Source organism: Coloeus monedula (assembly GCF_965178545.1).
Source record: "Coloeus monedula genome assembly, chromosome: Z".
Classification (NCBI taxonomy): domain Eukaryota; kingdom Metazoa; phylum Chordata; class Aves; order Passeriformes; family Corvidae; genus Coloeus; species Coloeus monedula.
In genome coordinates this window covers 19,261,526-19,333,614 of record NC_138822.1, presented here as the reverse complement: position 1 = coordinate 19,333,614, position 72,089 = coordinate 19,261,526, and the positions used below count along the sequence as shown (strand labels likewise).

The 72,089-nt window shown below is 36.9% G+C and overlaps 1 protein-coding gene across 1 annotated transcript; it reads left to right on the top strand.

Annotated features, from left to right (window-relative positions):
• Positions 1-39,144: 39,144 nt before the first annotated feature.
• ALDH1A1 (aldehyde dehydrogenase 1 family member A1) lies at positions 39,145-69,415 on the top strand (the record flags this gene model as incomplete). The annotated part of the gene is made up of 13 exons (XM_082301169.1): positions 39,145-39,234; positions 46,445-46,549; positions 50,420-50,560; positions 53,584-53,713; positions 54,789-54,850; positions 56,864-56,992; positions 59,432-59,545; positions 61,178-61,280; positions 61,848-62,032; positions 63,514-63,678; positions 65,472-65,629; positions 67,123-67,197; positions 69,343-69,415. The coding sequence occupies 13 exons, from the start codon at positions 39,145-39,147 to the stop codon at positions 69,413-69,415; spliced, it is 1,530 nt and encodes a 509-aa protein (XP_082157295.1).
• Positions 69,416-72,089: the final 2,674 nt, after the last annotated feature.

The following is a 72,089-nucleotide window of genomic DNA, read 5'->3' as shown; positions in this document are numbered from 1 at the left end:
ATCCCTCCCCTGGATCCACTCCAGGAGCTCTACATCTCTCCTGTCCTGAGGAGCCCAGAGCTGGACACAGCACTGCAGATGTGCCTCACCAGGGCTGAGTAGAGGGGCAGGATCACCTCCCTCAAGCTGCTGGCAACGTTCTTCCTAATGCACCCTATTGGCCTTCTTGACCACAAGGACACACTGAAGGACCATGGACAGCTTGCCATCCACCAGGACCCCCAGGTCCTTCTCTACAGAGCTGCTGTCCAGCAGGTTGGCCCTCAGCCCTTCCTGGTGCGCAGGGTTATTCCTCCCCGGGTGCAGGACCCTGCATTCTTAAGAAGAGAAAGGGTACATTCCATATTTTGAAAAGCTGACAACTTTCAGCTTTGCAGATACTTCAGCAGGTACACAGGCTTAACAAAAATATGAAATTCAAAGTTCTTATTTTTGGAAAAGGAAATTCATCAGAAGCTACAGTTAGTACAGGCAAATTGCAGATTTAAAATAATAGCTGAATTTGCAGATAGTATCTCTTTCATTTTTATCATGTGAAAACCTGCAGCACTATGCAGGCACCTCAGAAAGAAAAGTTGATCCACAGTCAGTAACGCATTTGTAAGAATTTTCAGCTACCCTCACATCTGAAGATGTCACTGATGGGACACAATATCCATTTATTAATGAACAATGTGCTTGAATGCTTTTCTGCTTTGTAACTCTGAAATGTGCATCAGAAACATGCCTGTTCCTATAGAAAATTGCCCCCCAAAAGACATGCTATATACTTTTGTTTTTTCTGCTTGTTTTGAAAGAGCTAACTGTAATTGCTTTTCATTGCCATCACAACATCTTGCTTATCAAAAACATATGCAGCATATGATGCATTAGTATATGACAGTCCAGCAAAAAAACCCACAAAACTTAAATAGCATGCCATTACAGAATTAAGTTTTTAAAAACATAAACAAATCTTCCTGAAACCTTCTTTTCTCTAATTGCATGTTTTTATATGAATATTTCTTAATTAATATACTATCATGCAACAGATAAAATGATGCAACTATATAGTGTTTTAGAACCGTGATCAAAAGTTTATCCAGAGAGAAACAAGTTACTAAAAACAAATAATTGTATAAACATAAATACGTTATGTATACATACACAATTCTTTATATTAACAGTTTAACTTACCCATGCTGATGTCTGTATTTGTTTTTGCATACTCTGACTTCTAATTCCCTAAGAGTGAAAATGTGTTATTCCTAATTCTGCTTTCTTCAGCAAATGTATTCAACTGAGTGAGGTGAGAGCCATGCTCAGCCTTCACCTCCACTGAGTGTACAACTAGTTGTAGCAGAGAGTTTTTAATTGCGACAAGTAACTAGCCAAACAGAATTTTATTTAATCTCCATTATTAACCGATTACAGATACAGGTTGTCAAATTAAATTGCTACTAATAGCTGACTAAAGAATTCTAAAGTTTTAGAAGGGTAACCTTCTAAATGCACAATTCCTCCCTTTAAGAAGGCAAGGTCTCTCAACCTTCAGGCGTTCCTCCGGGTGGCCTTCCAACCCAATAGGAGAGTTCCCAACTGCAGAACCACTGCTGAGAAGAGGACTGATCCAAGGGGCTCGCTGATGGGACTCCCCCTAGTCAAAGCTGGTCTGTACAGTTACATCAAAGCCTGGGGGGTCTGACTTTCTGCCCTGCTGCAGCCACCATGCAGATGTGATGGGGTCAGTCTGCTCATGGGCTGGTCAGTGTTACATAACTGAGGCCAGCATTACATGGTCAGTCATGGTTCATTTCTAGCTGAAGAGCCTCTAACTCTACTACAGCAGTGTGTTGGATGACCTCAACCCTCTTAACAAAATAGCAATCATTTGATATGTTCTCCAAAAAAGATTAAATCTTCAACCATAGCCGGGACAAGATCTCCCTCAGGAAACCCACAAAGTCGCACAGTGACCAAGTGATCATCAATACATATGAGTCTGGCATGCTGATCAAACAATTAACACATACTTAGTGTGTGCTTTTTCCAAGGTTCACTTGTCAAGGAACAAAGTTGTGGTTACAAGGAGTCCCATGCATACTTTTCCCATTATATGCATTTTGGCTACGAGCCAATCACTTTATCCCAAAAAAAATGACGGCCTCAGTGAGCATTCTTTGTGTTCTCCCTGCAAGGTAACGTGGCTGCATGTCAGTGGTCTCCCGTTGAGCTGGGGCAACTCTTAAAGTTGCTCCTCAAGGTTGACAGAGTTTCTACTATAACAGATCTATGGGTAAATCCAATTTGAGCTCTCTATAAAGCTGCAACTGGATAGCATTCCAGTGACTCTCCCCATAAGCTGGTATGCCTCTCAGAGTTTGACATTTCTTACCTGAGACTGAGGCATCCTTCCTTACCCAAGGTGGAGAGAGTTCTTATTTGGAACAGATCCTTGGTAAGTAACTGATAACAAGCTAAATTAATATTAATTAAATCCTTATAGTTGATTCCTGTAGGCACAAATCATTGTTCGTCTGTGAGACTAAGACTGGATCTACCCACATGTAAGTTCCATTCTTGCTTTAGAAAGCAAGGGGTCCACTATGAAACTCATCATTCAAAGGGAGAGTCCCCCTTACTTTTATGCATCTTTAGTCTCATTCTAACTCAATTCTGAATCGAGTTTCATCCATGTAGTAAGTAATAGAGTGATCATTGCCATCAAACTTTGTTAAGTTGCATTTTTATAAATTCATATTAAAACCATTATTTGCTAATATCTTTGATGGCGATTCTCTGAGTGACCATAAACGGCTCATTTGAGACAGGCATGTATACATGCCACACCAACATAAAATTTGACATAAATATTTCTAGACAAGCAAGCCATATTAAACTTTCCTTCACAGAAAGAGTGAAAATACAGACTAATGTATTTCCTTCTTTATTTTGCTCATTTTTCCCCTCTATAATAATGTTGACTTTCAAAAATCCCCAGTCTAAACTCTTAATAAGTCAATCTACAGACACAGGGCATATACAAAAACAGGGCAAACCAAAAGACTACAAAGACCTTTGTAGCAATAGAGCTATGCACAGTGTATGTGAACTGAAGTCAGTGTGCCAAGAGACACTGGAGGCAGGAAAGTTACCTAAATTATAACACCTGAACAGTCCTTCAGTCTGAGCAGTCAGGTAGGGTGCCATCTGTCTAACGACGTATTTTAACCTCTTGAAACTCAGCTTAGGGTGATTTTTAAAATTGGACACAAGCACAATTTGTGCTTTTAATTTACCTTTATGGCAGAAATGAAAGTCTACAAACTCCAACAAACCCTACTGTTCAAACCATACAGAATATATCAATGTGTGCTTAATGCCCATTTAAACCATGGCCTGTGTGCAGTCCAGCAGTAGTAATACCCACTTTCAGAAAGGCTTTGTCTCCCTCTAATACTGGGGGGTTTGTACTTTCTTCGGAATGAATGGCTAGTGCGCACTTCACATTTTAACCACTTGAGTTTGAAACTAAGCACGTTCACCTAATGTCTATATACATGTGTTCCACCAAACACCAAAACCTTTTCTTTTTAAAAGGCAACAAAAATAACACATGAGCCCACCTGAGGGAAAAATCTGCCAAGGATGCTGTATTTTAAACCACCAGCAAAAAGTGCTGTCCAGGCTGTTCAGTTTAAGGACAGCCATTACATATTTGATGATTCCCTTACACCTGAAGTACGACTTGTATTTATCAGAACTTGCATTTAAGGCCATTTAGATTGCTACAGAGAACCATGAGACTCTCCTCAGTAGAACCAGTCTGTTTAGCAAATTTATGTTGTTTACAGGAAGGGTTTGTTCCTTTCTAGTTTGAATGCCTCATCAGCGTTCTTTTACACAGATGTTCATAGATGCAGAAGAGTCTTCCAGGAAAGAACACTGCTGAATCTATAGGGACAAACTTTGATCAGACTGCAGAAGGATCAGACATTTGCTATGAGAAGTTAATTTGTGCACACCGTTTGTTCTCTGACTTGCTACCAACAGTGTGTGTACCCTGAATAAATCCATTTTTGAAATGAGAGATATTTTCATAAAAAATTTATCTTTCACAACCCAGTACCATGGTTTTCCCACTTCATACTGCAGCAGGTGTCATTTAAGGAACAGAAAGACTGACAAAAAGCCGGCAACCTCACACAGGTAAACCTTGGCCAATCATAAGCACTAATAAATAATTGAACAGCATTCAAGCAGTTAAATTCTTGAATGGTGAGTTCTTCTGACACAGCTTTTCATTCTGGTATTGCAGCAGTAGACATGGCTGGCTGGAGCCTCTGACCTAGCCTCTTGTCTACCACCCTACCCACGCTTTTCATGAAGCAGGTTACAACTCAGTCCAGAGGTGTTTTTAAGATCTTATTTTACTTCTCGTTATCCTGCTCTGATTTTGTTAGCAATAAATTCAATTAACATCTCTAATTTGAATCTGTTTTGCCCATGATGGTATTTGATGAGTGATCTCTCCCAGTTCTTACCTCAATCCATGAACCTTTCATTGTATTTTCTCTTCCCTGCTGAAGAAGGAAGTGAGAGAGCTGCTTTGGTGGATGCTTGGCACTGAAGATTATATATTCAACATGCACCATGACATCCACTTTTTTACAAAATTTTTGTATGATGAACTTTGAATGCAGAGTTTTTCTACACATTTAAGTGTTTCATTCTTCAACATAGAAACATTATCTTAGTGTAAACAAAGGTTTTCATCACACAGCCTAGTTCACACAAGGGGCTGCACATGCAAAAAGATAGAAATAAATGCTATAGAGAATTAATTGCTGCATCTATCAATGCAAAGCAAGGTACTAATTTGGCACAATTAAGAGCCCACAGTTAATTAAGGCATTCCTAAATGTCACAGTGTTTGTACTGAAAGCTGCCCTGACTGCCTGGGTGAAAGCCGTATTCCCAGGTGTACTGGACATCAAATCCTACCATGACCCTTCCAGATATTATGTCAGGTCATGATAAGTTTAATTTCATGCCTAGGCAAGATATGATGGACTTTGGCCTCACCATTCCCAAGAAGCATGATGACAATTGTATCTTCTAGATAGAAGTTCTGAACAGCTTCAGGAGAGATGAACAGAGCTGCATCACAGTATGTAAATATTTCCTGTCACAGTCTGTGACCAGTGCTAAAGGCATCAACAAGCAGGGGTTACAGTGATGCCTTAGGATTTTAGCTTTTATATTTTTCATGTATTTTTTATTCTGCAATTTTTTAGTGTATAACTCTAAACTCCATATAGACAGTGTTAGCTACTGCTCTCCCATTTTGGTCAGAAAAAACAGTTTCTCTCTGGGACTGAAACTCAAGGGCACCTTGCTGTCTCAGGCCCCAAGAAATGTAAACAAAAGTGAGCTGGGGGGGAAACAAGCTTGGGGTAATGACTTAATTACCTGAAGTTGCAATTGGAGGATTAACCCCTGATACGCAAATTGACCAAACTTACAAAAGTATGAAAAACCCATGACCTGTGGTCCATTTTTGGGTATAGCCCCTAGGTGGGCTTCATCTCCCCAAAGTGTGCCTGGAGGCCCTTCAATAAATATAATCACTTTTATTCTCCTAATTTTGTCTAGCCTCTGTTTTTAGGTAGTCCAAACAAGGCATCGACAGAAGCATTATGAATTTCTTTACCTGCAAGAGCAAGTTTTGCCATAGAACAAGTCATTCTCTGTATCTCATTGTTCCAACAGCAAAAAAGCTGGCTGTGGTTTGACAATGAAGGTGTGGCTATGAACATGAAATATTATCTGAAAGCTTTTAATGCTAGGCCACTTCATTCCCACTTGGAACACATAGACTGATAATTCAAGGGAGCTCAAGTCTTTTTCCACCTTCTACGTTAAGCAAGTAGTGCTGTGGTATGCTTTCAATGGAGACTGTTTCTGGAAATTAGGCTTTCCTCAGGTTTTCTGGTCAGGGAATGAGAAATGACAGAAAGGATCGTTTTCAAAGCAAGCATTTCAGACTAAAGAGAATATAGAGGTTATGCAGGTGTTTCCTAAAAATGGACCTGTATTATTCACTTCTGCAGGAAAAATTGTTTTGCAATATTTTTTAAATGAGGATGGTTCAGAAAAAAACAGAGGGAGTATTCTGAAATACATTCTGCACTTTTCCAGGTAACAATATTTAAGAGTAATTAAAGAAAAACATCTTTATTAATTCCTTATTTGTTTCCTAGTCCATGGAACTCACTTTCACGCAATACAGTTTCTATAAATACAGAAATCAATTTCAGAAAATCAAAATTAATTATGTTAGATATATTTTATCTATCTGAGTATAACAGAAAACAAGGAGATTACTCAAACCAAGAATATATCACAGATTTAAAAATAACTCTGTATGTGTATATGCACATGATCTCGAGTGGAATAAGCAAGCAGAGAATAGAATATTGCCATGGTCTTCCTAGAGGTTCCTAACACAAGGATACATAAAACTTATATTTTAAAACTCCTTATTCCTTTGTTTTCTTGTTTGTCTTTGTCATTGATATTGTAATCTCTCTTCAGAGAACTGTATTTTTATGGAGTTTTTTCAGTTGGATGTTTGGTTTGTTTGGCTTTGGGGCTTTAGGTTTTTTGTTTGACATTTTTGTGGGATTGTGGGTTCATTTCATTTCATTTTTTACGGATACACTTAGAGATCTATAATATCTATCGTAACAAGTGGAAATCTTTGATTTCCAAGTAGAAGATTCTCCCATACAACTCCAGGGAAACACCTGGTTTGGTGCATATGGCTCAGGTTCTGCACAGAATAGAAAGGAAGTAATGGAGATGTTTTGTTAAATGTTTGGTTTGTCCACAGCTTGGAGGGTAAAACTGTACCAAAAACCATGACTGTAGCAGATACAGTCTCTAAGGGAGAGGAAGGTAAAATTAGTAGTGGATCCTTGAAGATCCTAGGGATGCATAAGCAGCCCAAACATAACTTTGAATGCTCTACAGTCACCTCTGGCTGGCTGTATAGTTGAACAATCCCTACCAGAAAGTCTGCTACAAGATATTTGAAAGTAGGAACAAGAAAAAGGAAAAAAGAGAACCTGACGTGTTGCCCTTGAAACGGGTCAATAGTAGGCAGAGGAGAGGTGTGGCCAGCATTTGGGTCATATTTTTATGTAATAATGACAGTATTTGATTGTTGATTTTTATATATTTATACTGCTCAAAAAATATCCCTCCTGTAGGCCAATCCCTATGCAAATAGCCAATAAACTACAGATGCCTATTTTATGTAATTTTTGCAGTAATCATAGAATTATGGAATGGCTTGTGTTGGAAGGGACATCATTCCTACCCCTGTGCCTGCTCCTGTCATGGACAGGGACACCTCTCACTAGAGCAGGTTGTTCAAACCCCTGTCCAACTTGGCCATGAACACTTCAAGGGGTAGGGCATCCACAACTCTGTGCCAGTGCCTCACCACCCTCCCAGTAATCTGCTTCAGAATACTCTACACAGACAGAGAACAGGAATACATCTCTGAATAAATGCATTTGGATTTTTTTATCTAATGTAATTTTAGAATATAAGCAAATAGATTCGTTGTCTCTGTTTAGGAACAAAAAAAACCCCATGTGCCTAAGACTCATCACTTTTTTCGTAGACCACAAGGAGGTGCAATTGATCTTTTTTTTTCTTTTCTTTTTTTTTTTTCATTTGAACTTCCACATTTTAATAGCAATTAATATCCTGTGAGCTTTGATGTTATTCTTTGGCATTTCCTACTTGGCTTTAAATGAAAACAGTACATACCCATTATTCTTGTTCTTTTGCTCTTACCTAAAGTGTGACCTCTTCTTTGGATAGAACAGTTACAGTGTTTCTGTTTCCTTGATAAACTCACATCCTGTGTCCTGCTTGGGATGATGTAGGAAGAAAAATAGATCATGAGAAAATCCCTGAGCTACTGTCATGATACTGAGATGCTTTTGGCTTGTAGAAGGTGGGAAAGTTCCATTATGTAGGATTAGTAAACTTTAAGGATGAAGTTCCTGAGATATTTCTGCACTATATGGGGAGAGTGCTAGTTCAGTGTAAGGAGCATATCTGGCTGTTGGTTCCATTGAAATTATTAATAAAAATCTCCAATACATATTTTAGATCAATTGTCAGCCATCTTTCTTTTTGATAAAAAAGAAAAAAATATTTAAAGAATCTTTTCATTTGACCTTGGTAGCTTTCATCATCTACATTATGCAATCAACTTCCGGTCTGATTTAGCACATTTGAACAGTACTTATATTTAAAAATCTTGTTGTAGCCTCCCAGACAAAATCAGCCTCCTTTCAACATGAATAGCTACCTAATCCTCCTGTTTCAGCAATTATTTGTTATTTTGCTCATGTTTTTCTGTAGATTGGAAACCTGAAGACAGAAAGAAACAGGACCCCTACAAAGACATTCCATGAGTGTATCTACAAAAGCTGCATGGATGCTCTGATCCCCTTAGATTTTAACTAATCATCCTTGTGCTCACAGTCCCTTCCTGCTTTTTGTCAGCACTTTATCCTGAATCTCTTTCTTACCTCTTCCTTTAAATGACATATTAACAACACTAATCTGACTGAGATGGTGATATGCTTGTCCCAAGCTCCCTTAAACAATGCCTTAGCCATTGCTTTTTTTTGCATCAGCGTTTGGATCACATCACTCAGTTTCCCCTCACACCTCTTGCATGTTTGGTGCATGTTGCTTCCATTGTTTCAGCTATCTGTTTCCACAACTGAGCTTTATTTTTTCTTCTATTTACTCTGTGTGAAAAGGCATGATTGTATTCACCTGTGACATTTCACTTAGCCTTTCTATACAATAAAGCTGTATTTTCTTTTGTTCTTTTCATCTGTCATAAGTTGCTTATTCATAACCTTCTGGAAGTGAGTAGACTCTACTAATGTCTCCTCCCATGATGGGAAGATATTTGTAGTACCCTGCAGTTTTCAAATTTTATCTTTTGGTTAATAAAAGACTATGTAAAGCTGGTCACATTTTTCATTTTCTTATCCTTAAAAGACAAAAATGTACTTTGAAGAAATATGAATTTTTAATTGCATTTTTAAGCAGTATGTTGAGATTCTGGATGTAAAAAAAATTCATCATTTTTGTGGTAAAGGTGGGACAAGAACTGAACTATTTCCATCTTGGTGTAACATTTTTCTCCCTGTCTCTCCATGAGAAATGCCACTCCGAAGACTTCTCTTATGGATATCATTTATTTATTCATTCTATTTCTGGGTAGTAATGCTGGATCCATCCTTATTACTTGCACTTGTATACAAGTTGAGTTGATTAATCTGTCTTAAAAATCAGTGCAAACCTTAGCTACTCCCTGACAGTGACAACTTCTAGTAATTATTGTAGTGATCACTTTGTCCTGCAGAGAAAAGACATCTCACCAGGTCTGTCTGCATTATTTTACTACTCCAGGAGCTGAAGATTAATTTATGTTTGTACTCAGTATCTCAGCAATTGGATCATCACCACAAAACAGCACATCTCCCACTTTCTTTCAGGAATTTTCTTGCAGTTCCTCCACTCAAAAGTGAACAACAAAAGCATCACCTTCAGCGAGATATGTAGCACAAGTTTTTTCAAGTGTTGTGAGGTTTTGGAGAATGCACATTCCAAATTACAGTCAGATTGTAAACCCTTTCTGTCAAGTGACCCGGAAGAAGAATGATTTCAAATGAGGCCCTGAGCAATGACAAGCCTTGAGAAAATCAAACAGGAGGTAGTTCATGCTGTAGCCCTCTGGCCAGTCTGAACAGGGCAAGATGTAAAAAACGTACTTTATACTGCATCTGAGGAGAATGGCCCTACCTGGAGGCTGTGGCAGAAAGCACCAGGGAACACTCAATGTTGACTTCTAGGTTTTTGGAGTCAGGCATACAGAGGATCTGAATTCCTCTAGAGTCCAGCTGAAAAGGAGATACTGGCAGCTTGTGAAAATGTCTGAGCCACTTCAGAGGTGATGGGTACTGAAGTACAACTCCCCCTGGCACCCTGGTTACCCATGTTGGACGGGATGTTCAGAGGGAGGATCTCCTCTACACATCATGCATGCATACATACATACATATATCCTCTCCTACATACATGGAGTAAGTACGTCACACTGATCACACAACAAGCTTGGACAGGAAACCCCGGTTCTCCAGGAATCTCCAATCTTATCATGGACTGGCCAGAAGGCAAAGATTTTGGAATGCCACCAGAGAAGGTGGATATATATCTGAAGAGGCCCCACTATATAATAAATTACCAGAAAGTGACAAGCAATATGCCTTGTTTATTAATGGATCCTGCCATCTTGCGGGAAAGCTTTGGAGATGGAAAGCAGCTGTGTGTAGGAGTCCCCTATGACAAGTCAAGAAACTGCTGAAGGAGAAGGTGAATTGAATCAGTTTGCAGAGATGAAAGCCATCCAGCTGGCCTTAGACATTGCTGAACGAGAGAAAGGGCTAATACTTTATGCTGATTCATGGATGGCAGCAACAAAGCTGGGGGTTGATTGCAACAAAGGAAGAAGAATAATTGGTAGCATAGGAGTAAATCTGTCTGGTCTGCTGCATTTTGGCATGATATTGCTGCCTGGGTAGAGAACCTTGCTACAAAGATGCATTGCAGAGGTGCTCATGTAACCAAGAGTCAGGCCACTGAAGAACGCTGGAACAACCAGCAGGTGGATTGGGAGGCTAGGACTGAAGTGGCTCAGCTGGATTTGGACTGACAAACAAGCATGAGTTATTCTTAGCTTGGTGGGCCCATGACACCTTGGGACATCAAGGAAGAGATGCAACATACAAATGGGGTTGTGATCCAGGGGTGGACCTAACCATGGACACTATCTCCCAGTTATGCATGATCATGAAATGTGCTGCAATAAAGCAGGGCCAAGTGGGTAAAACCTCTTTGGTATGGAGGACGATGGCTGAAATATAAGTATACGGAGGTCTGGCAGACTGACTATGTCACACACCCCCAAAACCATGATGGCAAGAGCTATGTGCTTATGGTGGTGGAACCTAGCACTGGATGGCTAGAAACACATCCTGTGCCCCGTGGCACTACCCAGGGCAGTATCCTAGGTCTTGAAAAGCAAGTCTTATGGCGACATGGTACTCCAGAAAGAATTTAATCAGGCAATGGGACTCACTTCCGAATCCACCTCATAGACATTTGGGCCAAAGAATGTGGCATTGAGTGGATGTACCTCATTCCCTATGATGCACCAGCCTCTGGCAAGATCAAATGATGTAATGGACTGCTAAAGACTACACTGAGAGCAATGGGTGGTGGGACATTCAAATGTTGGCATACATGTTTAGCAAAGGCCATGGGGTTTGTTAACACCAGAAGATCTGCCAATCAGGCTGGCCCTGCCCAATAAAAATTTTTACATACTGTGGAAGGGGATAAAATTCTTGTAGTACACATTAAAATCATGGTGGGGAAACTGTCTGCATTATTCCTGCCCCAGGTAAAAATAGACCCATCTGTGGGATGGCACTTTTGCTCAAGCTCCCAAGTGCAGTTTTGTGGGTAATACAAGATGATGGGGAAGTCTAGGGTGTGCCCCAAGGGAATTTTATTTTGGGTGAGAATAGTCAATGAATTAAATTGCATTATGTTAATAACTACAACACTGTGTATTACCACTTCTGTGATGGCTACATGTGCATCACCTCACTGAGCACCTCATGGTATTGTTCTTAAAATCACAAGGCTTTGGGGTATCTGAGCCTGACTTCCCTCTGATCACACCAATGAAAAATTAACTTTGATAAAACTGAACAAGTACAGCAGTATTGGAATCAGAATTGACTTAAATGTTCAACCATCCCACACCTCACAACATTTTTACTGCCCAAAAGTTAACTAGAATGAAGGCCAAAGTCATGGGCTAAATGAATTCAACAACATTTTGTGGGAGTTTTTGATTGATTTTTTTTTTGTTGTTTGTGTTTTTGTTTTTGTTTTTGTTGCATTTTGTTGGGGTTTTTTTGTGTGGACATTTTATGAACATTTGACAGAAATGTTCCATAGACTAAGAGAATGATATGTATGTGTATATCTATCAAAACAGGTAAGCAGGGAAGGTGATGGGATATCGAGGAGAGTGGAACTTGGCATGACATGTATGGTATGGAATAAAAAGTGGCTCCTATCATTACTGTCCTGGTTTCAGGTGGGGTAGAGTTAATTTCTTCTCAGTAGCTGTTGCAGTGCTGTGTTTTAGATTCAGAATGAGAATGATGTAGATAACAAACACACTGATGTCTTGGCTTTTTGCTAAGCTGTGTTTATTCTAACTCAAGGACTTTTTTTCCTTATCTGCCAGTAGGAGGTACACAAAAGATACTGGGAGAGAGCATAGCTAGGAAAGTCGGCCCAAACTGACCAAAGGGATATTCCACACCACAGAACATCATGCCCAGTATATAAACTGGAGGAGTTACCTGAAGGATAAGCTGATCTGGCTTTGGGAAAGGGGGGTCTGGCATTGATCAGTGGGTGGTGAGCAATTACATTGTGCAGCAGTTGCAGTTTTTTCCTTATTATTATTGTTATTATTACTATTGTTATTCTTTTTCTTATTATTATTTACAATTATTATTGTATTTTACATTATTTTCAATTATTAAACTGTTCTTAACTCAACATACAAGTTTTACTTTGATTCTTCTCCCTATTCCATTGGGGTGAGGAGGGAAGAGAGGAGGGTTTGAGCAAGTGGCTGCATAGTTTTTCATCTCTAGTTCAGTTTAAAATCACAACAATCACTTATGGAGGCACATTCTGAGGAAAGGGTTGGGGAAGGAATTGGTACTTCTATCTCTTGCATTTGCCATTTGATCATTTTTCAGCTGGTTCAAATAGATATTAATTTTTGCTTCTCATTTAAAATTCAATGTGTGAGTGGCAATCAGTTCTTTTATAGACAAACAAAAACTAGAAGGATTAACCAGATCATGAAAAGTCCAGCTTTCAAGGTAAAATCATTCTGAGGCAGAGGTTTAATGTTTTGAAATAAGTCCTTTGGTGTCATATGAAAAAAAAATAGGGTGAAAAATATGCGCTGAATTAGGACACATATGAAATTCATATTAAAGCAAATTTAGGAATATCAGTGGTTCAGAAAAAAGGACAGTAAGGCGTCCATGAGCCATCAGTGTGTCCAGATTGGCCAAGAAGGCCAATGGTATCCTGAGGTCCATCAGGAAGAGCATTGCCAGCAGCTTGAGGGAGGTGATCCTGCCCCTCTACTCAGCCCTGGTGAGGCACATCTGGAGTGCTGTGTCCAGCTCTGGGCTCCTCAGTACAGGAGAGACATGGAGCTCCTGAAGTGGATCCAGGGGAGGAGTATGAAGATGATTAAGGGAGTGGAGCATCTTTCTTACAAGGAAAGGCTGAGGGAGTTGGGCCCATTCAGCCTCAGGAAGAGACAGATGAGAGGGGCCTTATCAGTGTCTGCAGGTACCTGAAGGGAGGGTGCCAAGAGGATGGACCAGGCTCTTCTTGGTGGTGCTGAGCAATAGGACAAGAGGCAAAGGGCAGAAACTGATGCAGAGGAAGTTCCATGAGAACATAAAGGGACCATGCACTGGCACAGATTGCCCAGAGATGGTGTGGAGTCTCCATCATGGGAAATATTCAGGAACCATCTGGACACAATCCTGTGCAATGTGCTCTGGGATGATCCTGCTTGATCAGGGAGGTTGAACCAGAAGGTGGTCCCTTCCAGAATGACCCATTCTGTGATTGTGTCAAACTCTTTGGGCACAACTACACTGCCAATGATCTCTCTCATTTACTGGGAGATGCCAGGCCACTGTACTCGTTCAATTTGTTTTCAGTGTCTCTTCTGAAGCAAATTATTGAGCTGCTTCTGACAAAAAAAAAATCCAGCTGGGAATACATCCTTCAAGGCAAAACCTTGTAGGCTTTTCAAGAAACTGTGCTTTCTGCAAAATTCTAGCAGGCTTCTCTCCTTCTCAGCAGTTATCAGTGTTGCAGATACTCTAGAAGAGCAAAAAATCATGACATTATTTCAAGAAGTTTGGATTGAAAGGGTATGCTTAGAAAATGTCACCTTAAGGGCATGGGGGTACCAACCACAGGACATCTCAAACACCTCTGCTCTTTAAAGGCTAATCTTATACAGTGTGGTCAAAACCCCCTCTGTATCATTCAATCCCGGGGACCAGGATCTCTGGAATAGGTGTCATAACATAGCATGGTGCTAAGGAAAAGGAGGCTTGATGTTTTATGGATTGTATAATTCGGAAGTATAGTGTGAATTACTCCATTCTCTCTTCAGCCAGAAAAAACTATGGACTACAAATGGTAGACAGTGGGAAAAATAGAGGAAGGAGTGGGAATCCTTCAAATTCTCTACAAAACATATTAGTTAAACAGACAGACTAGCCTCCTGACTGAAGTTTTGGACTGAAGTCACAAGAACCAGAGTTTTCAGATTTTTAACAACCATATATATTTTTTCAGCTTTTACAGGGGTTTTGGAGATTGAATCCATGGAGAAATTTCAGTACTGCAGCAAACTAACAATCAGGACTCCAGTCAGGATTTTAGTTTTCTTTTGCCTTCTAAAAGAACATTTTGATTTACATTCCTTCTTTTCCCATTCTTTCCCAAAAAAACCCAAAAAACAAAACAAAACAAAAAAAACAACAAAAAACAAAACAAACAAACAAAAAAAACCCAAACCAAACCAAACCAAACCAAAACCTTATTGGGCCAGTGTAGTGCTGTGGGAAGAACCCTCTAGCAGGAATTTCACCTCAGGCTAAATTCCAGCTCCTGAGCTAGAAATGTAACTCTAATACTTCCAAGGTCAGGGCGTACTTCTTCCTGTGTATTGAAAAGCCCCATGTCAACTGTGACTCCTTTAGTCCTTACTCTGCATCTTTAAATATTACTATGCTACTGAGAATGAATGCTGGAAATGTTAGTAAATTATTTCTACTTAATTCTGCAGTCATCTTGGTAAAAGGAGCACAGTATGCTGTGTCACCTGGCCTTCATTGAGGTCTGCTCTAACACATCCTCTGTGAATGCGTTCCAAGGTGTTCTTATCCTCTAACTAGTTCAAGTATGTCTAGTCATAGTGCACTTTTTCCTCACCCCAGTGCAATATAGATCACTGAAATGAAGCATTTCTTGCTCTCACATTCTGCTTACACTGAGCCACTATGCAAGAAAGTATAAAAATTCCTTATAGCCCTCTTAGCATCATTCCTGGAGAGAAGAAATAATCCAGCTGTCATATTTTTCCCTTTGAAATCAGCCATTCAAAGTAACCAAAGTCACTCCATTTCGGCAGTATTCAAAGAACAGACCTCAGGGTTGCATGACTGCATGTTAAATAGTAGTAGATATTTAACTTCGCCTTTTAAGTACAGATTGTTTGAAATCTCTGGCAATGTCTTCAAAAAAACTGTGTTGCAGGAGTCTTAGTCTTTATTGACTTCTATGTATCTCATTATCTTAGTTTCTTATTTACTTTGCTCTGCCAGAGATCTCATCTAAAGTTTTGATTCTCTACAGTGTTACACTATTTTTTTACTGAATCCACCACAAAAATGGGTAACACAGTGATGCTATTAATTTATAATGAATTTTTAATTTCAAATTATTGAATAATATTATTATCAAGTCATTTAACACAAATAAAATATAAACACCCAGAAGGATTATCCTGAGTTTGAGTCTGGAAATGCAACACCTTGTGAGCTGAAATTAGTGCAAAACTTTATATCTGGTACCTGTATAACAAAAAGCAAATACAGAACACAGTCCAGCAAGGCAACTAAATCATTAACAGTCTGGGAAGTTGAAATTGCTTTATGAAAAGAATAAAGAACTTACAGACACTGATGAATAAAACACCAATACAATTTTACTCTTAGCAGATAAAGAACAAAGTTTGTTCTTATTTATATTTCACCTGATCTTAAATTGCAGTTAAATTCATCACACAACCACAACATCAGCATCACTTCACTGATCTATTGTTTATGTAAAGGTCTAGCTAAGAGCATGATTCCCAAATATCCCTGCTAAATACAGGCAGTGTTTAAGCCACACAACACACAGAAGTAGCTTTATAGTTTGTGATGTGGTTGTATAGTCTTGAATAGGACTCTAGACTTTTCTCATACAGATGTAATAAAGACAAGCCCAGTAAGAAACTATGAATAAACAAAAAAGAACCTGTTCAGATGAAGTCTCAAGGTAAAACTGACAGTAAAATCAACAATTTTACAGAAAAGCTAGAAGATATTTTCAGTAACTGCCACCTGGTCCATCTCTGTTCTGAACTTCTAGAAAAGAGTGTTTTAACAGCTCAGAAGTACATTAATGTTCCTAAGAGGGTTGAGCAAATTGAAGCTTATGAGAATTCCACAGTCAAGCTTCTTTTTCTGGAGCATGCTTGATTTGGTGCCCACGAATTCAGAATCCAGACTGAACTTTTCCTTGGTTCTCTCTTCATTGCCTCCTTCATCGTTTCTCCTGCTGTGACTCCTTACAAAGGTAAGGATCTCATAATAATGAAAACCTGACCATTTTAAACAAATTTAAAAGCACAAATATGAGTGGTATGCTGCGCTGATGTGTAGGAACTTTTGTCAATGATGGGACAGTCCCCTTTCCTTCCTCTCTCAGTGAATTCTAGGAGCCAACAACAATCAGAAGCATTGTTGCAAGCAATAGAAAAAGGCATCATAGGAGCACTTTTGACTGGAAAAATAGTAAATAACACAAACAGCCATAACTTGAAATCCCCAAATTATCCTTTATTTTTATCATGTTTGATTGCAGATATTAATTTTCTCATTTAACTTTTATCTTCCATATTGAGTAGAGAATGATTGTAAAAACTCGAACAATAACCTTCTAAATCAATGACAACAAAATATATGGCAATTTGACTTTGGACAATCTTCAGAATTTTATGAACTATCCTCCTTAAGCATTATACATTATGTTTCAGGCAGGAAATCATGAAGAGAGACACCTGCATACAGCAGAGATGTCAGGTTTCTCTGCCCCAGAATTAAGGATTTCAGTATCAATAAGCTGAGGGTTGCAAGGAACAAGACACACATTCAAAAGTGCTACTTCAGGGACTCAAGGATTATGGAGTTAGAAAATCTGAGAATATGTTATTCTTCAAGTTGTAGCGATGGCTGGGTGGGTGGAAATGGGAATTAGGAAACAGGTCTAGAAATCTTTTCTAACACTGTATGTCCCTGACTCCCTGCCTTTGGTCATGAGAGCTGATACCACCTATCTACTTACATATGTTCAGAAAAACTCCACTTTCAGGCTAAATTAGCTTTGCCTGTGCTTTTTAATGAGACGGAAAGCCCATCAGTTATAGTGTATCACATGCTTTAGTACATGGGAAGTTCTGAAAACAGAAAATGGTTAAACAGGAAGTAGTGTGCCTTAAAAGTGTGGATATACAAGTTTCATAGAATGAAATAAACATTATAACAAAAAAAAAATCTTACTATAAATACAAAAATAGCCCCAAATGTGAATAAGAAGAAATTATAAATAAAAGCACAAGACATTCTAATACTGATTTTGAAAATAAAAGTAATCTCTCTGATAAAGCAATCACATTCTAGTTGCTGGTTATGTGTGAGGGTTACAGTGGGAAGAAAGAAAAGAGCAGAACTCTGGTAGTGCAAGCTACTCATTAAAGAGATAAATATTTTTAGGATATATTGGAACTTGAAGACAAATGTTGTTTCTAGGAACTAACCCCAAATTCTGCTGAATAGTTTAAGCAGCAAAACAAGCAAGAAAAGTCAGTTAAAATAGGTTGTTAATGTTTTTTCTACATTTTGCTATAAGATTTAGTTTTTTAGTTAAACACTGTGCAACTTTTATCAAAAGTACCTCAATGTCTCACTAGTTAAAGAAGATATGAGCAAGGCTTGCTTAAGCATTATTTATAGTGCAGAAACTGGAATAGCTCAATTTTTAAGTACAATATTAAACCTCACAGGAAGTTAAGCATTATTAGTCTTTCTGCAATAGCTCTTATTCTAAATTATATTCCATACTACAGCAAACTGACCTCTAGGTCCTACTATTGGATGTGAAAAAGAAGAACTACTTTCAGGTTGTGTACATGCAACTGGTTTTTTATAATATAGTTAATTGCTACTTTATTTTATACTAACAATTCTAAAACAACTATGGGATTTATCCTCCTGTGCTACTTTGGTTTTCTTTTTCAATGCCTAGCTCTCACTCTCACTCATGAGCACAGGCAGAGTTGTATACATCTACATCTATGTGTTTAAAGGAACCCATCAAGAATTCCCCTCAAGTTCAGTCAAGTGCTCGCATCAAACCCCCTAGCATCTCTTAATGGGCATGGTTGCACCTCGAGGAGCATGTGTGTGTTGGGGCAGTATCAGCTGAGGCTTCATCATCAGTGACAGTTTTACAAGTGTTGCACACAGGAGAGCTGGCAAGCTCCAGGAGCCATCCCGCTGGGAGGAGGGTGCTTTCACAGGTCCTGTGGCTCAGGAGAGCTCAGAGGGCTGCTCCCATAGGAGAGCTTGGACTGCTGATCATGGGGTTGCTTTAGTCACCTGTCAGTCTCCCTGCTGGCCCTTCTTTGTTGCCAGGGCACTGCTGACTCACATTCAGCTTTCCACTGGCCAGGACCTCCACAGCACTGCTCTCCAGCATCTCATTCCCCAGTTTATTAAACACAGCCAGGGTTGCTCCATCCCAGGTGCAGAATCTGGCACTTTTCACTGTTGAACTTCGTATGGTTGGTGATTGCCCAGCTCTCTAAGTTTTGAGGTCTCTCTGCAGGGCCTCCCTGCCTTTGAGGGAGTCAACAGCTCGTCCCAGATTTGTATCATCTGCAGGCTTGCTCAGTATCCCTTCCAGTTCTGCATCCAGGTCACTCATGAAGAAGTTGAAGAGCACAGGGCCTAAGGTGGAGCCTGCAGAACCCCACTGGTGTCAGGTCACCAGTCTGATGTCACCCCATTCACTATGACCTTTTGTGCCCCACTGCTGAGCCAGTTGCTCACCCCTCCCATGATGTGTTTATCCAGCTGTGTGCTGCACATTTTGTCCAGAAGGATACTGGGAGAGACAGCTTTGAAAGCTTTACTGAAGTCCAAAAAGATTACACAAACTGTTTGTCCTTTATCAGTTGGCTGGTTTACCTGATCACGAAAGGAAATCAGGTTTGATAAGCAGGACTTCCCTCTCATGAAGCCATGCTGGCTGTGACCACTGACTGTATTGTCCTTTAGGTGTTTTTCAATACCTTCCAGACTAATCTTCTCCATAACTTTACTGGGCACTGTTAGTGACACTAACAGGCCTGTAGCTTCCAAGGTCATCCTTTTTGCCATTTTTTGCCAAATTAGGAAAAAGTTAGCCTATGTCCAGTCAGCTGGGACCTCTCCTCTCTCTTTGGGTCAAATCTACCTTACTCAGAACAAAAGTACAATCTACTGGCTTTGCATTACCAAGAGAAATAAACTGTAGTAAATATGCTTTTTTTTCTCTTCAGAAATCATTCACAGAATATTCTGAGTTGGAAGGGACTCACAAGGATCATCTTGGCATTATTAGTACCATTCTCTAACTGAGTTAGTCTGTTCTCTCATTGTTTCCTTTTCTTTTAGGAAATTATGATAGCACAGAATGCAAAACACAATTGTTCTATACCTACATATGTACTCCGTCACATCTCTGTTGGCTAGATTTTAAGCCTTGTAGCAGTACATCTGTAGTTCTCATGGGAGGAATTGTTCCAAGTAACCAGAATTTTCCTTCCGTTACTTTAGATTTTAAAACTACAATTCACACTCTTCCTTTCTATTTGCTTTGTTAAACAGCTAGTGTTACATGAAGGTTAAAATAGAACTGCTCTCAGTGTACTACAACAGCTTCTCCTAGAAGTCTTCAAGTGAGATATATTTGTAGGTAAGTAAATCCTCTGGCCCATGTAGATCTGGACATATACACATATCTGAAAAAAGAATATTCCCACAATTGCACTGTCTACAACATGTTTTCTTATGATTATTATGGCCATACCGGTTCACCATTGCAGTATGTTAATTTCTATGCATGTCCAAAGTCACTTAGTGATTGCAAAGATAGAAGTGCTTATATATGTATCACAGAAATCAGGCTGGTTTATCCCTTGCTTGTGTTGCAGAACATACTTCAAAAGCTAATTTTTGTATCTCTCTTTTACAGGACACACCCTGCTCCCAGGAAAAACAGAACCTGAAAAAAAGACAAACAATAACCCAAGCGAAAAAAACTACTCTGTTGTTAATGAGATTAAGATGTTGGAATTTTTAAAGTTCTTTTTTTCCCTCTGTGAAAAAAATGTGCCAAAAGTTTCCTTGAATAAAGAAAAAAATAATCTAAGAAAACCTTGGTGCAAAGTTCTGTCCTCTATTGGCTGAATTTGTAATTAAATTGCACTTGTGTTCAGTCTGAAACAAGGTGCTGTAGGACCCCCTTTCCCATTCTCCTTACCCAGCTCCTTCTCCCCAAGCCCAAGCCCAGGCTGTGTCCCAGCACCCTGCGCTCACGCCGTCTCTCTCCTCGCTGTCCTGAGGATGTCCAGGGTGGTTAGGATTTGTCAGGTCACACCTCAGCCTGTCAGGATTTTGTGGCACGTCCTTTGCCCTGCTACAGCCCATTGCTTCATTCCATCTGCGCTCAGCCTGGCAACAACCTGGCCTTGTTAGATGCAAATAACCACAGCCGGCCAAAACGAGATGGCTATTTTCTTTCTGCTTACCTGTCACATCCCATGGCTTTTGCTAAACTCATCAGTGGGCTATTAACCCCAGTTGGTCCATGGTAAAGAAGCAAGCACTACACACATGTTTGTGCATGTGTGTATGCAGGCACACGCAGGCACAGAGCCCAACAAGAGCCCCTGGTTCTGGTCTGAGTGTTGGGGGCTAGGCTACATCCCCAGCCATTGCGTCTCCCACCTCTCTCCTTTCCCCTCTTCCTTTCCCCTTAGCACATTGCCTCCTAAAACTCCTCCTCAGCCAGGTCCTCACTTTTCCAGCCTCTCTCACTGCTTTCCCAGTGTTTTCCTCATTTTCCTTATGTGAAAGTTTGACTCATTTGATCTCTTCCACTCCCTTGGTCTGACAACGTATTTTCTTCATGGCACTTGTTTCTTTCAACCTGATCTCCAGTGACTTCCCCCCACCAGCCTGCCCACCTCGCTGTCATGATCTGCTCTCCCCTTCTACCTCTACTTCTCACGTTACTTTCTGCCCCTCTTTTCTCTGGCGCAGCCTGAATGAATGGAGCAGGGACATCCATTGAAGAGGTGAGGTCCCACTCCAGGCAGTCCTACAATCACAGCAAACACAGCAAACACAGCAAACACAGCAAACACAGCAAACACAACAAACAGACTCCTGTTGTCCTCTCTGCCTCCTGCAGGCTCCCATCTTGGCCCCTAGAGAAAGGAGACCTCCGGCACACAAATGTGGGAGCTTTGGCCAGAGTCTTCCTCTGGGCCTGGGGAAAAAAGGTACTCTTCTAAGCATGACATTTCACACAGTACGTGCACATCTGAAAATTGATTTTTACTTGCTTTTTCTCAAAACTGGTTTAATTACAGGCTGTGCTATCAAGCCCAGCAACTACTTACTGGTAACAGGAGAGTGAGAGTAGAACCAGGACAGCAGTGGGTGCTGAAGTAGTTTCTAAAAAGAAGCAAGAATCTAACATCAGTGCAATATTGGATTGCTTACATTTCTTTGGTGTTTTTGGAAGACATCTTTGCTTTTTGTTGGAAATAAAGGCAAATCTGTTCTCAGGCAGTTGTCTCCCCTACTTTTCAGCCTTAATGGTATTTGCATATCCTCCCCCTTCTTCCTTTTTCTTTTCCTTTCTCCATCCTCTTTAAGTTGTAATTCAATCTCTTCCAACTCATGATCTCTTTTCTTTTTTTGGCACTCCCTCCACCCGCTCTCTCATTAGTTTGAGTTAATTAGGAATAGTAGGCAGCCCTCAATCTGTTATGTGTTAAAACAGAACAATCCAAAACAGAGGCACAGACACAACTACGTGATTTCATTGTTTAAGGGAGACAGAAAACCAGTGGGGATTCTCTTATCCAGACTAACATCTTCCCAATGGTTAATCTAACTGGCTTTAAAATGTTCCGCAAATGCAGACCTGGGATAACAATCTTTCCCTGTTTCCTTTCCTTTTTTTTCTTTTTTTTTTTTTCATTTCATCATTGGCAAGAATGAGTGAATTGGATTGACATGGAGGTGATAGAGGAAGAGAAATAGTCTACATGTCAAAATGACAATGTATATTACATGGTTAACAGAATGAGTGGTACGTGCAATGGCTGCGGGTATTTTCATCTGCTGTGTTGTACAATAAGGTCCTTTTTTTTCCCCAAGTGTATCATCAAGATCACTCCCAATTCAATGCAGATTGTTTGCTTGAAGGATCTCTTTCTAAGAGCAATATAATTTGATAAATGTCGAACTGAAACAAGAATCTAAGTATTCACTTGTTTCTATTACTGAACTGCGTATATGTAGAGGTCATGCCTGCTATTTTGTCTGTAGTGCTGATCACAGACCTCAGGGCAGAGTGTGCTGTGGAAGTGAAATAACACATCTAAGAAATCAAGCCCTGATTCTGAAGGTAAGGCCTTACATTTTTTGACTGACTACATACGGTGCTCTTTGGATGAAATGTATGCTTAGGAAAGACAGGTATAGCTATGCAACTAATGCAAAAATACATGCCTGCATTAAACTTATATGTGAGTGCTTTTGAGTGTTTATGAGGCTGTTTATATATGTATATGTAAATGCATTAATATGTAAAATTTGAATCTTCAAAGATTGTTGTGCAAGATTCATGAATTATCGACAGCCACATTTATAGTAATTGTTACATTAAATTGCTAATTTGGTATGTATGTGCCTGCATGCATATGAAGTTGTGTGGCAGTAATTTGTGTTAATAATTTATCCATTAATTAGCAATGCTAATGAAAAAAAGCTTTAAAGTTAAACAACGTTCTATGGTCTCTTTTGAAATCTGATATCCAGGATATAGAATGAAAAATCTATTGGAAAAAAGGAAACAGAGACATTGAAAGTGCTGCCATCAAAATGTCATTATACGTGTTAAGAAAAATTAATTTCCTTTCTGCCAGAAACATCTCTTTATGACAGAGAAGACATCAGACTAATGAGACACAAAAGGAATGCTTCATGAATGACAAAGTATAAGCTTGATTATCAGAACATACCAGAGTGCTACAGCACTGGAGAAGATAATATCCCCTCAAAAAGACATCCTTGGAGGTTTTATTGGGGGGGTAGGGGGGCAAGCAGTTTCTTGCTGAACATAGACAACATGAGGCCAAACATCTCCATAAGGAGATGTTGCAAGAAGTTTAGGAGATTTTTACAATTTATTTTTAATATGCTATTTATTTCCCTAGCTATCAGTACAGTTCTGTGCAAACTGCATTAAATCCAGAGAGGAGACAGATTCGGCCCTTATAACGTTCCTCTGTTTGATCTTTTATTTCTTTAGTAACACAAAAATGTAGTGATCGTTGTGGGTCTACTTTACACCACAGATGAAAAATTGTTCTTTTTTCACTCATGGAATTAAAAGAATTTACAGTAACTCCTCTATTTCAGTATTCATAATTGAGACTGTTTAATTTATACAATCTTTCTCTTTCTACATGTGTCTTAGATCACAATATAAGAGTGGTATAAGAAAAAGGTATAAACACATACTTTAATAAAAATCCAGGACTTTAAAAATCTCTCTACTAGATGACATTAACAATTTTATAGAGTGATGACATTAATAGTTTTATTAAGTTTTGACATCTGAGACTATATCACTTCCAGTGCTACATGGAAGCCATAAAAATTGTATGAACTCATATAAATCCCTCATTTAGTCAGAAATTAAAACATATGGGGAAAATAGTAAAACTAAATTAATATAAAATCTATTGAAAAGGTGTCTAGAAAGTAAAAACTTTTAGAAAGGCAGGAAATAATTTACACTTTATCACATATGTAGTAAACATACTGGTGATTCTTCAAGAGTAAAGATATTTATCCCTTCACATGCCCAGATTAGAACCATGGTTTCTATAATATCTTGTAGCTTTCCTAATGTCAAATTGATATGCCAGCTCCTGAAATTCTTCCATGCCTAAAACTGCACAATTTTCTGTGCAATGCACATAAAATCCCTGACTTCTATCAACATATAAACGGTATGGCAAGAGAAGGAGAAAGATAGTGCTGTGGTCTAAGAAGCTTACATTTTAGTATGTAATAAACCAGGGAAACATTGTTAACAAGTTGAGAGAAATGACTAGAAGATTGTTATGTAATGCAAAGCAGAATCTATGGTCCCAAGTGTTCTCAATTCACTTCTGTCTCTGAAGTTCAGTTCAGACACAGTTTTGACAGCAAGCTCAGTTTGAGACCCACTCAGTATGACACTTTGTGAAAGCTTCAGAATGCAGGATAAGATAATAAACAGCTACAGAACCAAGAGAAATACAACTTTTAAAGTGCACAGGTAATGCAAAGGTGTCTGTGTCCTGTAGGTGTTAGTGGCACATAGCAGTTCATACATGTGGTTGTCTAACCCGAGATATTACAAAAGCTTAAAGCCAATGGTTTTACAAATTATCCTTTAAGAGACACTGCTTCTAGTGGATTAACAATTTTGATACTAAAAACTGCTCAAAATCAGTTTGGCATGACGATAGTTTATCATGTGCTACTAATGCTTATGCTTGCATTGCAGTTGATTTTGACTTACTCTTGAGACATATAGAGATAGATTCACAGAAATAAATATACTTGTAGGATGAAACAGTGGCACTTTGACACTTGAAACAATGGTCTTTTTGGAATTGATATGGTACTTAAATTCACCTCAGAATTAAAACTCAGACTAAGAATTATTTAAAAATTCATTGCTTATATGTTTAGACAAATTGCTAAAAAGTACATAAAAGCAAATACTGCTAGCTAAAAAAAATATCCAAGAAAACAGAAAAGAGGTAATGAAAGCATAAAGGCAATGAAGCACGTAATGTTTGACCTGTAGCAATAGAATTTGTGAACTCAAAGAATTTGTTTAGGTTACATATAGAAAAATACTAACTATGATCAACCAGAATCATCTTGTGCACAGGAACATGCAGAATATTAATTAGATTGCTAATTTCCTCAGAAGCCAGAGGTTCAGTAGGAAAATTTGATGATTAATAAACCTTAATCTGTTAATAGTGGTTCTGGAAAAAGATTTAGATAGTGAGTAAAGCTTGATGTATACAGAAATTTTTGCATCTTCATATAGCAGCATAAAAATCTATACAGAAACTCCTTTCATCTTTCATCAAGAGATATTTGAATGCTTTTCTATTTTAATCATGGAGAGAGATAACTAGTATTATTAGGACAAAAGTAGGCATATTCTTACTGTAATGGAGTTAACCACCCAAATATCCTTTCTGTTTTTGAACCCTGACCATCCTTTTTACAAACACTTCCTTTTTAATTCACTGCATGGCATTACACAGACTCCAGGCTTCTGCAAATGCTCACCATCAGGCAAAGTACTTTCTATCATTAATAGCCATGCTGAATTATCCATATTGGTGGTACAGCTACAGGCACAAACCTATTTGAAAAAATGTCTTAATACTCAGGTTAGTATCTTTTCTTGGTTGCTCGTGTATTGCTTAAGCCTTAATTTGAGTCAATGAATTTGTTTTTTAACTTCCATTAGCATTAATATTTATTCCAAAATTAGTAAAGACCATTTAGAGCTCTGAGAAGTAATATGTTTTTAGTGCAAAGGAAGCAGCTTTTCTTATTTTGTGGTCAGGTCTGGGGAAAAATGAAAAATAACTCGGAGAACTTTTATTTGGAGGTGTTTGTGAAGTTATGACATTCTTGTGTGTTTGAAATTTTAAAACTTTTTCTGAAAGAAATTGCTTTGACTAATTTTAAGAACTATACTTTGTGGTATTTGTATAAACTGAACTATGGAATATTGCACAAAAGTACATAGCCTTCAGAATATGTTGTCAGTGTATATTATTTAACTAATTCTGTACTTCCGTTCATGATGGAATTAAGGATTGGGTAGGACAAAAGGGGATGGACTTGAAATGCCTTATTGAAACTTCACCCTTATTCACTTTTGCAGTTGCCACAGAAGGTAGCATGGGAAGATAGCTATTTCTTCACCCTCATAAAAAACTGTTAGTGGATCAGATGTTGGCTTGTATTGAAATGCTTTATTTGTACCACTGTAGCTATGCTAAAACAAGACAAGACTTTATAGTCCAATAGAATAAAATGTTCATATTGTTTTGCTTTACATGCTATCACAAAGAAAAGAAATGGGAAAATAGATAATGAGAAAAATATTGTCAAAGCAACTTTTGCATTTTGTCTTTCAGAACTTCTTAAACTGGTTGTCCTTCCATCCAAAAACTGCTGCCTATGATTAAATAGTTGTGATTGCATTAAGTGAGCTGAAAATGCAATTCCTCAAGCACTGAACATTTCTGAACTGTGAGTACTAAAAATATTGATAAATTTACTTCCATCCTGTGACAATTTAATATTTGACTTTATATGAACTTACTTGCCTTTTCTAGCTAGATAAACTTGTTCTCATTTTAAAATTTTTCTTCCTCTCCATTGAAAATTACAGCACTTGAATGTCATGTAATTTCTCCTCATTGAACAGCCATTCTGCAGTTTTTCTCGGAACACTCCTGACTAGCGTTTTGAGAAAAACTACTGAGTAGAAATTTTCCTCTCTTGTCACAGAAATATGACAGTATTATTTTCCATCATTTAGTGCCCTTGGCAATGAAGGATAATTTGCAAAGGAATGTTTAGAGAGGTTTGAGTTTCTAAGAACTTACAATGCTGGAAAATATTACACAGGTATCACACAGGTGCTACATAATTATTGCAAGTACATTTTAATTCTTTTTTAAAATTTTATTTCTCACAAGAATTTAGCTATGTGGATTTTGCTGAAAGGGTTGTTATTGATGAAAGAATATAAAAGGAAAGTTAATCTTGGGAAAAATAGACAAGAAATTGTAAGGATTTATAGACAGTAGACTCCAAAGTGATACTGCCATTTCATCAGTGCAACAGTTACTTGTGAGAGAAGAACATATTCTAGTGTGCTGTGTATCTAGCTGTCAGCTTTACCACTTAACACTTCTAGTGTACTGCAATGATTTTAAACAAGACATAGGGAAAGCAGACTTGTCAAGGAACGGTGAATGAAAAACTGAGAAGTTTCAGTGTTAGAAAAGAGACTGAGTGCCCCTGTATGCCCCCAGCTACTGTGATTAAGTGACTAGAGTGCAATGGAAGAAAATGTACTCTGCCCAGAAAAAAACCTGGTTCTGCACAGAAAAGTGGAACTGCAGTTTGAGCTCCAACTTCCAGCAGTTGAAAAATTGTAGAATTGCTTTGGGAACCTTTCTCTTCAAAAGGCACATCACAGAGGTATGGATGTTTATCCACTGCAAACAAACATAATTTCTGTGCTTTTGGTCTCACTGAGGTGGCAAAACCAGGATTTAGCTACATTAAGCTAGAATGGGAAAATACTCAAGAGTCCGAACTACAAAACCAGTTTCCTATTGAGACCTTTCCTAATAAGTTTGCTTACATTCACTCAGCTTGTTTAGCTAGATCAATATATACAATTCTCTTTTTTCTAATTCATATCCTAGCCCGCAGTAGCTAAATCTTAATCTCATCAAAAGTTTATTTATTCATTAGTGTTCTAAGTTTTAGCTTGTATGTGGCTTGGCAATCTCTCCTTCCTCTGCTGCTTCTCCCTTCAATCTCTCCTTTTTTTACCTTCTGGTTTGGTAAAAGTTTTCATACTTGCCTACGCAAAATTAATACAAAATTTCAGGGGTCATTTTGAGAAAACACCAGAATTTTACTTAGTTTTAAGATGAAATTTTAAATCTTTCTTGACAATGATAGTAAAGGAGTAGTTTTATGTAAACCTTATCCTGAGCAAAACAATTGTGAATTTATGTTGATTATGAAAGATTAAATACTGTCTTGCACTGACTGCAAAACTTCTGTGTCAGTGGAGTCTGGCAAACTAACCAAATAAGAAAGAGAAGTAATAGCTTAATTTTTCAAGCCAGAGGTATGACTTTATCTATATGCCACTTGTTTTTCATTTAAAAAATACAAGGAATAAACAGTAACTCTTCTTTTGACCACTGTCTCCTGCCTTTGATTTATTTTTGCATCGGATTTCTCCAGCATGATGCGCTGATCACCAAGTAAATTTCAGTTTATTCCTAGCATTATCACCTCAGAATACAACTATCATCCAGGCAATGTAGAATTCAAAGAACTTTTTCAGTACTTAGTAGAATTATTCTGCATAACACCTAGCATTCTCACTACCTGGCAATATGCCAGATAGTATGTATTTGGCAGGCTTCAGCAACATGTCAAAAAATGCACTAAAATGTTATCAACATACTTATTTTTCTCAGGAATGGGAAACCTTGATGTTCTCAGCTCTCATAGTTTTTTCCTATACAAATTAAAAGAAACAAGGAGGTTTTAAATTATTCTACTGCCCTGTAATTGGTGCAGTTAAATCAAAATAGATATAATTTAATTTAGTTTTTTAAAAATATATGTCGCTCCTTAGAGATTTGCTTTAAAGGTCTGAACTTTTCTTAGGACACTTCAGCAGCAGATGATGTTACACAAAAAGAATTTTAAAAAGAGGTTTACTTACATTCTTAATTACCTGGATTACCAGGGCTGCATCCACAGATGATCCGAACATTAACTTAAAGAGGGAAAGTACTCTGAGACTATAAGGTTTAATGTGTTTACGGGAAGAGAAGCAGAACACACCCCACACTTCTTGGACAAAAAAAAAAAAGTTACTCCTGTTTTCTTAGAAATTCTGTAACAATCAAAAATTGTTTGCAGGCATTTTTTTTCCTCAGAATTACAGTAAATCTGGTAAGTACTGTAACATTTTATTGGACTGCAGTGTTCCCGTTTCAAAGATTCTTTCTCCTTTGAGCAAGAATTTTCCTTCTTTTCTAATTTTCTTTTTAGAAGAGAAATGAAATATATTTATTGAATCAGTCTCAAAAAGTAAATCTGGTTCTATCTATATCTGCAATAAAAACCAAATACATACACATGTAGCACATCTATAAAACATACTTTTAATTTTAGATGAAAAGTGAATAATGCCACACACCACATACAGGGTTATGGTTTTCGTTGTAAGTATGGCTCCTTCTGAGATTTTGTGTTGCTGGGTTTACATTTGTAATTCTGGTGGCTAACATGTTTCTGTAGCAAAGCAGAAGATTAGTTCCCAAAGTGCATGTAATTAACCTGGTTTCCTATACTACATTGTTATTATCTGTTGGATGATATGAAATGCGAAATATGATTCTTAAATGCGTTCAAGGGATCTTACAGAAACTACTAATATATTTCAAATTTGTCACAACTCCTATTCCTGTTTAAATGCAATTATTTAATTAGATGACTACCAGGATTTAAAACTACTCCTTCTGAAGATTCGCAAGACAATGGGAAAGCTCTTGACAACGTTCAGTGGATGCTAGACTGATCACATCATCTTTTTAAAAGTCCTTGTCAACTGCTTTAAGCTGTTAGTTCTCATTCACCAGTGATGCTAATGAGTACCATACACACAGTAGTACAATATTTCTACCAACAAACACATGACAACTGGATTATAACCATTTGGACATTAGGAAGTTCTTCACAGAAAGGACAATTGGGCATTGGAATGGGCTGCCCAGGGAGGTGGTGGAATCACTGTCCCCAGAGGTGTTTAAGAAAAGCCTGGATGTGGCCTTGGTCTGGTTGAAAAGGTGTTGTTAGGTCACAGGTTGGGCTTGATGATCTCAAAGGTCTTTTCCAACCAAGCAGATCCTGTGATTCTGTGATTCTGTAACCATGACAAAGTAGAGAAAAGTGGGAATAACAAATTACAAGCTAATGTGGCCAACTCACTACATCTAAACTTGAAATTAAGATTTTAGCCACAGAACAGGGAATAACATTAATCTTACTAATTATCTTTAAAAGAGAGTAGATTCTATCAACTGAAAAACAAAGACTCTTCATAATGTGCTGCAAAAGTTTTATTCTAATTGGAATTTGAATTCTGAGTCATAGCCCTCCAGACCAGAGATACACAGATTTACAATCTGGTTAAAGTTCACTTTTCATTACAAACAGCAATCTCTGACAGCATCCACAGAAACCTCCCTGAAATTTGCAAACAAAGGCAGGTCTTGCTTCACATAATTTGTTTGTTTGTTTAAGTTAAACTAAAAAGTTGGGAAACAGAGGAGTTGGAAATCCATTGAAATCCTCCATTGAGATTACAATACAAGGAAAGTACTTGAGTGTCACAGTCAATCTGGAAATGCTGTGTGATTAATTAAAACTTGTGCCAAGTTTTTTTATTCCTAATAAGTCACTTTCCTACTGCAAATACGGTTCTTTCTTAGCATTTCTCATTACACTTCAAGTGTTATAAAGAGGAGTTTTGACCTCAAGATTATTTACCTGATGCATGGTTTCTAGCCAGCTCTGTAGGAACTTCCTGGAAATAACAGTATAAATAAGAAATAGCAAGTTAGAGTGGGGAGTGGGGGGACAGGATGACAAAAATGAATAATCATGGACTTCATAAAAGTTTTACATTAGTTCAGTTGCAACTTCAGTAGACATCCTTTTGATGCGTTCTATTAATTGCAAGTTTCAAATCCTGTTCTAGCAGCTAACTACCATGATGTATGGAAAAGGCACTCAACTCTAGTAAAGAGATTTGGATTTTTTTCACTGCAGAGAACTCAGGACCCAATACACCCTACATCAAAACACACAAAAATATACCTTTCAAAACCACTGTAGTTATGAAGATGTTGATAATTAATATAACATGAAGATAATTAGAACTGATGTAAAGAAAATAAGGACTATTCATTCAGAGAATTGTTTCTAAATATCAAAGGAAGAGGTAGATGTTAAATATACCTCTGACATTTTTTCATTTTAGCTGTAGAGAAACTTCTTTTAGATGTTCTTCAAAACTTTAAAATTAGAAAGAAGGTTATTTTCACTTGTGAGTCTTTCATAGCTGAAGAACACAATTACTACACAGAGGCTTAAAAAGCACACATAGCAATTATGTAAAATCAGTTGAGGCTGTCTAAAACTTGGCTTTGAAACAAAGGTTCATGGAGGAAATGCTGAAAATTACTTGGCAGTAATTGTTGCTAACAATGCAGGTTAATAACTAGTGTTGGGTCTGATTCTGATCTAACCCTGACCAGTTTTGCCTTTGCACTCTATTGATTTGCATCAAATTATTCATGAAGTTCACTGATAAGAGCTTTTACTGTGACCTGTGTCATAAAATCTTTCTCCTTATTCGTTATCAATTATTTGAGAAGCCTTCAAACTATGCACTACTTATTACTTGCTCCCTCATTTGAACTGTGTACCAAAAAATGGTTTAAAAAATTAGTTTGATTTTTAACAGGAAAAACAAGAATAACATTTTTTGTATCACAAAAAGATACTCTAAATATAAGTCATTCTATGCTGCCAAGACTGGAATTGTAGTCTATAATAAAACTGCACTTGTTTATTAACTAATGTATTGTTGTGATAATACTGTTCTATTAAGCGTTCTCATTTTCTCAGCCCAGATAATCTGTCCAGTATTGCAAAAGAAATATAAATGTTGACTAACATTTATCATAAAATTAGAAAAGCAGTTGATATTTATTTATTAACTATTGTCCTGTGGACAAGAAAACTAATTAAGCCTAATTGAAAAACCTATACTTTTGTCATATGATAACTTATTAATTGACTCTTTCCAAGACCTTATGGAAAATATTTGATGTCAGGATTGAATAATAATCAGGAATTAGGAGAGTACAAAAAATTCTATTGATATGAGTAAAATAGGATTGATTATATTCCATGTTTTAGGGCAAATGTTGAGACAGACTTTTACAAGCCAGTTATGGTTTTTTCCAGGTTTATCCCAGTTTTGTGAGAATTTCCTTCTTTCTCTAGAAATATAGATATATTTTTGTGGCATCAGAATATACTGAGTTCTTTTTATTTGTGTTTTGCTTGATTGCCTTTTTCACAGACTGTTACACCTTTTACTTTTGTATGATTTTTTTTATGATAAACTAAAGACAAGAAACAAAACAATTACAATTCATTTCAATTTAAGGAAGGAAAATATACTACACTCTACCAAATAGTCCTACAACTATTAAGGCATGCTGCAATGATGAAATAGATAGCTTTCTAATTTATATTATGAAGAATATTACTTCCTGTAACTGAAATGTGTTCTATCGATAAATGTTTTTTAAAATGGTGTAATAATTCCTGAACCACTACTCATTCTCTCATTGTCCCATAATATATACGGTTCCTTTTATTTTATTTTGGTGATTTTATGATCGTATTTTAGTCATTATTTTATGTGTCAATTGTCCTATATGCAAAAATAAAACATCTGCTCCCAAAAATCAGTATATATTATGATGCATGCTACAAAAAAAATAGACTACAATGAGCAGATGTCCAACTAGCAGAAAAAAACAAATAGTTCTAAAAATGCATTTAACATCATAGAATGATGGAATTATTTGGGTTGGAAGGGACCTTAAGTATCATCTAATTCTAAGCCCCTGCCATGGGCCGGGACACTTTCCACGAGACCAGGTTGCTCAGAGCCTCATCCAGCCTGGCCTTGAACACTTCCAGGGATGAGGCAGCCACATCTTATGTGGGCAACCTGTTCCACTGCCTCACCACCATCACAGTAAAGAATTTCTTCCTAATGTCTAATCTCTACCTGCCCGTTTTCAGTTCGACCCATTACCTCTTGTCACTACATGTCCTCATGCAAATTCACTCTTCCATCTTTCTTGTGCCAGGCTCCCCCTTCTGACGGCTGCTGTAAGGTCTCCCCAGACCCTTTTCTTCAAGCAGAACAGCCCCAACTCTCTCAGCCTGTTTCCATACAGGAGCTACTCCAGACCTCTGAGCGTCTGCGTGGACTTGTTCCAACAGGTCCATGTCCTTCTTATGCTGGGAACCCCAGAGCTGAATGCAATGCTTCAGGCGGGGTGTCATGAGTGCAGAGTAGAGGGACAGAAACACCTCCCTTGACCTGATGACCTCATTTCTAATTATGCAGCCCAAGATACAGTTAACCTTCTGAGCTGCCAGTGCAAATTGTCAAAACTGTTGATTTTCTCATCCACCAACACACCCAAGTCCTTCTCCTTAGGGGTGCTCTCAATCTATTCTTTGCCAACAGTTTTTGTGCTTTTTTTTTTTTGTGCCCCAATCCAGATGCAGAACTCTTGAAGTTTGTGAGGTTCTCACAGGTCAAGCCTGACCAAGTCCCTCTGGATGGCATTCCTTCCCTCCAACATGCATGATGAAATGCAGCAGCCTAAACCTACGCACTGTTACAATTTATTCTTGTACTTTTGACATGTCATTGTGAGATGAAAGTCACAGAATCATGGAAGCACAGAAGAGATTCCACTGAGTTGGAAGGGGCCCATAAGGATCATTGAGTCCAACTCCTGGCCCTGCACAGGACACCCCAAGAGCAACACCATAAGCCTAAGAGCATTGTCCAAATGATTCTTGAACTCTGTCAGGGTTGGTGCTGTGACCACTTTCCTGGGGAGCTGTTCCACTGCCCAACCACCCTCAGGGTGAAAAACCTTTTCCTGATGTCCAACGTAAACCTCCCCTGACTCAGCTTCCTGTCATTTCCTTGAATCCTGTTGCTTCTCATGAGAGTGAAGAGAATTCCAAGAAATTTCTTTGTACACAGTTATTGTCCATGTTGCAAAACGGAAAGATTTTTCACTAACAGAGTTCAAATTTCAAACTCAGATATGCATCTCTCTACTGCCTCACTCCATGAGTATATATCTCACAGAAATTTCATAATGACTGAAGAACTGCTAGTTGTGCTCAGAGATACTGGTAATTATATTAAAGGAACACTTGGATTTTCAGAAATGCAGGACAGTCAGCGTGCTGCAAAAGCCAAAGGAATTTGCTCTGTAGCCTTGAAAATGTTGTCATTTTGACTTCAGTGCTTTGCAATTAAAATTATGAGAACTTGCACATCCCACCCAAATTTGGGATCTCAATTTAGATGGGAAAAAAAGCATGAATTTCACACCAGTTCTGCTTCATTTCCGATGTGTCTGCCTTTCCACATCACACTAAAAAATGACCACTGTTTCTGTTCTACTGCCATTAATACAGTATCATAAGGAAGATCACTAAAGAGCATAAAGAATTTCAGAACAAGAATCCAGTGGTTTCTCAAATCTCAGTGATTTCCACTTTTAAACCATATATTGGTTGTTTTCACCCTTAGATCTTTCACTCCTTACTTAATGCTCATTTCTATCAGTACTAATGGGGGATCTGCTCAAATCCCTGAATAATTCCCTTTCTGAACTCCATGTATAATTCCCTTTCTGAACTCCCTGTATATTCTGATTTGGAAGACATGTTTCAGTTATCAGGATTTTTAGTTAACAGTGATATTGTCTAACAGATATTGTCCAGGGGTTTTTTTAATTGTGAGGTTTTATAAAGTGTAGGCATGTATACTTCAGCATTCAAGACTCAGTCTAAATTCAGCACAGATGATAAAATACAGCTACCAAACGGTGGAGTGCAGCAGCATATCTTGCGCAGCTCCTACCCCAGAGAACTTTGGACAGTATGGTATTAGTCCCCATGGAAGATTATTTACCTTCAATGTTTTAAATCATAGCAACTTTGTAGAGGTTACTTAGGTAGTTATGTCCCCTTTTACAGGGGGTAATAGTTGTAGAAGGTGTAATTCTGATTGATCATCAGGTGAGAGAGATATTCAATATGAAATGTTTCCAGAGCTGTAGGTGACAAAACCTAAAGGCAGAAGACATCTACTGTCTACCTGCAAAAAAATGCTTGCATTATCCAACATTAGAGGTGGTTCAAGCTAAAGAAATGCTGTCTTATCTGATCTATGTAGCTTTGAGCATCTCTACAACAAAATAAGTATTAGATTTCTTTAACGATCAAATATATGAAGGCCAAGGGATTTTTTCCGTAGAAACCTAAGGACCAGATTTTCTTACTGCTATGATTACAACTTCAGCTTTATAAAAATATTAAGTCAACTGTCCCCTGTTGGAGAATAGAGTCACCTGGACTGTGGGAACTTGGAAAGTAGTTTGGCATTCATTAAAAAAAAAAAAGGAAAAAGAAAGGAAAATGAAAAAAAAAAAACCTGTTTAGAAAAAAGAAAAGCTTATGCCTATGTTTGAGGTGTAAAATCCCAACAGTTTATGGCCTTCAGAAAAATCAAAGTAATTTCTGGATAAACGAAATTCCCAGAATAATCTTCTTCTACAGTACAAAGTAAATATTTCTCTATTTAGTGCTTGAAGGGCATAGAACAAAATAATGGCTTTCAGACAGTATTAACTCAGCATACACTAACATAAAAATGCCAAGGAGAGTCAAAAGTTGCTCCTGGACCTATATCTAAGGGCAGCTAGGAAAGCCCAGGGCATTACAGTTGGTAGTAACACTGTGTTTAGGGACAAGAATCCAGTCACAGATCACATCTGGCTTGTTCTTCTGACACACTAGTTTCATCAGTTGGATTGACAGCTAGCTCAAATAGAAACTCTGCCTTCATCTGTACATTTCTGGTTCTTGAATTACATCTTATATAATGAATATAGGGCTGCAACAAACCTCAGTATAGGCCCAGTAGTTTGCCTACCTAGACTACAATGAACTCAACAAGAATGTTACAACATTGTTGATATCCCACTGTATGGTCACATGTGAGGAGGACTTGTAATACGGTATGCTGTGTTTGGTTATTAATTATCATTTTTTAAATTTTGAGAAGAGACACATAGACAAACTATTTACAACTTTTTTCTAGCATAAAACTTTTACGTAGCTTCCTGAAGCAGGGTGGCATGAGTCAGGCCTAAAGTTCATGCAGCCATTGCTCTTGTGTTTTACCACTGCCAGTGCCATTTAGCAAGGCATATAACAGCTTAAACACAACTTGCACAGTAGACCTCTACTCTTGTTCCTCCCTGAACTTGTATTAAACAGGGAACTCAGTAGTTTTGAACTGGAATAAATGTTATGCTTTGGAGTATAGAAAGCACTATCACAAAGTCAGAAAATACGTCACATAGTTCGCCAGGGTGTGGAGTAACTGGGTTTCCTTCCTTTAGTAGTGAAAAGATAACAAGTAAGAATCAAATTATTGTCCACAAGAAAGAAAAAAATTAGATAGAATACAACATTCCCAAGAAAACATTAACAACAAAACTATGTAATCTTCAATAGCTGTAATATCCAAGTGCTGTATAATTCACTACTTGAAATAATAATACAATCCTATAAATAGTTATAGTTCTTGAATTGCTCATCATTATTTAGGTGAAATGTGAAAGGATGTCACTCAGGATGGGGAAAAAGTCCTAGAATGAAAATAGCAGAAAGGTACAATAAACAGGAACATGGCATATGAGGAAAATTAAATAATTTCTGCACTAGGCTAAAAGCATTCCTAGGCTGAAAATAAATAGAAAAGTGAAAGTGATTCATGAAATCCAGGAGTGAAAGAGGGAAACAGAAAGAGAAGAGAGTTTGTCTTAAATGAAGAAATGGTGCGGGGAACAAAGCAGTGATTACCAGCATGTTTGGAAAAGTTGAAACTTTTCATCCAGGGCAGCATCTCTAAAGCTTACCTGCACAGATTTCAGGCTGTCCTTTATAGACAGGAAAAGAAGATAATGCTAACATTTTCATAAGAAACTATAACAATTAACTTCAAGATTAAATCATTTTTTTAAAAAATTGGGAATGTAATGGTAACTAAATATGAGAATGCATTTAGAACACTCTCAACTGCGAGAAAGATCTTTTGCTCTACTTGAAACCAGAGAAATCCAGTGATCTCCATTTTGCAAATCTGAGCAATTGGCAGGTAAGTTGACTAGAGACAAACTGTTGTTAATGGAGAAATTAGTGGCAAGAAGTTTATTAGAGTAGACTTTAGTGTCTAAATCAGAAAATTACATGGAAAAAAACCAGAAAAAAGATTGCTACACAAAGATAGTTGAAAATTTTATATTCCAAATAAAAATGAACAAACCCTATTTAGACAGTCTGGGTTTTGCATGAGACAAGAGACTCAAAGACATTCCTTAAGGCAGGCAAATACTGTAACCCAAAATGTTAAAGTCTGAAAATGCTCAAAAAACTTTCAAATGTACTGTTCTATGTTCAGATGTCTTCAGCCAGACCTCTGGCAGCTAAGGCAGAAAAGCTGACAGATGCATCCAAAAGTACGTAAGTGAGTAGGTATCCTTCAATATCACAGTGTTTTTAGCAATGGAAATGGGTTCCCTTCATTCACAGGACAAGTTGAATGGCTGAAACTTGTTTCAGTCCACACAGCTCTTTACATCTCACTGAGAGACGACTATTTTGAGAATAGAATTCTCTGTTACACAGAAATAACTTGAACTTTTCTAAATTTCAGAAACTCTTGCTCAAACCATATGTCCAAACACAAAAATCATCAATAATAATTATGGCATGCACTTTAATTCAGAAAGCATGTGAAATAGAATTAATGCATGGTAAGATTAAGCTCATGATATGTCCTGCCTCATCTGTCAGTTAAAGGTCCTACATTGACAGATGATTTAGGTGATACCTCATACATTAATTAACTGTGAGCAGTGAGTTCTCCAAGAATTTATGTTGTCTTAATGAAAGCAATAAGATAATGTCTTTCTATTTCTATGGCATGGATCCAGTGTGCATTTTTCAGAAGCCTAACATATAAAAACAAGTTCTGTGATACCACTAATCAGAAAAGGTAGGACTTCATGAAGAAAGGAGTTTCTTGTATCTTATAAAAATTAAAAAAAAAAAATTATTTGCCTGTGCAAGATACATATTTTTCATTGAATAATCAAAACAGGAAAGTGGGTACTACCCAGAGTAGAAAACCCTTGTCTATTGAACAATTTGTTTTGGACTCAGATATTCCAAAGGACACTGTGGTAAAAACTTTGTCCTTAAATTTGTGGCGCTATCTAGAAGAAAAAAACAGCAAGCTTTTGCTTAGTTCTACCCAGAGATTTTTTTTTCCTGGATTGATCAGTTTTCTCCTACCTTCACATTTCTTGAAAAACCCACAAAGGATTTTGTATCACCCTGTTTCTCTTTGATGTACAAAACAGACATTAATTACAGTACTTCTAATGTACTGTGGACATATTAAAATGTAACCTAAGGTGGCTTGTTTTTTAATGCATGGTTTCTAGCTCTGGTAATTATTCTCATCGACCTTCTAGTAAGAAGGGCTTAGTTTGTTTTCAGAGCTAACAAATCTGTCTTTACCTTCAGACCTGCCTTCAAGTACATGAAGAATTTCCTTTAGAATTTGGACACCTGCCTGCTGAGAGAAAGCAATATTACAGGTGAGATGAGGAGGCCTTAAACTCTGTTCCCCAGTGAGGAATTCAGAGCCTCTGCCTCAGCAGTTTGTTTCAGCAGTATGTGCTTCACTGAGGTCTCAGCTCACTGAAAAGGCTGTTGCCTTTGGTCATAAAAATAAGTAGTGTCATTTTCTCTTTGCAATAAATTCTTTCATCCAATCGTATTCCTGTATGCAAATATACCATGGCTGGTTCAGATAAAAAAGCACAAATAAAGCCAAGAGCTCAGTCAGGGCAAAAATCACCGTATTCCCTTTATACCTTTTTTCACCTGTGTTTCAGGAACATCCTCAAACTTCTCAACTGAAGACATGAAGAAGCACGGGTCAGACAGCAATCCTGCTCTGGTTACGCCGGCACTGCCAGAACCATTAAAAGATCTGAAAATTAAGTACACCAAGGTTAGTAACATTTGCTTTTCTTAATCTTTCTTATGCATTCACTTCAGACAGTAGGATGTGCTCATTTTAACCTTATATGAACTGTGGACACCACTGTAAACCAGTGCTTAAAATGTTTATTCTGGCTGAATTCTGATTTTACACATAGCAAGTGATCTGCAGTGATCCTTTTAACCTAAGTTAAAGCACTTGTATGTGCAAGCATGATAGAATGGTTCTATATTTCACATGGTGTGGATGTTGTTTTCCTCCTGAAACAAATTTTCGGCAGTGATAAGTTTACCAGAAAGTATAAATGGAGCAAAGAAAGGTTTCTATCATATCATTTTTCAAAACAGTGACAACAAATTAAAATGTTAGCATATTGCATTGCGTTATAATCAGATTCAAACAATTATGCCAGATAAGCTTACATAGAAAGGGATGTGTGAAAATGAAACTAAAAATAAAATTAATTCTGTCACATATTTACATTAGAGAAAATGAATCTGGCTTTGAATTTGTTTTTTAGCTAAACAAGTTGCTAATAAACTAGATAGAGTCTAACTATGAAACTAACTATGAAATATTACCTCAAACGTCTTGAAATAGAAAATTCTTTCTATATAGAGTTAAAAATATACAGATAAAGAAGGCCTGAATCCAGACTTGTGTTTCAAGCTTTCAAAGACTCTTTGCCAGTTTTATATCAAAATATTATATCATAACACACAGATATCTGCTAGAACTTCTTTGGCAGAAGCTTTGCCCTCTGAAACATCCAGGTAGAACTATTGACCAGAAAGGACCTCTTATCTTTGGAAATTCTTGGTTACTGTTCTTTTCTTTCTTTCTTGATACCATTGCAAGGGAAATAATTTTATTTTCTAGAATGACTGTTTAGTTTCTTTTCCAAAAGCAGGCATTCATCTAAATTAGTCCTTTTAAATTCCATTCTATCCTTTTTTTCTAAGGGAAAAACTTAACCATGTTCCAGTACATGTCTTTCTTGAATAAATCATGCAGGATCTTACTTTGTAAATATTTAACAGGAAAGATATGTAGTTCTGCCATGTGATAGCCTGCCACTGCTCTTCCTGTCTCAAAAAAAAGCCCAAAACATTTTACTATTTGATTTTTTTTTGTTTTCCAAAGGAAAACAACTAATATGAGAAAAACACCAAATGATGTAACTGAATATGCAAGACACAAATTCCTGTAAATATTGCCATCCTTCTAAAATATTTAGTTAGCAAAAATCTGTTCTGTTAGTACAAAAAGGCAACCAGGAGAGAGCCAGCATCGTTGAAAAGCCTAGTTTGTAGTGTGCAAGCAAGGAGAGTGTCACATAGCAAATATTTCTTTTGCCTTGACAATAGATACCATTTCCTTGAAAGCTGCTTAATGATTACAACTGTGTAGAAATGCAATGCACTTGTTTGCAAAATCCAGCACACCTCTGTGGAGGCTTAATTTTTGCAATATTTTACTCATATCTTCAAATATCACATAGGATTGTCTGAAAGCCCCAGCAGTGTACTGAGGGAGTTGGGATAATAGAAATGTCACCCCATACACAACACTCATCCCACAATTTAGTAAAGCCTTTGCATTCTTGTGTTCTTACCCATCCCATTCCTCTCCTGTCCCATACAAGCTAGAACATTGGGTGTGGGTGAGTAGTTACACTGGAAGATGAGGGAAGCACTAATTTCTATTGATGTATTAACCTTTCTGTCCAAAGCACCTAGAGCCAGATCCTTCATCTTCATAAGCTCCAATTTCTCTTTTTCTACCATTGCATAATACCAACAGTCATCACAAAAGGATCTGAAGAGAGATCTGCAGATGTTCTAAGGACTCTCTTTACTTATCAGTCTCTCTATTTTATTTTCTATGTGTGGGATCATTTGTGACTTTTCACATAGTTCACTTAACTAAATGATCTATAGATTGGTATAGCTACATGTCAGAGTAAGCCTTTTACATACTGTATAACACTGAACACTCTTCATGAAATTTGACTTTCAGCTATCAAATCAAATGTATTTTAAGCACTGAAATTGGCTTGTATTTTGAACCATAAAGTAATCTTGAATTGGTTTCATATAAGAATCTCCTTTAAAGATATTTCCATGAACCCAGTGAGTTTTGGTAGCTAGTAAAAAATGTGCTAGTAAATATTTTACTTAGCCAACACTGAGGAATTAGACAATGATTAGACAATGTGGAGTCACAAATGCTTTCTGTCATGAGGCTTTCACATACACTAAGCCCTGTGGTACTCCTTTAATCAGAGAAACTCAGATTAGTTAATTATTAGGTTGCCAAACTACATGAAGGGGAGAAAAGGTCTGAACATTCTCTTGCTAAGCTGCATGTGGAATATCAGAAAATGTGGAAGGGTAAGACACTCTGAGTAAAGAAAAATTATAGCTAAGCGTTAAAATGTTGCAGTGACTAGCTTCAAAAACAAAGGTGAGGCATAAAACCACAAAAATGTAATTGGAGTAGCTGGGGAAAGGTAATCAGCTAGAAAGGTACTGCAGAAACTTACTCTTTGTAAGATCAACTCACTTTGTAGACACCTAGTAACTGAAAAATAATAAAAAAAATTGCATAAATACTTAATAGAAAACATACATTTTCAGATCATTAGTCTATTGCATGTAATTCCTACCTCAATAATGCCTATAAGTCCAAGGGAGAGAAAAAAAATTACATGAAATATTAGCCATATATAAACTTCTTGTAAGGAAAAACCTGAGGGGGAGAAAAGAAAAGGATTTTACAGCAGTATCTATGTTGACGTATTTGTTTAAAGCTTACATTTTCATTCTTTAGTAGTTCCTTAAGAAATGTCACATATTTTAATTTTATTGCTCAAAGAATACAGTGAGATTCCATTACATATTTTGAGACTAGTAAATTAGAACTTTAAGCACTTGAAATGAGCCTCCTTTCAGGCCACAAAATTTTAAGGCTTAAGTGTATCTGTAAAATTTACTGCCAAGTAAATTTTTTGTGAATTACTGTACTCAAGGATACCTGAATGGCTGTCACAATCTATATAAGCAGGTCTGAAGAGGTGCAACAGTTATTCAGCACTCTGCACCACCTCACACAAGTGATGCTGAACTGCCTCCAGCACGCGTCCAGCCTCAGCCTTGGTGTCTCTTCCTTGTTCCTTGCCTGTAAAAACGTGTTGTTTGTGTAATTCCCTGCTTCATAGTCTACTCAAAGAAGCTCGAGAGCAGTCAAATGAGCAAGGGTTCAAATCTGGTGAACACTTTTATCTCTGTGAAACAGGAAGATGGGCTCATTTGAAGAGTATTTTCAAGAAAAACTTTGTTAAGAGATTTAAGGCAGATTTCAGGTGGGAAAAGGCTTTGCTTTTTCTTGTACTGTAAGTCTGGAAGAGTTTCTGAAATCTTAACAGAAGGCAGCTTAGACCTTTACTTCTGTATTTAAAAAGCTATCCTTAGTGGCTAAGTTAGGGACGGTTCACATTTTAGTTAGTTCCATTACGTTTCTTGACTACATCTCTGTATGAATTATAATGTAAATCAATAATAGTGAATTATATAAAAATTTGTCCCTAGCAAACAGTAAGTTTATAGACAGATGCTGAATATGGGATCAATGCAACAGCAGAAATTTTCTTTTTAAGCTGGCCTTTTAAGTTATTTTGCAGAAGCATTAAAGCCTGAAACCGTGTACAGACTGTACAATATTGGGCCCACAAAAAAGGAGATCCTTATTCTAAGGAAGATTAAGCAAAAAGTTATGTTTCATGAGGTGATGACACCTAAGTAAAGACCCTAAAATTTCTTTGAGCAGAGGTATGGTGTTCATCTGAGACAAAGACGTGCAGAGTCAAATGCTTTTTTCTCGCGTGCAGCACAGACACAAATATGGCACTTCCCATCTAGCAAATACTTAAAAGTGAATTCACAGTTCTTTCAAAATACTCCAGAGCTGAAGGAAAAGAACCCACTGGGATGGCAGAAAAAAACCCAAAGCTCAGGTCTTGTCTCTCCATTCTCTGCTGAGGTCATCTGAATGACTAAATCAACTGTGTAAACAAGGACAGAAATACTGCAGTCTTCCAGGTAACTTCAACACCAAACAGTGGATGGTATTAGATCATTTGAACTGAAATCAAGCATTTCAGAGAAGCAAGATTTTACTGCATTATGACACTGAGGAATAAAGACAATCAGATGGTTTTTGACTGCCGGTTGCCTGGGCTTTATTTAAAACACTAAGCTCTAACAGTATACAGTCTCATATACTGGAAATCTGTATTTCCAGTTCTACTGCAAAGAAATCTGAATAGTCACCAATTCTTTGTGTTGTTCAAATTAAAAAAAAAAAAAAATTATCTCCTAAAATTCCTGTGAAGTAACAGTTAAAAACACCTGTAACAGTATTTCTAAATTTTTTGCAAAATACACTTGTAGCTCTAAACCTCATGGGGCCTAGTCAGTCACCACAGATAACCCACTGCACAGCACTTGACACAAAAGGGTAGGTCCTTTGCATTTGTGTCTGAAGAGCTGTCAGTGGAGTTCTGACTCACTGAAAAAACACTGTAACCTATAGGAAGATGATCCCAATCATTGTTTTCCTCAGCAGGTCAAGGTTGTTGTTAGAGGCTGATGTTAGCTGGCACTTCAGTGCTGCCTGGATTTAGAGATCCACATCCTGCGTGCAGTAAATACTCCACAGCATTTTATGGGCATGGCTGCATGCACGTTAATGAGTACAGCTGCCTGAAATGTGTTAATAAAGCTTACATGGAGAGTTTTGACTTCTTCCTTTCCTGTCTTTCTTACTTCCAGTTGCAAGGCTGCTATCTAGCTTATGAAAGACGTCTGGGTAACTCTGATACAGTATCGTAAATATATTTAATATAATGAAGTTATGCTTTAAACAGGAATGATATTAGAAACATTAACAAAAAATATATTCTAAACTAATATTATAGGTGATATTGAGTGGTGCAATAAATGTAGTTTTTAAACAAGCACTTTAAATATTTCCAAATATGGTATGTCTTTCTATTATTCCTTTCACAGACAGATATGAATTTGGCATACTGTAACATCATAGCAGTGTTATGTTAATATTTATCTTTTACTTTTTCTCTTCTCTTGGCAATGGCTTTTTTCATATTAACCATTTAACTCCTGTCTTTGTCCTTTCACCACTGTTGGAATTTTGTGTGGATATTCTTACAACTTGCTTCATCGCCTATCAGAAGTTTCCATGAACTTAGATACTTATTTCACAGACAGGTTTTTTTAAATCAGGAGTTCGGTGGTCAGTCCTGATGGTCAGAGGTGGCAATGACACTCTGTATAAGGTACCCAGGTAAAGACAAGCAAAAACATACAGAACTGTATTAATCTAATACAGGAATGTATTAATATATTAACAGATTGTTGCCATATCCCTTTAGAGATAATAATTTTATCAATCTTGATAGTTATTTATAAATTACTCACCAGTTATTAACAACTACTCAACTAGATTTAATACTATGCAGAAAATGTATTCCCTGAAATCTGTTACATTTTCATAGCATATGTGGTTGAGGTGGAAGGATTTAGTCCTCAGGTTTCTGTGAAAAAAAGCATTTATCCTGCGGTTCCGGTGTCTCAATATTGTCTTGACCTGAGTCAACCGCTGTCTACTTTGCCAATCCCAAAGTATTTTCTAGGTTTCTATTTCTAAGTTCCTGCTACTCTAAGCAGCAACACTAGGTTCTTTGTCCTAATGGAGAGGAGGCAAGAATCATATCTTTCCTGCTAGCTAGTCTCACAGCTAGATTCCAGTGAGTAAAGGTGAGGCAAGATGACTTGATTCTAGAAAGAAGAAAAATTTGAGCTCAAAATACGTGGTACAGTCATTCAGAGCCTGACATGGCCTCAGAGGTGAGTACAAAAATGATCTCATATTCATGCCTGCAACACAATGGCACTGGAAGACAGGGAGAAAGGAGGGCACCAGCCCACCAGCATCAGGAAGGTGGGCTCAAACGCTGGGAAGACAGCTTAGCATGGCACCCCAATTTCAGTCCTGACCTGAACCCAGAGAGTACAGAGAGGGTCAGGCAGGGAAGGTCAGGTACCTGCGTACCAAACCTTAGGTTTGGACTGTATACTTTATCATGTCCACTTCAAGAAGCAACCTTCAAATCACTTATTAGCAACTTATCCTCCTATTTTCAACAGCTGTGCATTTATCAGGTCTTTCCAATGAGCATTTCCTTTCTGTTTCGAGGTTAACCTACAGTTAAAACAAAATTAAACCACTTTGACCATTTTATCAACAGTACCTCAGAGACAGCAGGCTGTAGAGTAGTACAGGTCTTGTGCACCCACAGGTAAGACCCAGGATCTGTTTTGCATTTGTGAACAGAGATAAGTACCTCAAATTTCACACAGAAGTCTGTATGCCTGGCCTAAGCACACAGAACCATCTGGGTACAATTCTGTGCACTGTGCCCTAGTATAACCCTACTTGAGCAGGGTGATTGGACCATATGACTCCAGTGTGGTCTCTTCCAACCTTACACATTCCATGATTCTGTAACTCATTCAATTGACTCTGGCACGGTTTTTTTCAGTCTCAGATTTAATTTCAAAAAATCATATTATTGGTTTTGTTTGTTTGGGGGTTTTGTTTTGGTTCTGGTTGGGATTCTCTTTTTTTGGCAGGAGAGAGTGAAGAGAAATCAAAGCAAAGCTAAATACAACAGTGGTATCCCAGATATTCTTAATATACTACACTGACTAAATCCAAGGACTGTGTTTTCTTCTGTGAGGCTGTGTAACAGAAAGGCCCTTCATTTTTACCAGCCCTGTGAGCCCAGGAAACTCAGGTAGTTTTCCATAGGTCATTTAGGGCTTCCCTATTACTTCACAGAGTGGAAGGACCCCTATGTAACAGCATATTTTTATGACATGAAACAAAGTAAAAATACAGTGTAGGGAAAGTTTGCCTCTCCAAAGGAAGTCAATTTTAAAAAGCTGATCCTGGTTGAGTGCATGTGTGATTACTCATCTCTTTAGAGTAATGTAGAAACAGCTATCCAGTTTTAGTTCAGGCATCTATCAATCCGGCAGCTCTCAGCTATGAAAGATGTGTTTATTCACTAAAACATGTAACAGACAACAGCTATGTATGCATTACTAATATTGTTGCACTCTTTCTTCCCCTGCAGATATTCATAAACAATGAATGGCATGATTCAGTCAGTGGTAAAAAATTTGCAGTCTTTAACCCCGCAACTGAAGAGAAAATCTGTGAGGTTGAAGAAGGTGACAAGGTAGGGTTTTCTTTCTTGAACTTAACTGTAACTTTAATTTCAGTGGATCTTAAAAGCAGGAAAGCAAGCAGCCATTTGTGTGATGTAAAACATCACTTCAGATGTACCTGATTCAACCTGCATACCTTATTCCACAAATATAATTCTTAGCCCTTTTTCACTAAGCCATAATATTTTTTTGTAAAGAGACACTGAAAAACTGCTTTACCTTGGGCTCATATGAGAAAAGTTCTGAAGAAATATTTTTGCTGATTTGTTTTACTAATATTATTGATTCTTTTTCTTATCTGTCATGAGTGATATCTAAAAATATAGTTGGGATTTTATTTTTTCTGGGTTTTTTTCTTTACATGTAATATAATCATTTATATAAGGCTTTTCCTTATAGATAAAATAAAGAGAACAAATACTTATAATATCCCGCAGACTTTGTGAAGATGGTCACTAACATCAGTATTTTTAGCTATATGTCTTCTCAGCACTGCCCCCTTCAAATATCTTGTTTTGTGAAAAACATACTGGAACATAGTCCTAAAAATTACACTGAAGCTGAAGGTGGCCTATCAAATAGTCACTAATTCCTCCAAATTTGATCAAATTAAAGCATGTTGAATCAATGAGTGTTCAGCAAAGGACTAAAAAACTTGTGGAAAACTGTAAAGAAATATTTTCAAAAATATATTTATGAGATTCTGTAGTGGAAAGTTTTGGATAGATGACATGTAATCAAAGATATAATGAAAACCTAAGCCCTGATCTCGGTATTTTTGTTGCATTATGTGTTTTTCTTACAAACAGGACTTGTCTAGTGCATACGGTTTAAATGTAAGTAAAGGGGTAGTTTTTTAAATAGGACGGGCAATGTTCTTAACAGAATTAAAGTTCTGACCAAAGAAAGGTTTTTTTTATAAATTCTTAGAAAGTAAATACAAGAAGTGAAGGTTTTATTTCCAATTTGCAAGATGACTGTAACTGGAAAGAAAACTGATTTTAATATTACTGGTTTCGTTCTTGTACATATTTATTTAATTTTCTATGCTTCCCTGTCAAAGTTAATCTTGCATCCAAAGGGGAATTTTTTTCATTTTTCTCACAAAATGATATATTAATTTTAGTCAAGAAAGGTGCATATTTAGAATGTTTTGTATAACAAGCTTTTTTTTAAGCTCAGCATAAAAATGTTAATTAAACACCTTTTTATCCTGTAGAAATAATGTAAAACTTGTTTGTCTATATTATAAGTTCACCAAAAGTTTACTGCCAATAAGCACATGCTTTTCCAGAATTATTTATTTACTGTAGAGAAATTCACACTCAAATTAAATTCTCTTTTGAGAAATACATTCAGAATCATCTTCTCATTAAATCTTTGTTACTTTGATCTGTAATTTCATCCTAATGATCTTTGTCTCTAGTGTTGTCTAGCATTTCAGCAATAGTGATCACCAATTTCCCAGAAGGTCATAATGAAGACACATTTTAAACATTTTCTTAGAAAAACATGGCTGAGAAAGTCTGGCTTTTAATTTTTTCTTATATTTAGCCTGGAGTTTTTCAAAGGTTTTGCTTTTCTTTAATACCAGCTACCTATACATAGTGCTGAGACTCTGATATCTGATCATCTTCAAATTAAATTACTCATAACCTGCAACTGTTCAGTTACCATTTAAAATTTTTGTAGCTTTCTTTCCTTACAAGCTCTCTAACAACTCATTAAATAAAGAGATAATACTATTCAACATACAAGTTTGCTTTCTCTTCAATAATTTTGCAAACTGATGTGTGATGACAACTGCTATTAACTAAATTGCCTAGTGAATTGCACAGATCTAGTAAATTACATAGCCATTATGAACCTAATATGTGAGAGGCTAGACTTCAGATAACGAGCCAAGAGATTTTAGGAACTTAATTTGTGCTCACAATAGGGTTGACAAAGGGCTGTCCACTGCCTTGCAGTGGTATTTTAGAAAACAAGAGGAGGTTACAAAGCACAGACATATATGTGGGTGGGAATTGTTTTCTTCCAGTTTGATGGTTCCTTTAAACTACATTCCTAATCCTAAAGGCCCCTAGTAATAATAAAGCAGCTCACCAAATTGTCAGCATACATAAAGTAAATGTACTTCTGTAAAAAATCTAAACTGAATCAGAAAGAATTCTTCATACTCACAGTGTAGATTTATGTAATGAAATTAGATTTCATACAGTTGAAGAACAATCTTTTTTTAATTATTTTTCATTCACAGCCCTATATTATTCTTTTATGATTTTTCTTGGTTTTAATTATTTCTGCACTTCTAGTAGAAAGAACACTGGGCAATGTAGTTTTAATTTACATGATTCATATTCATATGACTTTTTTTCCCCTTATCCTTTTCCATTTAAGGCCAAGCCACAGCCCTTGAGTCCTATTGCAAAGATGTAGAAAATTTATTATCGGGGTCACAGGTAGTGATGAGCTGTTTGACAACATGCTGACAGATTCGGAAGAAAAGCAATTCTTCTTAATTTGGTAGATTTCAGCTACCTGGTGTAGGTGACTGGTCAGTATTAGCCTACAGTAATGTCTATGCTATTCATATAGTTCCTTCCTATCTTTTCCGAAATTTCCTAGAAAAAACTTTTGGAAGTTCTGTGGCCTTCTGCCTAACAGGTATGTGCTGGGCTTTCCAAGCCACTAACACACCCCACTCACAGCGTCCTAAAATTAGTTGATGGCTACCAACACCAGTTAAAGATTCAAGATCTGGTTCACATTTAAAACAATTGACCTTGGAGTTGACTTATTTGAATTTGCTGATTTAGTTAACCTTGATAATGATTTCCCTGAAGGAGATTTTAGCAAAGAGCAGCACAAAAAATGTTTGAAAGAAATCCTTTCAATATTGCATGCAAATTTCTCTGACAAATGTGGCATATAAAGAAACCTCTTTTTTTCTTTTTTTTTTCCTCAGAATTTCTCATTTCTGATGAAAAACTAGGATAAACCTCCTTTTTATGTCACTGTTCTCATTGATAAATTTTACAAGAATTATGAAATGCAGAAGAATTCCAAATACTAAAAGCCTTTTTTCAAGAGATTGTAATTGGTTTTTTTGGATCCTGGAACACCCTTTGCACAGAATTGTTTCATTGTAGATTTTTCTTCCAAAGTGAAAGCTAAATGATAAATAATAAAATATGCTATAAAAAACATTTATGGACTGAAAAATCAGCTGCATATGCAAAGACAGTGCTTAGACTTTAAAATATTTAGGCTTAGCATTTTAAACCTGGCTTACTTTTAATTTTTGAAATCATTTTATGTATAAATATTTCTTGAAACTTTCAAAAATGAATTTATTGATTTGTCTTCCTTAATAATAAATTTGTGTTCATTTTATGAAGCATCCTAAGGAACATCCTAAGGAGTTTTTCTAACCTGGTCTTCATTACACTGTAAGATACTTTGAGATGATGAGCAATTAAGCATTTAACTTACAGACATGGCATGTCTTTGTAAACGAATGAGGTTAAATTGTATCATCAGTGTAAGTGCTTGGTGTACAGAAAGGGCTTAAAAATCTAAATTTTAAAAATAGAGTTATTTTCTATATTTTTATTTTAGAAGCCTGGAGAACCCATCTGTTTCTCATACAATTTCACATTGCTGATATAGCAAGGGAAGTGTTTGAAAGAAAATAACCCACGTATTTAACATTACTGTTACTAATTTTGATTATATTGGGGTTGTTCCTCTTATTTAAACTTTATGTTAAGCTTATGCTAAACTTTACTTATTTAACAGCAAAAAAGGATGATGGCAGAACCAATTATTGATGGCAGAACCAATCACTGATTATGTAAGTTTTTTTGTTTTCCCCACAGGCGGATGTAGACAAGGCAGTTAAAGCAGCTAGAAAGGCTTTTGAGCTTGGGTCAACCTGGCGTACAATGGATGCTTCAGAGCGAGGAAGGCTCCTGAATAAACTAGCTGACTTAGTGGAAAGAGACCGTCTGATTTTAGCTGTGAGTATGATATGTGAACATAGGGACGAGGAGAAAAGGCCTGATTTTAAAAGAAAGATGCAAGCAAGTTTAACATGCCTCATCTTCTGAAAGCCAGGCTGTCTCAACACACGGTTTTCTTCTCTCTAGCAAATGGACATCACTAAGCTGGCTTGCACTCGGGTCTATTAACACCCTATATCCACAAAGTAGTTGATTATTTGATTAGCTTTAAAGTGATACTTAAACTATCTACAATCACAGTAATTTGAATTGCTGATTCTTAAGGACACACAAACATAGATCACATAGTTAATGCTTGTCTAAACCAAAGACTGAATTGAGGCCTAAACTCAAGTCAAAGCCTGAATCAAAGCCTAAACTCAAAGCTTGGCTCAGTGTTTATAGATGATACAAGTCAGAACTGAGAGAAACTTTGAATTTCAGGGCTCTGTAGCTTCTTTTCGCTGGTCCTTCATTAACTCCAGCTTGCAACTAGCAATGAGGGATAAAGCTTAACCAGAATCAAAGGGAACAATGGATTATTTTAAGAAGAACAATAACATGAGCATTGGGGAATGATGTCCTCTCTTAAAGAACTACTGTGTATTGCCTATTTTACCACACTTAACAGAAGACACATAACTTGTAATGTTCTCACCTACAGATTGTGAACTAAGGCAAGAAAAGACATGTAAAATAGAAATGCACCACCAATTTGATAAAGGCTGGTATCCTTTCCTCACTGTTTTAAACTCCACATATGGTACTATTATTAAGGTGATTTCTCTGCTATTTCAAGCACATTCTGGAATTAAAATTTAGGTGGGGTAACTGTTTGTGCTGAATATGAATCCTGGTTTTCTGCCAATTGCATAAAAAAATTTAAAGAGAAGGAGGAGTATCCAACATTCAGGATCATCACTCAGACTGATCTAGTTACAGTTTAAAGTATTTAGCCATTCACCACAAAACACACTGTAGATAAGCTCATAAAATTTAAACCTTCAAATATGTAAAATCTGCAAAGCATCTGCTGCCCATTATATGTCCTTACAACTATATAAGAGTTTCTCAGCAGAAGCCTTGGGCGAGTGGAACTTACACCCTTTAAAATGCTAGATTTGAGTTGAGAGAGACAAAATTTGAAGAGAGGTATATTTTTAATAGAGAAGTATGCTCTCTTGTCCATTAAATAATTGGATAAGATGGCATTTATTTCTTCATTGCATTATTTATTTATATTATTTATTGCTTTATTTGCATTACAATTGCAAAGAGGATGAAGATACCATTATTTTTTCCACAGGAAGGATGACACATTGAATTAGTTTTTGTTCCCATTTGCCATTTTCATAATATGAAAGAATTGCTTTTCTCTGGGGTCCCTCCCAACTTTCTATTTTACTGGCTTTATTTCTATTTCCTACAGCTTAGTCACATTATTAACTATTTCCCTTTTCAGAAAAGGTATGTATGAGTGAAGTGCTTTCCAGACTTTGATGAAGAGAGATTTTCTCCACTCACAGTTTATTCTACCAGTAAAACTAGTACTATAGAATAACACATACTCCTGTGCACTAGAAATCAAAATAGATGTCCAAAGCTAATTGCAAAGTTATTTTCCTGTGTTCATGCATTTGACCAGGATGAAAATTATTCTGTTTCAGTGCTTTGTTATGCTTCAGAGGCTCAGCACACCTATAGATAGGCAACTGAAAAAATAAGTCAAAGCAAGGTACTGAAAGAGCCGCTGAGAATAGTGTTTCTTAGGTTTCAACCTGTTGTGATGTTGAAAGCTAAGGAATTCATAAGTTTGAGGCCAGGGAATAATTTTCTCCCGTGTCCAAACAGAAAAAAAAAGCACCAGATACATCAGTTTCTTGCTGCTAAGAGCCATGAAGCATGGCTATCTTCTCTCTTTGTTCTGTTCTCTTCCCAAGTATGATGTCTGAAATGTGCCCAGTTAACTAAAATTGTGGACTTCACAGGGGAGTTGCTGGTGAAAAACTGTTCTTGAAGATCAGTCTGTTGATCCAACCTGAAATAATAAAGAATGCCAATGTGATTAGATCTTAAAACCACAGTTCAGATCTTAGAACTATAGTTTAGGCTCCCCCTCCTGAATATTGTAACAGGATTGTTCATAAAATTGAAGGTCCTTGATTTCTCTGCTTTGGAAAAGTTGAGAAAAATGTTCTTGAAGTGTCAAAAATATGCTGACACTATTTAAGAACTGCTCATGATCTTTATGTCCCAATAGTAAGGGGCACGGAAATTAGTCCAAACCACACTCCTTAGATTTGGCTTGGAAAGCAACCCTATTTAGAGCTGGTGTCTCTGTGGGTAGAACAGAATTGCTCAGCCAAAAAGTTGTATATCTTGAATGAATATTTACAGATCGTTAAAAGTTTATATCTACCTGGCATGGAGTGTCAGGCCATCTGCTGTTGTCTTCAAATAAGACCAGTTAGTTCACTCAGTTACTAGTTAGCTAATAAAAGAGAGTCTCTTCTCTATAAGCATTTATTCTTCATACTGAATTTTTCTCACTTAAGAGTTCTAGATGGCTCAGTTCTTTCCTTTGAACATCAAACACTCAAGGTGTATTTAGGGTATTTTATTACAAGATTTGAGTCTTCTTGCTGGTGTTTGAGGAAAACCACTGATTTTATTTGCATCAGTTATTTGCATCAGTTTCCTACCTGATCTCTTGATCTGTGCTTGCAGAATATGTAATATAAACTAGAACTGTGTAATTGATTCATAGGGGAGAGATGTTTTCTGAGTAAATCTTACCATTACAAACATGTCATGATCATGCTATCTGCATAGCTCAATACAAATAAACCATCATGAAAATTTCTCACGTGTAAATTGCTACATTCAGTTTTTCAAAATGTGTCCTTCACAGGGGAATTCATCTAAATGCTTGTTCTAAAGCTGAAATCCTCAGAGTTAACTACCAGAAGCTAAATTACAAAGTACAAGCAAAAGAACCGTTATCAGCATTTGATATTTTTTTGAATTGCTGTTGTCTGCAGACAATGGAAACCATTGATGGTGGGAAGCTCTTTTCCACGGCCTACCTAATGGACTTGGGTGCCTGTATCAAAACTTTACGCTACTGTGCAGGCTGGGCTGATAAAATCCATGGACGTACCGTTCCAGTGGGTGAGTAGTTCCAAGATAACAAAATTAGAGAACTGAGGCCAACGCAAGCTGTAGATAACTGCCTTTTATCTAAAAGTTGTGCAACATAGAAAATATCTCAAATGGAAAATATTTTAGAAAAGTTTTAAGACGGGTTATTAAAGATTTATTATAGTTCTCAGTTTAAACATTTAGTGTAGGTCTTCACATTTATTTCTTGTTCTATACACTACTAACAAGAGTTGTTTATGGACTGAAAAAATTAAGCTGTGTGTACATCTAAGAAATGTGGTAAACTACTTTTGCATAGCATTGTATAGTTTATACAAGACTACAGTAGTGGGACCTGGGTGTCTGGGTATTTAAGCAAAGATTAGCACAAAGCAGTAATATTTATTTCAGTGATTGGATAATCTATTAGGAAGAGTAAGTACTAAGAGATAGGAATGAGGAAAGATTATTTGCTAAGATTTCATTCCATTCCCTTTCCCATTAAGCAGCTCTAGGAAAACATTGTCTCTCTAGCTACCTTCTCTCAGGAAGACAAAGAAAAGGATGGTAATAAAGAAGGAATTAAGGAAAAGGTAATAAAGAAGGAGTTAAGGAAAACTAGAGTGATAAATACTTCCAACTTTTTTTCCTCATGTAGATCTCTATGCTAGGTTTAATGGAACACATATTTATTTGAATCAAAGAGAATTTTATATTTAATGGATTTGATTTAAGCTAAGATCTAATATTAAAAAATGTCTGATATGTACGTAGGATTTAAAAGAGAACTTTCTGAAAGAAAAAAAAGGTGATAAAAGAAATGAGGAATGCCTGTTGGTGTGCTGTGCATACCATATTGAGAAGCAGGGTTATCACTGCAAAAAGTCAGTCAGACTGGAAAAATCAAACCTTGGAGCTATGAAGAAAGTGGACATTAAATCCAGATGTATTTTATGGCTTTTTGCATAGTTAAGATTTTGAAAATATCTTTTATAAGTAAAATCGTATCCAGCTAAGTTTGGTACCCAACTTTATCATTTTTCTGATCTAACTGTTTCTCACAAATGCTTTGTCTAAATGCCTAATTTTTTTCTTTTTCCCATAGATGGAAACTTTTTTACATTTACAAGACATGAGCCTATTGGTGTTTGTGGCCAAATTATTCCTGTAAGTTGGAACCATTTATGCAAAACACAAATGTTCCTTGTTACAAATGAAAATGCTTTTGAAATTTTACCTCTGCAAGTGCATTTGTGAAACATCCCTAAGCAGAAATTTTCAGGTCCTGAAAGACAGAAACCATCCTGAGTACTGTAATTCTGATTCATCAGTTTGTGATAAGTCAGTTTGGTCCAACCTTGCCCTCTCCTTGCTGTATATGGAGAGAAAATAAATATCAAAGTCTGACTTATAAAATAATTTGAAAGATGGAATTTTGTTTCATAGAAACTGAAAGAATTAGAAACAAACATATAAGAGAGTGTAATATTGCAATCTATAATGTTTAAGCCTATAAGCCTGTAAACAATAAGTTCTTTAAGACCCAGAATATCTGTTCTGCTCCATACAGCATTCAGACAGCTGGATCTTTATGGCTAAGACTCATTCACCATCGTGGTGGTACAAGTTACAACACAAAGGATGTGTTCAATAAAGCTCCTGTTTGTCCCATCTAAATTCCCAGGTTTGAAGTCACTCATTTTAACTGTTGCAAAAGGGCTCCCTGAGTCTGATCACTCAAAACACTAGAGGAGCTCAAGTTCTAAATTTATTTGTGAAGTCTGCATAATTTTGGTGGGTGCCTGTAAAAATAGTTGTATGCACTAGGCACTCCTAATCCACCCACGCCCTTGCACATGGCAGTTACAAGCAGCCTCACCTGACCTTCTTGGCAACTCAACAGATTCTGAAAAAGTCATCTTGTCTATAAGGTCTGCGCAGACATGTGGGTCCTGCCTGATGTCTTTAAGTTGATCTTGAACATTTGCTGTATCTTTAGACCACCACATTGATTTGGAGAACATTGCTCAAATATGTTTGTATCCAGTGTCCAGGGGAGCTTGGGAAACTGCTGGTTTAGATCGTCTTGTATGTCAGACACAAGACATTTCAAGTAAAACACTCAGTCGAGATATGCTAAAGAGCTAGAAACACTAGATGTGACCATTTAAAATAGAATTATCTTCTGGAGATATAAGCAGCTGTTAGTACAAACACTGACCTCCCTTATAAAATGTTAAGTATTTCTGAGTTCATTTTCTCTCTATCAAAATATGAACCACCAAGCTGTAGGTTTCTACAAAAAACAAAACTGTGAGAACTATGTGTATGTTACAAACCACTTTTGATAGCTCACCATTTCCACTTCCTTTCACTTACTCAGTTCCACTTTAACAATGAATATGCAGAAAACCCTGTAATCCCTCACTTTAAGTTATTTATGCTCCTATTATTTTTGGGGCTGGCATGAGACTGAAAGGAGACAAGGAGAGGAAAAAAGGAGTGTTGCATGTATTTTCCTCCTAGCCTTTCTGACATAATAGGTAACTACCTATCTTTACTGCCTTTTTTCCCATTTCTAATAAGGTGTCTGTTGAGCCGAGGCTCATGGCCTCAATGCTTCCCAAACTATTGTAAATATTCTCAAAAGGGAAAAGTTGCTTTCCCCTGGTCATGTTGTCTCTCCTACTGCAGAACATGTGATCCAAAACATGTGATCCAAAACATGTGATCCAAAAGGCAGCTGCCTTTCAATCTGTCTGAACTGCCCACAACAGACAGATGCCAGCGAAACCTCCAGGGCAGGGGCAGCATTATGTGTTATTACCTTGTCTCCCTTAGAAAAGCGAATTGATGATGGATGTGACCATTCAAGATAGAAAAGCTCCCAACTGCACCACTAATCCAACAACTCCGTACTACTTTGTTAGAGGAGTACACCTATTGTCTCTTGAGGTTTTAACTAAAACCTTCAATCCCCTGGGCTTGTATATATACAAAAATCACTGGTCTTTGAATTACATGGCTTGCCAGTTGTTTTTTCACAACATCTTCATTCTGAAAGGAATTCAACCAAAAGTTCAACCACCCAGTTGACAATTTGCACTATTATAATAGAAAAAGCTGAGGCATTTTGGTGATGTATTAGAAATAGGATACACTTTCTGGTCTGTCTTTCAGTGGAACTTCCCATTGGTTATGTTCATCTGGAAGATTGCTGCTGCCCTTTGTTGTGGAAACACAGTGGTTGTCAAACCAGCAGAACAAACTCCACTCAGTGCCCTTTACATGGGATCCTTAATTAAAGAGGTAAGTCACCAACAACAGAGTTATTTGCTCCTCTCAGAAGTGTAAGAGTATACTGCAGCTGAAATGCCACAAAGGTAATATAAGCCAGGCTCATTGCATGCCTAGCCTTGCACTGTGGAACTTACCTTGCTGTAAACCAGTAGAGCCAAACCAGAGCAAAAGCATGTATATCTTTCACCCCAGTAGACACACACAAAACCCCACAACAACAATTTAGTAACCTTCATTCGTTAACAAATATATTTGTATTACAAAAGCACAGTACCTTTCAAAGTCAAAAGTAAACAAGGAGTCAAGTGCAGAGTACTCGGAGGTGAGTGGCAATGACTTTATTAGCATAGTTATCACAGAAAAAAACCTGTTTGTACAGCTTTGCTTTTTTTTTTCCAACTGAACAAAGTTTTCATCCACCTGAGTTTATTAACAGGGAGCTGCAAAATCAAACTGGTGACTGCTGCCAAACCTGTGAACTCTCTTCACACAGTAACTGCAAGAAGGCACTCTGTACTCCTGAACAAGGAGTGTGCCAGTTTCTTCAGAAAGTTAGTATCTTCAAAGCTAACTATTATGCCCAGTTGAGAAAACACCCAAAGACAACAGTAAAATAGTTTTGATTTCTTCCCAATAAAATCAACAAATATATTCTAAGATGTTTCAAAAGTTGGCAAAGATGTCAATAATCGCCAGTGCAGTAACCTTGCAGAGTTCTAGTGGAAATGACTAGGCACATTTTATTATTCTGCTTCAAAACAGCAGTTCAGCAGAGTACACTGACTGGTTGTGAGTTAATATTACACACAAACTAAACGATTATCAGGGTGGAACCAAGACTTGCTGTTATTGCATCACATAGTAAATGTTATTAGATAATACTGGGGAGGAGTAATAGCTTTAAAAAATATCAGAGAAACCTTCTCTATTAATTTTTAACAGTAAGTATCAGAAAGTGTATTTCTCTTAAAAAAGTAACTTCACAGAGAAGGTAATCAATTCTGCTGTGATCTAATGAAATATCCATTCTAATGTTCTGATTTCCTAAAAGGAAAGCTCATAAGTGGGAACGTGATCAGTATCCAGAATATCCAAAAAATGTTGGAGCCCAAATCCCTGCCAGTGATTACTTCAATAGCTGCTTTAGACTTGTGAAAATATCTGAAGGTCTAATTCAACTTTCTAGTTCCCAAGTGTCCACATTAAAAGAAAAAAAAAAATATATATAGTCACTTTTGGTAACTTTCACTATCCTTCTTTATAGCACTCACAAGGCTCCCTTGCTAATATATAGAGAAGAGCTCCTAAAGCAAACACAGAAATTAAATGTTCAAAGTGAGACTTTTCTGTACAAATTAAGTGTGTAACACAATGCTAAGCAAATGGAAAGAACCTCATTGTCTCATCAATTTCAGGGTAAATATTTATCTGGAAAATTAAATGAGCATAACAAGGATTGACAGACTGTATCTGAGCATGAAACTGTAAAGAATAAAAGTTGCTTGAATAAAAGTGACAACCTGATATACAAAATGCAGGACATGAGTTATAGCAGCTCTAACTTACCACCTAAAATTCACCATTTTCCAAACAAAAGTGGAACTTTTGCATGTAATTCCAAAGTCCTATTTAATGCTATAAATAAACTTATTAAAGTGATAATGCAGGATATAAATCTTTTTGGTATTTTAATTCTATGTTGTTCTGAAAGTGCCATTGAGATTGCACAGCTGCTTCACAAACCAACAAAAATTCCATCTACTCTTTACATATCCTTGAGTTTGCCTGACAACCTGCTGGAAGAAAATAGCTTATTTTGCTGTGAATGGAACATATCTAATACAGGATTTATGAGAAGAAATACATTTGTTTTCAGCCATAAAAAAAGCTTATTTGCATAAAAAATGTGCAAGATATTAAAACTGTGCATGTCTCAGCCAGCTTTTTCACACTTGGTAGCTGACCTGCCTCTTTTTTGCTGTAAACTTTTAACCTACATCCAGAGTTCCATGGTTTTTCTTAATAAAATTTCAGTCAGCGGATCATTAATTAAATTCCATCTAGCATGGTTATTAATATACTCAAGCCAGCAAGTACATATGTTGATCCAAACAGCTTTAATGAAGCAGATATGAAAGTAAGCAATGTTTTTTTATACATCTGAGTGAGAAAATAAATAAAAATATTTCTTTGGAAATGTACTGACAAAGAACTAAAGTAATATGTTCTTTAAAAAAAAAAAAAAGAGGTAGTTCAATAACCTAAAAGACAGGTGAAAGAAAGTGTAAATCATGTGAGAATGAAATCTTTTGGGCCTCTAGGGCTGAGAATAAGTGTATGGCTGAGAAAAGGTGACCAGAGAACTGAAGACAGAGGTAAGACTGTGTGACACATGTTCGTCTAGTTATTATCCTTCCTCAAATTTATGCATTCCTTCTTCCAATTCAGGCAGGATTTCCACCTGGAGTTGTGAACATTGTTCCAGGCTTTGGACCCACTGCTGGAGCAGCAATTTCTCACCACATGGATATAGATAAAGTAGCTTTCACAGGCTCCACAGAGGTACTATAATGAATGCAAAAGAATATAAGCAGGAAATGTGCCCTTCTGATTCCCAGCAATGATTTAATGTCTAACTTATTCTATGTAATTATTTTAACTCTCTTCTTTCTTATGGCTGCGGGTGTGTTAAACAAAGTCTGTTTAATGATTTGTTGGTTATCATTAACTTTAAACATATTTAAACAATGTTTGTATTGCTGGAAAGCCCTTCAAACAAAGACAGTCCATGAGATACAGTAGGTTCTAGTATACCAAGGCTATTTTAAGTCTTACTCATTCAAACCAAAGCTTTTTCATAACATAGTTTACATCTTTTCTTAAGAAGTTCTGTTATTTTTAAGTTTAATAACAACAGGATGGCAGGAAGGTACCTAAGAAATCTCATTCTTTGGTCTGCACATGCTTAGGTGAGGTGACAGCTTTTTGGTATTACAGTGATACTTAGGACCATCTGGGTGGTCTTAGAAGAGTGTCTGAATATGTATTTGTTTAAAAGGAAGGTCACTTTTAATTTTCCCTCACTGTCACTCTGAAGAACTGGGAGCACTATAAATGAAGATTTCTCTTTGCAGGCTATATATAGAATTAAGGATTAGCAATATCCTTGATACAGTTCTTTATATTGTCTGACTGCATGCATGCTAAATGGAAAAGCTGCCATCTGGTCTTTTAACTTCTTGGATGTAAACTGCAAAGATAAATATCATTGCCTTATGTCAGGGATCAGTACACACTGAATGCAAGAGCTATGTTTTCTCTCAGAAACCTTCAGCTCTACAGTAATGGGAAAAGAAAACAACCCAAAACCCTGACATCTGAGAAATATCCCACAGATGTTACCAATAGACAGTAACAACTACTGTTCCCAGTGCCCAGTGACCCACCAAAGGCAGATGGACCAGAGGGTGTATTCATAGAGTTTGGTGACAGTTCTCTTCTAGCAGTATAATTTAGCAAAGAGAAATGGTGACAGGAAGGCTGATAGAGGGAGGAAGTTTCCCTGATGGTTGCTACGCACAGGCAGTTACAGACAAAAGCCACGAGAGCTGCAAGCAGACTTTTCCTTCACAGTTTTTCCAGGGCAATTCATAATAAGTAGTTCCTTTAATTATGTCATCAGTAGATAAAAACGGGGTAGGGGTTCTACCTTGCAGTGTAGTGTCCATTTCCTCCTCTTCATTCATCTAAGGGAGAAATTGAAATAAGCAAGAGTGTTCATGCAGCCAATGTAGATTGTATCATAAACTTTGTGCATTAAAGCACTTTCTCACACATAAAACAGAGGAATTTTAACCTAATGGGAGTAACTGGTGGAGCAGCAACCTGTGCCTGCTATAGATTACAGATACATGCAAGCAGAGTGGTGGTAACCAAAAAAAGCACCATGTATCTTTGGCAGTTAACATGAATGGGTACAGGGAGAAACTCTTCTAGAAAACATTTCTAGGTCATAGGGTACAAGTGCCCTGCACCCTGACTCCTTTCATTTGTTTTATTTTAACTTATTTTTCATTTTATTACTGGGATTATAGACACCTCTGAACTGATTTGCACTTTTGAGGAAATCAGAAAAATATTATAGAGGTCATTAAAAACATTTTGACATGAGGCTGTCCTCTCCCTTACTTTTAGGTTGGCAAGTTGATTAAAGAAGCAGCAGGGAAGAGCAACTTGAAGAGAGTTACCTTGGAACTTGGAGGAAAAAGTCCTAACATTATATTCGCAGATGCAGACTGTTAGTAGCAATCTTATTATATAAACTACTAGTACTGCTAATCCAATGCTCTTTTTCTTTTCTTGTCAGTAAATGATTTGAACCTTTTCAATAAAGGAATAATTTTTAATGTTTTCTGGTTATGCCATAATTTTAAGTTAGATTGCCACCAAAACCAATGGCTCCTAAGTAGATATGGACCTCTGGCAACCTGTTCACTCTTAATGTAATTTACTATCATCCGAATGAAACAAGAATGCAGAACGAAAAGTGAATAGATGGATCTTATACAAGTTTATTAAATTTCTGCCTGAATATTCTGCTTGGCACTCCTGACAGGGCAAATAATGTTAAATCTAAATTTCCCGTAGAACATCTAAATGTGTGTTCAGCTAGGTGTACCATGATGCTCTTGATAAGGGTAGTTTGGACATAAGTAAATGGTTGTATATCTGTTTTTAAAGGGCCATTAAAAAAAAAAAAAAAAGGTACTACAAAGGGAAATTAGATGGGTGACAAAGGTTAGTAAAGATTTTATGATGTGACAATTCAGGTTTAGGATCTGATGAACCCCGCATTTCTTTGCAGTGGATGCTGCTGTGGAATTTGCCCATATTGGTCTGTTCTATCACCAGGGACAGTGTTGTATAGCAGGATCTAGGATTTTTGTGGAAGAGCCTATTTATGATGAGTTTGTGCGTCGGAGCATTGAAAGAGCAAAGAAGTACACTCTTGGGAATCCTTTAATGCCTGGTGTACAGCAAGGCCCTCAAGTGAGTAATATTACATGTTTCCAGCATAATTCTGTCATGACATCACAATTTAATATATGTCTAAACCTACAGTTGCAGTAGTTTCAAAGCTAACAGTTTTCTGGTGGTTAGTCTGGAGTACAATTGTTTGTGCCAATATCATTGGCCTAAGGTGTCTTTCTCTTTTCTAGTTCTTTTTATTATTGAAGTGGAAAAATTGTAATAAATTCAAACGCTTTGAGAAAGCTCCTATACAACAGCTGTAAAAGTGCAAGTACAATCACCCATATCATGTTAGCTTGCTAACTTTACATTCAAATAGTGCCACTGCAAGTGCCTATCTTAAAAAAATGAGAGTTTCAATATCTTTTCCCCTTTTTCAAGGCGCTAGACTTTCATTATGCTGCTCTCAGTTTTAGAATACTACACAATTAAAATGCAAGAGTTTGGGTTTTTTCCCTGCTCTTATTAAAAGATTATGCCAACAGCATTCCCATTAAATGAATGTTAAAATGAAGCATTTAGAGGTATAGCTATCACAAATCTGTGAATTCAATGGATCACTTCAGAGCACTGTTACAATAGTTCTCATCTAGTCTTATTCCCATACCATCTTATACTGCAGGATATGGAATAAAAGCACTGTAGTAGAAACAAAGAAAAAGCAGGAGACAAAATCACTCCCATGCATTTGATAGAGTAATGTGTTCCTTATTGGTTATCATAGTATTTTTGTGTAATAAAAGACACCCAGTAAATTGGAAAAAATGCACTCCAAGCCACAGAAGATTTGGGCAATTGAAAATAATTTTTGGACATCCTGGAACATGTTTTGATACAAGATAATAAATTCAGCTGAATAAATTTAAAAGACAAAGGGCAGGAAGATTCAGAAAAGTAAGCTCCAGGCGTCTGGTGTACAGCTAATATAAAATTAACAGAAATTCTCTCTCATGTTATTGTGGCTTTTTTTCATGAGTTTGAATTTCATGCTAACAATTTAAAAGAGAGAAGTAAATACATTTCTACTAAAAAAATAAGGATGTTAAACATGTGAAGAAGCAATAATGAAAATATTTGGATGAGCATAAAGATTCTTTTCTCCTCTAGTCTCATAATTTGCCTTTTTTGACTTATTTTTTCTCCTTAGCAAGCTTTAGCCAACACTTAACTATTTTACAGATTAGCAAAGTTACTCCTTTTAGAACTGGTATGATCCCATTTAAAGGAAAATTGTGATCACGGGATGTAGCTGCATTTCTTTTGTGGTAATTATGTGAAAAATCTCTCTTTGTCTTCAAATCCCTTGTTATGTTTTGAATAATTCTTTCTAGAGACAAAAAATGATAGCCCGTATCAGCTCTGTTCACTGTGGTCTATTGCCACAGAGAAAAAGCCATATTTTGCTCCACCTCAAAGGGCCACAGGTTTAGGTTAACTGCTAGAAGATCAACAGCTGTCAGTGTGTGTTGTTTTCATCCTTGAAATATCTTTCCATTTAGATTGATAAGGAGCAGTTTGAAAAAATACTGGATCTAATAGAGAGTGGCAAAAAAGAAGGAGCCAAACTGGAATGTGGAGGAGGTCCATGGGGAGACAAGGGTTACTTCATCCAGCCCACAGTTTTTTCTAATGTCACAGATGATATGCGCATCGCCAAAGAAGAGGTAAATAAATTTTCAGCGGTCTCTTCTCTCACTGAAAGTCGTCTCTTTAAATGTCTGTACAAAATATCCAGTTGGAAGGTCAAGTGACTATATGAAAATTCTCCCAGTAAACCTGTTGTTCCATCCTGGTGGTGTTTAAAGTGCTTTTATTGGTTTCTGGTGCCCATTTCACCAGCTTGCTCAAGGAGGGAGCAGATTATGAGGCTGCCCTGCCAACAAAGGCTTCTGCAGTAGATAAATGCTGAGGTTTGGATTGTTTTCATTGCTCCATATTGTCCATGTCTCTGATATAAAAGTCACAATGACCGGTAACAGAGATGCAAACCTTGGAGGCACAACTTGTGAACACTTTGCACTGCCTAAGGAACCACTTACTTGGTGCTTGTATGCACCAGGCAGCTATTTTGCAATATGAGAAACTAGCTGGATTGTGCTTCCAGAGGCCTTTTGTCTGTGGCAGTTCTTTTTGCCTTGTGGGGTTTTTTTACTTACATCAGTTTGCAGATTTGTCTACACATCATTGCAGAATCTGCTACTGTTCCAACTAAGATGACAGTGCTAGGGTATCAGTGATTGTCTGCAAGGGAACAGAGACACTTAGGAGTGCTGAGCTGCCATGTCAGCTAGTTCTCTAAACAAAGACTCAAAGTCCAGTCACGACCTCTTCGCTGTGTTTCTTTTTTACGTTCATCTTAATTAATACCTGCTGCAATTGGTGTCCATTATACTTCTTCATACTAGAAAGCTAATGTGGTCTGCTAAACATACTTACTACATCCAGCAAGAGTCAACAGCCTGAGTTAAAATGAACATCACAGCATTTAGAATTAGTTGTGACAGGGAGAGAGCTGTAAAACGTGATAGAGCTGAATGAGACAGAATTTGGATTGTTTCCACCATTCTATGAGTCAGGTAGAAAACAGCACAGAGTTATGATTTCTTCACAGTTCTATTAGTTACACTTTGGTCAGCAGTATAAGAACTGCTTCTCACATTATTTTAAGTGTAATGAACAATGAAGCCCCAGATAGCCAAGACAGTTTAAAGAATGTAAAAGTTTTGAAGCTCACGGCTTGAACAGCATGGGAATGTTAAGTGGTTTTCTGATCTATGTAAATCCTTACAACTCCATTTATAAACCAGCACTAAAAATTCAGTCAAGTAGAAAGCTCACAATCTATGGAAATAGAATTAGTTAGATGTTGTAATGCACCCCCAGCCTGCACAGTCTTGGTATTGAGGGATAGGCGTGGGCACCTCTGGCTGAGAACATTGGACAATGGTAGCAGGAAAGCCAAACCTGAGGGACTATTCCCTTACCTGACACCCATATGAAAAACAGAATTAGTTGTTTCACCTGCTGCAGTTGTGCAGCTACCTGCAGGCATAAAAGTCTAATAGAAAATTTAGGTGATGGAAAAACCGAATGTCTTTCCTGACTTTAAAAATGGAGCTTGTCCAGAAAACACGAGTTTGTTGGTAACCAGTATAGATAGGTAGCACACTGTGACATCATGTTAACTACCTTTATGGTGAGTGCCTTCTAATTGCTATTTATTTGTTTTCATTATTTATTGATTTTTTATTAATTATTTACAATAGGGTTCCTCAACGTGCTTCATATTATAAAAATCTTTATGTGAATTTATAGTGTTTTTTAGAACTTTATTCGCTCTTGGCTGAATGGATTCGGGAATAAGGCCATCTGACAGAAATAAACTTAAAATGTGTAAATTACTTCAAATAGTAAGTTATTCTAGTTCACTTCATATGTTTACATGTGTTTAATACAGATATTTGGACCTGTTCAACAAATCATGAAGTTTAAAACCATAGACGAAGTTATCAAGAGGGCAAATAATACTACCTATGGCTTAGCAGCAGCAGTTTTTACCAAAGACATTGATAAAGCACTGACGTTTGCAACTGCTCTTCAGGCTGGAACAGTATGGTAAATAATGGTTTTTTAAAATTCTTCCTTTAGATCTGCAGATGTCAATGGCACTAATTGGAAGACATAGTCACAGTATTTTGGGTGGTCTTTTTAAAATGTTCATTCCTTGTCATCTCTATAGAGGTCTCTTCTGTTTATCTTTCCTGCATGTTTCCCTATTTAATGTGTTACTAAATAATTACTTCTTGTAAGTCTTCACACAATTTTCCCATAAACTTTGTCTAAAAACAGGAAATTTACTTGCTAAAAAGAAAAGGAAACAAAAGATAATATGGTGAGAGTGCCCTTTTCTTTTACTTCAGGATCTGGGGATAGCCCAATACATAATTTATGAGATTAGTTTTGGTGTTTTGTAAAGACATTAATTACCCGAAGTTCAGTGGCCCTTAGCCTGGGCAGAACACCCATCTGTAATGGGAAAGATTGATTAAATGTGATTGAATAAAGAAAGGAAATACAAGCTGGGAGAATGACTGCAAGGCCAACTCTTTTCAGCAATGGAAAAGAAGAGGCAACCTACATGGAACTGAAAAAGAAAAAGCTGAGATGAAAGAGTGAAAGCTTGGAGGCATAGCGGTGTCTAATGACTATCACTGACAAAGACCTGCATTTCCCTACAGTTATTTCAATGCATCAGAGGGAGAACAACCAATTTTACTTGAACACAAAACCTGTGTCCAATTTACATTTTATCTGAAAGCACTCACAACCAGCACAAATTCCTTCCCAGGTCCTGTGATCAAAGAACATATGCTTTCTAAAAATAAGTTAGCTGTCTTGACTTAGGAGTTGGTATTCTTTATATGGAAGAAAGTTTAGAAGTGGAATATTTGGGATTTGCTCTTATATGATTGGTGGTCTAGGAATCCTTAACTATGAAGAGAATCTCTGTTGTTGAAACCAGTAGACTAGCAGGAGGATAGATCATAAGATAAGAAAATAGAGAATATTTGATTTGACAAGGTTGAAAGACAAAAAGAGCTTCTCCACTAGGAAGCGGGGTGCATATTCTGCCAATATTATTCATACCTAAAAATTTGCCTGTGAAATTCCTTTCTTACTCATTATTGTGTCTTTGTTCTCAACCACAATACAGAATAAGGTTTAACTGAATAGAACCAAACAAAATTTCCTAAATATGTAATGAAGCTGTCCTGAGTTTATCTATCAGAAATGTACCTGCAGAACATTTAGCTGTGGATAATCTTTTGTGGGAGAGCTTATGTACGAGTTAGGAATTCTATTGCAACTATCAGAGAAAGATATGACTGTCTCTCTGCTTGAAGACCCTTGCCGAGTGTTAGTAACCTGGTAATAACTGTAGTTGCTTTTGATGCTTAATTTTTCTGAACTTCAAACTACATATATTTTTGCAAATACATTACTCAGATACCATTTGTAGGCTTTTTAGAGGTGACAAAAAACCACTGATTTTTCAGAGGTTAAAAAATTGTTTCACACTGTCAAAAGTAATTTTCCTGTTCTTCCAGGGTTAATTGCTACAGTGCATTGTCTGCTCAGTGTCCCTTTGGAGGTTTTAAGATGTCAGGAAATGGACGAGAAATGTAAGTAAATATTTTTAAAATTGTAGATTCACAGGAAATTCAAAATGAAATTCCAAGCCCTGACTTTAAATATGCATAACTAGAATATCCAGTTTTAGATTTTGTCAAATTAGTCTTTAGAGTGCTTAGAGGCATCATGTTGTCAGAGGCAATGTCAACCAACAATTCCTCTCCAAAATAAATAAGAAAATTGCTTAGATGCACACTTTTTCAATCTGAGCATTTTGCAGTCTACTGTGGTTGCAGTATATTCGTAAGCAAAACTGACCATTGTGTTTATGGTTTACAGTTTTTGCATATATAGAGAAACTGTCATTTTCATGAAGATAAATCTGTGGGTAGTTTGTGAAACCCCCTTTAAATGTTAGGTTTGAAAGCACAAGACTTTTCAAAATCCTGCATTTAAGCAAGATTTAAGCAAGTTTAAAAGTTTGTGAAACCAATGATTTTACAGTGTGTGCCAGCTAGGTCAAAAGTTATGATGAAAATAATCCTCTGTAGACCTTTGTTTTTTCCCAAACTAGAAGCAGAGTAGCATACAAATATTATAAACTAATCAAAAGTTTTCAAACTTCTAAGTTTTAATCCAGTTTCCCTTGAATCATATCCTGTCTTACTTGTATTCATTCTTAGTTTAAAATGTCGTATATATGAGAACAAGCTATTTTTAAAGAAATTACTAAAAATTAGTACATGTAAGCTTTCTTTTTTATTAAGACAAATCCATGACACTTCTACTGGACAATGGAAGTGATTAAAAAAATTATGTGAAAGTGAGGAGCTTCAGAGCTTCTTTTCATGTAGTTTTTCAGAGTTAAAGACTAGTATTTTTATACTTGCTCATCACTGGAGACAATCTGCTTCTGATGGTAAAGCTTCCACTGACTTCAAAGGAAACAGTCAAGCCAATGCTGAGAGCTTTAGAAAACTGGAAGTTGAAACCTCCCAATAATTTAGGCCATTATAATCCAAGACGGCTTTGCCTTTGCTGGATGCCAAAAATTGGGAGATAATCAATTCTGAATTACAGCCTTTTTCAGAAATATTTTTTTGTTATATTTGCTGGAAATAACAGACCCTCAAAAATGTTCTCTATAACAATACATTTTGAAGGAGTTAAGCTTTTGTGCTAAGAAAGTTTTCTGGTTCAAAGTCACAATTATCAGACGAATAAAAATATTCCCACTAAAGGACAAGGAAAGAATCATCACCAGATAGATGTCTGTCATGAGAAAATTTGCAAATATTGTACAATCATTTTTAGGAGAAGTGGAAATATGTGAAAGACCTGCACTGAAGAAATTAGGATGTGGTTGTGTTAAGCCACTGACTTCCTTGAACCCCAGAATAAAATGCTCTGCATAATTCTTGGAGTGATAATACCATTATGAATTAAGCTACCAACTGTCATATACTAACGAAATACCTCTCCAAAAATAAAGGGAATCAGTAAACATTCTCACCCAGCACAAGTGTTCTGAGCACAGACTTCTCCTTTGCTTATGTATCTGTTTAATGAGACAGCAGTGAGAACTGTGTAACATTATACTGTAGTAAACCCTTGTTCCATAGAGCAATCAGTTATGTCTTATGTAGTTTGACTGCATTGGATATCAAATATTTAGGAATACAAACAAGCTTCATCTCGTCACTGAAATCATACAGGTGAAACAATGCTTGTAACATATCAAAGATTTCAACTCTTTTTCACTGTCTGGGAGTTTTCATCATGGAATAATTTTGTCCTCCCTTTATTTGAGGTGAAGTGTCTGTTCTTTGACTCTAGAGAAAACTCTAGACATCAGAAGAAGATCTATATAAATAACTTGCTGAACATGCTTGTGAAGATCTAGCATGTTCTTGATCTGCTGTACAGAAATGCAGTTTAGAAATGCTCTAAATTAAACACCACTCTTTTGCACAGAAATAAAATTACTCTCTGTCCCATTTTTCTCAGGAGACTGTTGCTGTAGCTTTTCAGAAGGTTTCCAGCATCACTCTAGCTGCACAGCTGTCTTCCAAATATGTCCAGTGTACTTGTTACATATCTGGCCAATTGCACAGTACCACTGAAAATCCCATCCAGAACAAAACTCATATAAAAAGCATTAGCATAACTATTGCTCTTGGTTCTCTTTTATCTAGGGGAGAATATGGACTTCATGAATACACAGAAGTAAAGACTGTCACAATCAAAATCCCTCAAAAGAACTCATAATGCTGTTTGAAATGCAGAATTTAACATCTTCAAATGAATCTGAAAAGGCTATCTGAATTCTTAAGTGTTTAGTTTTCCAAGTGATTCATTAACCTGTCTGCTTTCTGGCTGTATAAGAGGTACCTTCTATCATTAACAATATAAGGAATAGCATAGGAAAAGTTAATGTGATTAATTATGAAAAGAAATCTTTAATGTCTGGTTCACAGCTAACTCATTTTAAAATTCATGTTCAAAAATATCTACTCTTGTTTGCAGTTGTAGTTCTCTGTAGTTCTATGAAAATTTTCCTTTTTCAGTATATTCTACAAGTACAGTTTGAATTTATGGGCTCTTGTCAGTGTTAGATGGCAAGTTCTCCTTGCATTTTCTTTGTGGCCTTAAAAAAAGCACTTATGAGTAGTTATCTGATACTCTTCTCTATATTTCTCTAGATATATTTCTTAGACTATTAAAGTTCTTCATCATGCTACCTGAATGTAATCTGTACAAAATTTTAAAATATTAAAATTCATCTTCAAAACTATAACTTCTCCCTTCAGTAGTCTCTTCTATTACACTGGTTAACCACTGGCCAATATGTAGCACAGGAGCACCACGAGTGTGTTCAGGACACCAGACGTAAACTACATCTGCTATATGGAGGCTAAAGTCCCCAGTATTTTTCCAGTATTTCTAACTGGAAAAGCATGAACACACAGAACAGTAGACAATTCGAAAAGAGCCAGCACTTCGCTTTGCAGTGGTGTGTGCATAACAAATCTTCACAGACATATGAACAAGAAATAGTGAAGAGAAAGGAGAGAAGGGGAGAGGAGGGGCGATAGGAGAATTTGCGCAGTATTGAAAGGAAAGAGGGTTCTGTTTGTTTGGATACACTGGACACTTTTTAATTATTTTTATTTTTAATAATACAGCTAAAACAAAATACAGGTCAGACTTCTACCTTATTAGTCTAAGGATGCCTTTTTCCATCAAGAACTGGGCATAAAATTTGTGGCATAGGTATTTTTCTCCACAGCCCCTACATTATCTATTCTCGAAAGGTATCCATTGCAAATCCCATATTTGTGCCTCTAAAATAACTTCATTAGACATAATTTTCAAACAAATTGAATTCTGGTTCCAGATAAGAAATAGAAGACTAATAGAAGAAGGAAAAGAAGGAAGAATGAATCAAAAGTAAGAGTGTACTGTGAAATAATTAGCAGAGATTTTTCTGCAGAGGATAGTAGACAGAAGAAAGCAGAGAAATAAAAATTAATGCCAAATAAAGGCAAAAGAAAAAAAATCTTAAAAAATAAGCTGCAGATAAGAAAAGAATGGCAAAACTATCTGGAAGTCTTTAAAAGTGGAAATGAACACAGTGTTAGTGAAAACATAGATACAATGAAGGATTTTATATTTTAAAAGAAATTAATAGCAATTTGTAGAGTTGGTGTGGGTCTTCAAAAATCTCTACCATCCGAATTCCACTTTTGCGTTCAAGAGTAGAAGACTCAAAGCAGGACAAATAAGCCAAATTACATTAAGCCTACATTTACATTTTTTATTCAATCAGGAGGGCAATTCTGATATTGTATTCCTGGTCTTCCCCACGTGCCTTCTTCACCTGGAAGATAGGTGAAAGGATAAAAAGGGAGCAAAGCGGGGTTCCTCTTTGGTGACATTAAGCCAGAAGGCTCACACATGGCGTGTTTCTGGTATGGTCCAAACAGTGCAACCATTCAGGTCTTAGAAGCAGACTAAGGCTAGTCTGAAGCAACTCCCCTCTGGATGTGTGCTATGCAGGCAGTTGGTTCCCTTCTCCTCATTGTGTCCTTTGGCAGCACAGGACTGCAAATTCAGTCATACCCATGGTGCCTGCAACTTCAAGCCCAAAGAATGACTTTGAAATACAGCACAAGGAAAGGGAAAACACAGTATAATACGGGGGTAAAGGAGAAGGACCAACTCGACCCTTGAATGCATATATGTATTTTCTCCTTATGATGTCTGAAATATTTTAATACTGTTCCCAACAATATTGTAAATATATATTTTAGTTCTCGTTTGACAGTCTTGATGGGTAAAAGAAAGCTGGCAATGGTCTTGTTCTGTCAATTTTAATTTTTCAATGTGATCAAAATGTAACATTGAGTAGTGACTTCAAGTTCTCATATTTCAAATGCCTTGAGTCAGAGAAGTGCTTTCATGTGTATATTACATTTTGGGTGGGGGGTGGGCAAGGGAGGAGAAAGAGAGAGAGAGAAAGGGAGAGAGGCAAAGTCTGTAGGTCAGCTGAGGTTAAACACCCAAAGTTTTCATCAGAGACAAGTACAGGTTTGGATCGATTTGATGACACACAGAAGTTGTTCCCACGAGATGCCAGTGTAAAGAGATACATCCTTTGGCATCTAGTAAATTTAAGAAATTCAATATGTGTGTGTTTCTCTTAAACACTTGGCTTATGTCTGAAAGAGGCAAACAAGGGCTCAATAAATTTCGTAGTCCCGTTTGATTTACATGAGCACGTTAGATCACACTGCATGACAATGTCCAAGCCAGAAGAAAAGAATAATATTGTCCCATTTGTTCCTCAACTGCCAGTTTACTGACTTAAAAGTCAGAAGTGGATTTCTCTCAAAAATGCACACAGTAATAATTAGCAATAAATTAGTAATAATGACTCTTT